General features: G+C 35.5%; 8 protein-coding genes and 1 long non-coding RNA gene across 13 annotated transcripts in view; 4 read left to right on the top strand and 5 right to left on the bottom strand.

Moving 5' to 3' along the window:
* Positions 1-427: 427 nt before the first annotated feature.
* LOC110698909 lies at positions 428-4500 on the bottom strand. Its single transcript, XM_021876413.1, has 3 exons — positions 3517-4500; positions 2667-3260; positions 428-2512 (listed from the first exon to the last, which is right to left on the bottom strand). Exons 1-3 carry the CDS (start codon positions 4498-4500, stop codon positions 428-430), a joined length of 3663 nt encoding a protein of 1220 aa, XP_021732105.1.
* Positions 4501-16052: 11552 nt separating this feature from the next.
* On the top strand, positions 16053-17099 carry LOC110698462 (glycine-rich RNA-binding, abscisic acid-inducible protein-like). The gene is made up of 2 exons (XM_021875898.1): positions 16053-16245; positions 16495-17099. Exons 1-2 carry the CDS (start codon positions 16135-16137, stop codon positions 16876-16878), a joined length of 495 nt encoding a protein of 164 aa, XP_021731590.1. The 5' UTR covers positions 16053-16134; the 3' UTR covers positions 16879-17099.
* Positions 17100-20768: 3669 nt separating this feature from the next.
* LOC110698461 (glycine-rich RNA-binding protein-like) lies at positions 20769-21887 on the top strand. The gene is made up of 2 exons (XM_021875897.1): positions 20769-20970; positions 21245-21887. The coding sequence occupies exons 1-2, from the start codon at positions 20860-20862 to the stop codon at positions 21626-21628; spliced, it is 495 nt and encodes a 164-aa protein (XP_021731589.1). The 5' UTR covers positions 20769-20859; the 3' UTR covers positions 21629-21887.
* Positions 21888-27020: 5133 nt separating this feature from the next.
* On the bottom strand, positions 27021-30978 carry LOC110698460. The gene is made up of 4 exons (XR_002506748.1): positions 30715-30978; positions 30481-30635; positions 29008-29570; positions 27021-27338 (listed from the first exon to the last, which is right to left on the bottom strand). It is a non-coding gene; the product is annotated as an uncharacterized LOC110698460 (long non-coding RNA).
* Positions 30979-42632: 11654 nt separating this feature from the next.
* LOC110698459 (glycine-rich RNA-binding, abscisic acid-inducible protein-like) lies at positions 42633-43723 on the top strand. Its single transcript, XM_021875896.1, has 2 exons — positions 42633-42825; positions 43080-43723. Exons 1-2 carry the CDS (start codon positions 42715-42717, stop codon positions 43476-43478), a joined length of 510 nt encoding a protein of 169 aa, XP_021731588.1. The 5' UTR covers positions 42633-42714; the 3' UTR covers positions 43479-43723.
* Positions 43724-45901: 2178 nt separating this feature from the next.
* On the bottom strand, positions 45902-47685 carry LOC110698458 (protein RADIALIS-like 2). The gene is made up of 2 exons (XM_021875895.1): positions 46911-47685; positions 45902-46167 (listed from the first exon to the last, which is right to left on the bottom strand). Exon 1 carries the CDS (start codon positions 47187-47189, stop codon positions 46941-46943), a length of 249 nt encoding a protein of 82 aa, XP_021731587.1. The 5' UTR covers positions 47190-47685; the 3' UTR covers positions 45902-46167; positions 46911-46940.
* Positions 47686-52941: 5256 nt separating this feature from the next.
* LOC110698457 (protein arv1 homolog) lies at positions 52942-55742 on the bottom strand. 5 transcript variants are annotated; one of them, XM_021875891.1, is made up of 3 exons: positions 55605-55742; positions 53422-53634; positions 52942-53309 (listed from the first exon to the last, which is right to left on the bottom strand). In XM_021875891.1, the coding sequence occupies exons 2-3, from the start codon at positions 53608-53610 to the stop codon at positions 53217-53219; spliced, it is 282 nt and encodes a 93-aa protein (XP_021731583.1). In that variant the 5' UTR covers positions 53611-53634; positions 55605-55742; the 3' UTR covers positions 52942-53216. The 5 variants fall into 5 exon arrangements, with proteins under 5 accessions (XP_021731583.1, XP_021731586.1, XP_021731584.1 ...); XM_021875894.1 differs by having other exon boundaries at positions 53422-53622; positions 55605-55724; XM_021875892.1 differs by having other exon boundaries at positions 53422-53678; positions 55605-55709.
* An 8714-nt stretch (positions 55743-64456) lies between these two features.
* LOC110698456 (3-ketoacyl-CoA synthase 4-like) lies at positions 64457-67043 on the top strand. The gene has a single exon (XM_021875888.1). The coding sequence runs from the start codon at positions 65299-65301 to the stop codon at positions 66823-66825; it is 1527 nt and encodes a 508-aa protein (XP_021731580.1). The 5' UTR covers positions 64457-65298; the 3' UTR covers positions 66826-67043.
* A 2698-nt stretch (positions 67044-69741) lies between these two features.
* LOC110698908 (clathrin coat assembly protein AP180-like) overlaps positions 69742-71636 on the bottom strand; it is a 3470-nt gene continuing 1575 nt past the window's right edge. The window contains exon 2 of the mRNA XM_021876411.1: positions 69742-71636. This exon is cut by the window's right edge and continues 204 nt beyond it. Within this exon, the coding sequence (XP_021732103.1) occupies positions 69938-71636 (1699 nt within the window). The 3' untranslated portion in view covers positions 69742-69937.

The following is a 71636-nucleotide window of genomic DNA, read 5'->3' as shown; positions in this document are numbered from 1 at the left end:
TGCATATTTCGATTGATTTTCAGATAATCCTAGACAGAGAAACCGGCAGATCCAGAGGATTTGGCTTCGTTACATTCGGAAGCAAAGAAGAGCTTAATGCTGCAATCGAAGGAATGAACGGTCAAACACTCAACGACCGTCAGATCACTGTTAACGAGGCCCAAGCTCGCGGCAGTGGCGCGGAATCGGAAGTCGCCGATACGGAGGTGGTGGCGGATACAGAGGTAGTTATGGTGGTGGTAGTTTCTTCGAAGGTCGTGCTAATGATGGTTGCAATGACGGTAGCTGGAGGAATTAAAATTATGACTTGATATCGTTGAGTTAGTTAGATGTTGTGAAAGGATGGTTAATTAAGACTTGAGAGTGAAAATGGGTATTACTGTTTGTAATTTTTTTTTTTTTTTTGAAAGGCAGCAGAGCAATATTATTAAAAAGCAAGAGCATCCATTGTTACATAAGGGGAAATAGTAGGGGGAACACAGTTAACCCAAGTTTGCTCAAGGTCTAAAGGGATAAAATTTGCAAGATTATGGGCCACTACATTTTCCTCCCTTCTTACATGGCTCCATTGAAGGCTGCTGTATCGAGCTCCCTGCATCATCGCATCACCTAGTACCATGTCCAGATCAGTGTTGTGCACCATCTCTTTCGACAGTCTCGTTACAATCACTTGGCAATCTGATTCGATAATGGCATTAGTGATCCCAAACTTTACACCCAGGCTAAGAGCCCATACTATTGCTTTTGCTTCCGCAATTTCTACTGACCACCACGCCCTGATCCTTCTTGAGGCCGCAAACAAGACTGACCCTTCGTCATTCCTAGCCACTACACCCAAGCCTACCCATCCCTCATTGGTGATCGAGGCATCTGTGTTGATTTTAACAAAGTCATGGGGCGGAGGGAGCCAACTACGAGAACTCAAACAAGGGATTGGCATCCCCACTTTGTTCAGCTTTTCTTCAAGACTCTTGCTTTCCTCAGCCCATCTCAACACACGAGCTTCAAGTAAATCAGTAGAGCCATCTTTCCCCTGGAAAATTTTCATGTTTCTCTCTTGCCAAATACCCCACATCAGATAAATACCACGTACCTTGATATCCTTCGGCAAATTTCCCCAACTTTCAATGAGATCACAAGGAGTAAGATTGGCAGCTTCCTTCTTCATTTCTTCACAGCCTAGCCTGTTCCACAAGCCCTGGATTCGTTTACAGTCAAAGAAAGTGTGCTGCCAGGTTTTTGATTCATTCTCACACCAAGGGCACCAGTCATTCTCAGCAAGGTGGCGATGTTTAAGAAGCATGCGGATAGGGATGGTACCTGTGCAAAAGCGCCATAGAAAATTCCTGGCTTTCGGGATAATTTGTGCCTTCCAAATATCAACCCATGCTTGATGAAAATCATCTAGGTTGCAACCCTTTCCCAGCATATATGAGGTCTTCACCGTGTACTCTCCATCCTTTGAAAACGCCCAAATCAGTTTGTCAGGAGGGCACCTTAAGCTCAAAGGAATTGACAGTATGCACTTCTTATCTCGATCATTGAAATTTGCCTGGATCTTGTCATAGTCCCAAGCCATGGCCTCCGTATTTATTAGCTCACTCACCTTCGTAAGATCCTCTGATGGAGTACTCGTTGCAAAGCGGCCTACCTCATCACATATCCAAGGGTCTTCCCATATCTGTATGCACTCTCCATTACCCACTCGCCAAAGCATCCCTTCTTTTATTAGGGATTTCGAGCCCCATATGCTCCGCCACGAGAAGCTGCCCCCGTATCCAAGAAACGATCCAAGGAAATCCGAGTGCCTGTAGTATTTCGCTCTCATCACTCTGCTTAGCAAAGAGTTGCTTTGTGATATTATACGCCAGGCTTGTCTTCCTAGGAGAGAGTCATTAAAAATTGCCAAGTCCCGAAATCCCATCCCTCCAAGACATTTAAGAGTGCACATAGAATCCCTACTTTTCCAATGTATTCTTTTTCTATCCACACTTTTCCCCCACCAGAAATTCGCCATTGCCACATGAATCTTCCTAATCACCTCTGCTGGGAATTTATATACCCCCATGAGATAAGTTGGGATAGCTTGGATCACTGACTTTAAAAGAATCTCTTTTCCTGCCTGGGACAATAACTTCTCCTTCCATCCTTGTAATTTTTTCCACACCCTATTCAACAAAGCTTCAAAGACTCCCCTTTTTGATCTCCCTGCAATATTTGGGATGCCAAGATATTGTCCATGCCTCTCAACTTGCTTCATTTTCAAAATTCCAATCATCTCTTCTTTTTTCTCAGTCTCCACTCCCTTACTAAACGGCACGTTCGATTTCTCATAGTTAATTTTTTGTCCCGATGCTGCTTCGTACTGGTTGAGGATATCAACAATGTTTGAGCATTCCCGACGGTTAGCCCTAGTAAAGAGTAGACTGTCATCTGCAAAAAGAAGATGAGAAATTTCCGGACCTCTCCGACATGGCTTAATCCCATGAATGTCCCCCGTAGCTGCTCTACTCTGTATCATATGGGAAAAAAGCGTCAGCTACTATAATGAACAAATAGGGGGAAAGGAGATCACCTTGGCGTAAACCTCTCGAAGGAGTGACATTTCCGCATACTTCCCCATTTATTACAAATGAGAATTTAACTGAGGAGACCAAATTCATTACCAAATTTACCCATCTTCCATCGAACCCCACCTTCAAGAGCAATTGGCGCAGAAAACCCCATTCGACCCTGTCGTAAGCCTTGCTCATATCTAGCTTCATTGCCATGTGTCCCTTTCGCCCCTTTCTCCTCTTCTTCATGGTGTGAAAACATTCTAACGCAATCAAAGCATTGTCAGTAATAAGCCGACCCGGGACAAAAGCACTTTGGTTTTCAGAAATGATGTTTCGAAGGACTTCTTTCAGTCTGAGAACAATGCATTTCGTTATGAGCTTGTATATCACATTGCACAGGCTTATTGGTCGAAAATCAACAGCATGTTGCGGCTCTTTCACTTTCGAGACCAGGGCTATGTTTGTCTTATTGATCCTTTCCAGAATAGCATTGCCATTTAGGATGCCAATCACAAAATCTGCCACATCGTTCCCAACTATATGCCAAAATCTTTGGTAGAATATGGCATGCATGCCGTCAGGGCCCGGGGCTTTACTCGGGTGCATATGCTTCAGGGCTGTGTGAACTTCCTCTCTCGAGTATGGTCTCAGGAGCATGGTGTTTGTGGCTTGGGAAACAGTTGTCGGAACTCGCCCAATAACCTGTTCAATATTAGCAGAAGAGGGGTTAGAAGAGGTGAAAATGTTTCTGAAGTAATTTTCAATTATGGAGGATATATCCTCCTCGTTCGTCTTCCACGTCCCTCCTTCATCCCACAAGCCTTTGATGGTATTTTTTTTATGCCTCTGCGACGTTTTGTGGTGGAAATAATTGGTGTTCCTATCACCCTCCTTCACCTCTGCCACCCTTGACCTCAAATGTCAATAAGCTTCAAGCTTTCCTTGCAAATCTTCTAACTTTTTTTTCAATTTCAGCACACTCTAAACAGCTCTCCACGCAAATTGGTTTCTCCTGGGCCATTTGTAATGCTTCTTCAGTCGCATTTATTTGCTTTCCCAAATTCTCAGAGCTCTCCTCTCTCCACCTCAACAACCTCCTTCCTACCATCATTACTTTCCCCACCACATCCAGGCCAGCTGCCCCTTCCCACGCCCCTTCTATAGTCTCCTCACATCCTTCTTCAGTCAGCCAATATGTTTCGAACTTGAAGTCTTTCATCTTCCTTCTCTTCTTTTTTTTGGAGTTGTTATTATAGTGAAGCAATATTGGTGCATGGTCTGAGTTAACTCTTAGTAGATGATCCACTGTTACTTCTTTGAACATTGAGCACCACAAGGATGAGCCTAGAAATCTGTCTAGCCTTTCCCGTACCCTTGTACTAGGAGAATTTCCCCATTCCCAAGTATACCACGTGCCCCGGTATCCCAAATCACGCAACATACAATCACTAAGGGCTACTCTAAAATTCTCTAATTCCCTCCTTTCACCCTGTGCACCACCCTCCCTCTCATCATATGAAAGTAATTCATTAAAATCCCCTCCAAATAAAATTGGCACATCATCTTCACGTAGCTGCCTCATAAGTTTCCATGTGTTCGGCTTTTCCTCTATCCTTGCCCACCCGTATATGCCTACAAATCTCCAAAGCACTTTCCCCTCGCTCCAAATGTCCCCACAAATGTCGTGTTGCGAGTAAGAGATAAGTTTGAAGTCCACCTTTTCTCTCCAGAATACACATAACCCTCCTGACCGCCCATTGCTAGAAACACCAAACGCTCCATGGAAGCCTAACCTTCCCCTTAAATCTTCTACTATCCTACTTTCTATTTTGGTTTCGGAAATGAATAGAATGTTTGGGCTATACTTTTGACTCCATTTGCAGAGTCTCTGAACTGTTCGAGGATTGCCCATTCCCCGACAGTTCCATGCAAGCACACTCATTGGGTTTGGCGGGGTTGGTCCTCGCCAACCTCCGCCATTGGCCCCACGCCATTCAAAAAAGTAGTATAAATGATCTTCTTTCCAATATGCCCCCCTTCTTCCATTTTTTCCCCTTCTTCCTCCCCGCCTCTCTTCCCCCTTTCCACTTGATTGCACCCCTTCCCACTCACCTCCCCCCATCTCTGATTTTTCTCTTCCAGCCCTTTACCCTTCCTCTCCCCCCCCCCCCCACTAACTATAACATCTTGAGATTGGTCATTACAGATGCTATGTTTGTTCCCAAACTCAACTTGCTCTCCCCCTATAGCCCCTTTTTGCTCCTTTTCCCCAGTAATCCCCTGCGTCAAAGCCATCTGTTCACCAGACTCTCCCTTGTTAGAACTCACTTCAGGGTTTGACATCTCCCTCCCATCCAACTCAGAAATAACCCTCCCCTGCTCTTTTTCATGTGTCTTCCCTGTGTTATGTGTTTCACTGCCCTCACTACGCTTCGCAGCTCTCTTTGTGATAAATAATTTCCTCACAGCACTGCTGAGATCACCTTCCTCATCATGAGTCTTATTCTTTATGGCTTTCCAAGGAGTGGTGACACGTAATTTTTCTGTGAAGTTTCTACGCACCACTTTCTCCTCACAATCTTTCTCCCCATGCTCTAATAAGCCACAAGTGTAGCAAAAGACAGGGAGTTTTTCATACTTCAGAGGCACTTCTATTAATCCCTTTCCAGTTTTAAGCTCCACCGATTTCTTGAGGGGTTTATTCACATCCAGGTAGACTCGAATCCTTAGGGACTTGTTTATCCCAATCACATCAGATTTGTCCATGTCTATGTAACGTCCAATAGCATCACCAATTCTCCTAGCATTCTCCTCATTATTTCTTCCCTTGAATGGTAATTCATAGATTCGAACCCAGAAAGGCACATATTTTAGGGGAATTTCATAGGGTTTGGTCATACCTTTGACATTAGCGAGGATCATAACATGGTGATCGAAATTCCACGGTTGCGAGTCCATAACAAACTGCTTATCCCTCCAATGGTGGAATTGGAAGTAAAAGATTTTATTTCCGATTACATTGACTTCACTGCCATACTTAGGGTTCCATATTTTTTTCATGGTGTTTATGAGAGCATTATTATTAATGTTTTGAGACGTATGGATTCTTCCCACAACAGCCAATTCAATCTGTGCTTCCTCCTCCTTTCCCCCATCATCCTCCCAATCAACAAGATTAGCCGGTTTATTGAGATCCAGACTATTATTATGATCATTCTCTCGTCCTCCCATGATTATTTTCATCTAGGGAGAACAATGACAATAATCAGGAGAAAAAAAGAAATCCCTCCTTCGAAATTAAAGACAAAACACTAGCAAATTGCTAGAAGAAAGACCCTCCCAAGAGACCCTCAAGAGAAAACCCTAGAGAAACCCTAGAGGGAACGTATGTAAACTTTTACTTGAATGGTCTACTGTTTGTAATTAAAACAATAGTTTCAGCCTTTGGATTAATGAAAAGAGATTGAATGCCAAATTTTTATTGTGTTCGTTTGTTGATTGATATTGGAGTATATTGGGGAGTTTTATGACATTGAAATGAAGAACATGATTAATCAAAAATCCGTTGCCAAAAAAAATAAAAAAAATAAAAAATAAATAAAATAATTTAAAATTGGATAATAAAAATTATTTAGGTATTTATCTGATGGTAGGTAATTACCAAAATTTATTCAGAATCATTCATAATTATATAACTCGAATTAAAAAAAAAATTAAAAAAATTACTTCCCGAATAAATTGGTTGATTTTGAATTTCTGGACAGTAAAAAATAATTGGATTTTTGATATGGTATAGTTGAATTTTTGGACAGCTAAAAATAAGGATGTTCTAGTCTTATAATCCATCTATTACTCTATTTTTTTTTTAGGAAATTTTCCTTTCTAAACTTTTTTTTTTACTCTTTTTGGAGAAGCAGTAATTTTCCTACGAAATTTCAATATATATATTTATTTATTAATAAATTTGACTATTGAGTTATACGAAGTATTCTCCTAGAAATTTCAATATCTCATTTATCAATGATTGATAAAACCAAGCCATGCTTGGGTATTATCTAGTTTAATTTAATAAAATGTAAAAAGATGTCAATTCAAAATCATGAAACTTTTTATAATTAGTAATACCAAGTATTTTTAATTGTTTTGTTTGTTTATTGTAAGGTCTTAATTTTTCCTTTTCAATAAAAGAAAAAAAATTACTAAATAATTTTTAAAAAATATAATCCAAAATCAAAAGCTTTTTTGAATTCGTAATTATTTGATGTATCCTGTATATGTTCTTGATTTATCCTTTCCCAAGTTTTTAAGTACATCCCATTAGCATAGGGTTAATTTAATGGAAAATTTCACCGAGAATACTCGTATAATCAAATGAGTAGTAGTTATTTACTAACTAAAGGCTTAAGGGGGCGTTTGGTTGAGGTATCTATCAAAAGGTAAAAGAATCAACTATCCTTATTTTCTTTGTTGTTGTTTATTAGTCTTTTTGTCTATTCCCTTTACCCTCTCCATTCCCTTAAATGTATCAAGTTGATTGCCCACCTCCCCATTAGGTATTTCAATTCTCATTCCTTAGTCACAACTACACCACTATACCCCCACCAGTCCACCACCCTTCAACCATACCCCCACCGCTGTAAAACGGTAAAACCCATCCACCCCTCACCCCACCCATGGCCATGACACCCCTCTCCCCAGCTCTGCCTCCCATCCCTTTCCCCCGTACCACTAGAAACACCACTTTTCGCACCCAAAAACCCTCCTCCTACCCCCAAAAAACTCTCCCCCTCCCCGGAATTCTCTAGCAACCCCTCCCTCCACCACCGAAACCCTAGCCGCCTATCTCCTTCTCCCAGAACCACCTCTCCCTTTCCCCCTCCCTCCCCTCAAAATTCCCTAAAAATCATCCCCTTCCCCATAAATCGCTCGCAACAAATGGTTTTCGGGGAAGGGGAGGGGTGAATCTGGTGGTTCGGGGGGAAGGGGATGGGTGGCAGGGGTGGAGGAAGGGCGGCCAAACATTTTAGTGGGAGAGGAGAGAGGTGGTTATACTACAAAAGTTGCAATTAACACCGGTTATAAATAGCAATAGATAGCGGTTATTAACCGCTGTTGATGAAAGCGCTATTATAAATGGGGCACCATTTAACAACGCTTTTTTCCAACCGCTATTAAATGTACATTTTCTATATTAGATATTTTATTTACAATTAATTTAGCACTCAAAAATACATATATAGTTTCATAACTTATGTAGGATTCGAACCTACGTCAATGTGCAATCGCATAGAGCTCTACCAATTGAGTTAATAGGCTTTACAATTAGAAATAAAGCTATATATATTCCAAATATAAAAGAACATGAATATATTTCATTTCAATTTAAATAATATGGAAAATAAATCATGCAAACTATAAACGTTAATTTTCTAGAATTAAAACATGGGGAAAATTATAATGTAATAAAGTAGCATGTAAGACGCTACATTGTTTACAAAAAAAAGATAACATGACTTCGTTTATAACAAAAGCTAAGGCTCACAAATACTTCATATATACTACAAAAACTAAGCTAAACAACAATCATTTCAATTTTTTTTTTGGCACTTCTTATAAATGAAAATTTTCACAGTAAATAATTAAAATCATTTTTTTTTTTTTAGTATAAGTTGAATAAAATCTGTAACTCTTCTTACCTTTTAAACTGTTTAAAGAGGTGTTCCGGCATTCGGCCATTGAGTTGCTCCAATGCCTATAACATAAAATTAAGATAAATCAAATAAAGATAATATTTAAGGTTCATACAAACATTGAAATAATTTACAACATTAAAAAAAAGGGGGGGGGGGATATAAATCATTCAGAGATGTTACTTTAGTTGTTGACTTGTTGATGAGGAAAATATCACTGAGGGTTTGGGTAATTTTTTTTTTTTTTGAGTAATTGGGTAATTAAGAGTTGGTGGTTATTTTCTTTTCATCTTTATCCTTTTTTCATTGAAAGAAGTTGGACTTGTAATTTATTGGAGATGTGGGTTGTGCAGCGGTCAAATGTACCCTTTATAACAATGGTTTATTGACCAGCGTTGTTGAATTTTTTTATAATTTCTAAAAAATTCTATTCACAACGGTTCCTTCTTAGACCGTTGTAACTTGAATCGTTGGATTTGTAACAACGATTCCTTTACTTGTTTACTAGTAAAACAAACAATCAAGGATTCGTTTGGTATCATTGGTTTTAGTTTTTTGGTTTTTTGATTTTCAAAATCATATTAAATTGTCATATAATGAATCAAAAATCGGTCAAAATTATTAAATTCATGATAATTTTGAAAATAGACAACAAAAAAGTGAAAATACCTTTTTATATTTCCTATTTTTGGTTTTATATTTTCAAAAAAAAAAAAATCAAAAAACAAAAAATTGTACGGCTAGACATTTTAAAAAATACCTAACAACCTTTGATACTACTAGAAGTCCTAATAGTAATACTGGTAGTTTTATAAGTACTACTGAGAGTGTCTATAATAGTACTAGTGAAAATGTCCAGTAGTACTATTTTACCGCTCACTAGTATGTACTCTCAAATTTGCCATTATTTACAAAATTGCCACTGTTAGACATTTGCCAATGTCTAATTGTTAGACTTTAGGACTTCCTCAGGCCAAACAAGCCCTAAGTAAATGTAAGGGTTTTTGTTTCCATTCACCTTGTTTCCCCCCCTGTTTTCCTTTGTTGAACCAAATGACCTCTAAATTATTGTCTTTTGCTAAATGTCCTGAACTTAATTCTGAACTAATTAAAATTATTTTAGTTGTGAATTGAACTTGAATAACCCTAATTAGTAGGGGTGTCCATTCGGTTTTCGGTTTGGATTTATGCCAAATCCAATCTGATCCGAAATAAAATTCGATTTTTAATTTTTAAATCCGATCCGATTCGAATTCCTCACCAAATCCAATCCGATCCAATCCAAATTAAAATTCGGTTATTTGGATCCGATCAGAAAATTTGAAATAAAATACATTGTAAATTTTTTAGGCCTAGTGCGATTATAAAATAAATATACAATCATAAAAATTTAATTTTTGAAATTTTAGAAACCATAGTTGTACCTAATTAATACAAGTATTGAAAACATAGTTTTACATGATTAATATTTATGTAATTATAAACATAGTTCAACATGATTAATACTAACAATCCTTGTTTGTAAAAGCACGATTTCATATTTCGGATATTTCGATTTTTTGGATCCAAACAAGGTCAATCCGATCCAATTCGAATCATAAAAAAAATTCAATCCGATCCAATCCAATTTAAACTTCGGATCCGATCCTGTAATACTCTGTATTTTTATGTATTTTATAGATTATTTAATTAATTGTAAAATATATTTTTAAGGGTTCAATTATTTTAATTAAATATTTTAAAGGGCTAAAGTATTTTAATTATAAAGATTTATAAAAGTAAAATATATTTTGGGCTAAATGTTTATTAATTATTTGGACTCATTTAAATAATCGTATGTAAACAATCTTTACTTACTCCTATTGGACTTACCCATTTTATTTAAATAAGTCTAATTCCTTTATTTTAACCCTTGTGGGTCAAATATTTCATAATTCAAGCCCACTTCTTTATTAAGCCCAAACCTACCCTCTATTTTCTACTCTATAAATATACCCCTAAACCCCAAAATTTACCACACAAGGAGGTTAAAAATCAGATTGGGGAGTAAGTACTTTTTTCTCTTTTTCTTTTTCCTTCTTTTCTTTTATTTCTCCTTGATCCCTTTTTATTTTCCTTTCATAATTCAAGCCCATTGTTTGGGTCCAATTTACTCCAATTGGGTCGATCCACAAGTGATTCAATTACAAAGCCCAAAGCAAGGTTCAACTCTTCAAATACATGCCAAGTCAGTCATGAGCCTAGTCAACATGGCAAGCCCATTTGACCTCAAGGCCCATTTATCTATTGAGCAAGGTATAAAAGCCTTCACTCTCCTCTCTCTACATTCATTCACTTCAAGCCTCAAGCAATTAATACTCTTGCATAGCTTTCTTTCTCTAAAAACACTATACTGACTTCGGCATCAGAGGGGCCTTCCTCGGCACAACCCCTAAGGTCAGTATACGTGTGTTTTTTGTGCAGGAAACCCTTGTCCCAGTCATCACTTGGGTCGAGTCCAGTCTTCAGCCCACAGGAAAGATCCTATCCGTAGGACCCATTGTTTTATACCCGAAACTGTTTGGCGCCGTCTGTGGGGAATACATTCAAAAAACAAGCCAAAAATCAACCATCTTAGTAGCATGACTAAGAGCGGTAAAAGCGCGAAGAAAGCTAACCCTTCTTCCTCGTAGAAGGCTCCTTCTTCGTCATCTTCTTCAGAGGTTGCCTCGTTTGAGAGAGCCGCATCGGAGAAGTCACCATCTCATCAAACTGCGCATCCGTCAGGCTTTCGTCTGTCGAGCCAGTCAAATGCTAAGGGTCCCACTCGTAGCTTACACTCACGATCTCACCCTAAAGAACACACACCTCAGACGGGTTCCACCTCAGAGGAGGTGGCGAAAGCCTTCGCGGTCTTCATAGACCTCATGAAGACCCAAGCAGGAAATTTCCCACCACCTCCCAACCACTCAGTCCACGCCGACACCCCTCAGCAGCCGAGAAACCTAAGAAGGAGGACCGGCCAGGAGGATGGCGGGCGAGCACCATCTTTCAGGGAGCTCGGAGAAAAATGGGAAGAGGATACTTGGAGAATTGAACGGGAAAGAAAGTGAAACCCCCAGTTCTTCGAGGAATCCGAAACCCGAAGCTTCAAAAGCGGTAACACTACCTCTGCGTGGTATGAACCTGCTCCCCGAAAGGTTCACGAACGTATCGGCTCAAGAGAGGTGAGCGTGCACAGTCGCCTCACCTACCCCGAAGGGACTGCACTGTACCTCGCACCATCCCAGCCAAGGACAAAAACCATTTTCTACCTCTCTTAGAGGGCGAAGCGATGTCTCGTCGGCTGGGTACAAGGGGAAAGTCGTGATAGTACCCACCAGTTTACCCTTCCATAGCTGGATTCTGGAAGAGCATGTGACGACGGTGAAAATACAGGCCCACATAACATATGATGAAACTTCGGACTTGAAGGACCACATCACCTCTTATGAGGGGCACATGTATCTGAACCCCAGGTCTGAAGCAACCTGGTGCAAGTATTTCCCGACCACTATTAAGGGTGTTGCACAAGCGTGGATCACCAAGGGGGTAAAGGAAGGCTCAATAACTGTAATTTGTATACAATATTCCTAAAATAAGTAAAGACGATATAATATAATACGGAGTAAACAACATTATAATTTATATTTGTATCATTCAACTGAATAGTACTAAGTCTAGCTACTAAATTTTCATAATACCGATAATTTTAAACAACTATAACTATAACTAAAATAATAACCGCTGACATCATCACTGTCAAGTGTCAACTTCTCATAAAAAAATTTCTCTTTAAAACTTTTATCTCCTCCTAATCTATACATTTATAGTGATTGTATTTTTTCGGGTTTCCAATTTTTCATTCTTTATTAGTTCTTCAAAAAAAAATTAATAAAAGATAAATCAGTAAGTTAATGCTAACAACTTAGAATTGAAATAAGTTTTAAATTTTATTTAAATTATGAAGTACAAAGTATATAGTATAATATATGATAGAATTTATGCTCCAAAGCCTAAGAAAAAGCAAAAACTCTTCAGATTTGAGGAGATGTGGCTGCGGGATGAGTCTTGCTCCGATATTATTAGTTAAGCGTGGGGAAAAGGGGAAAGCGTCTCTTCGAACATTGCTAGAACTGCCAGCAAGTTAAGATCGTGGAGTAATGATACTTTTGGGAACTTTACCAAGGAGATGAGGGAATGTAAACAAAGTATGGTTGACTCATGGAAGAAAATCAAAGTGCTGAGGTTATTGCTCGAATGAAGGCTGTCGATGAGAGGATGGATGAGTTAGAAGAGAGGGAAGAAAGATACTGGAGACAACAAAGTAGGCATGATTGGCTTAAGTGTGGGGAAAAATATTCAAAAAAAAATTCACACTTAGGCTAAGCAAAGAGTTCGAAGAAATCAAATTGATAAAATTCAAGATGATGATGGAAACATATATGAAGATGAGAAATGAGAACGAAATTTCTGAGGTCCTGGTTAGTTATTTTGACACTCTTTTTGGGTATTCCTGCTCGGTGGAAACAACCCCAATAATTGACAAAGTTTGCCCCCTTCTCTCGGAGGATATGATCAATATGCTTGAAGCTCCTTATAGAGGTGATGAAGTTTTTGATGCTCTCAAACAAATGCACCCCACAAAATCTCCCGACCTCGATGGTATGTGTGCTCTATTCTATCAAAAATACTGGAATATTGTTGGGCCTGATGTGATTAGTCATGTGTTGAATATTTTGAATAATGGAGCTGATATCGAGTCTTTTAATCGGACTCACATTGTTCTCATCCCTAAAAATAAAACATGTGAGTCTCCTGTCGATTTTAGACCAATTAGTCTTTGCAATGTTCTTTATAAAATTGTGGCCAAGGTGATAGCAAACAGGTTGAAAAAGGCCATCCCGAACACTATCTATGAATCCCAAAGTGGTTTTGTCCCGGGTAGACTTATCATGGATATTAATCTTGTGGCGTATGAATGCTTCCACTTTTTACGCAAGAACAAAGCCGGGAAGAGTGGTCACTTGGGTCTCAAATTGGACATGAGCAAAGCCTATGATCGGGTTGAATGGTCTTTCCTTGAGCAAATGGTGAGCAAGCTTGGTTTCCCGAAAAAGTCTGTGAAGGTCACCATGGAGTGTGTTAAATCGACCTCTTTCTCCATCCTTGTTAATGGACAACCTTCGAGGGGTTTCCGCCCTACCAGGGGACTCCAACAAGGTGATCTATTATCTCCTTTCCTTTTTATTATTTGTGCCGAAGGCTTGTAGACTCTCCTTAGAGATGCTAAAAAAAGGTAATTGATTCATGATGTTAAAATCGGGAAGAAAGTGGATCCTATCTCTCATCTTTTCTTTGTCGATGACAGTCTCTTGTTTGTGAGAGCAAATGAAGAAGAAGTTGAAAATGTTCTTGAGATTCTTGCTACTTATGAAGCCGCTTCCGGACATAAATTGAATATGGATAAATCCGAAGTTTCTTTTAGCCGAAACATTGAGCCAGAGAAGAAAAATATACTTCAGATGAAGTTGACCTTTAAGTCTGTCGAAAGACATGATAAATATTTAGGGCTCCTTACATACCTTGAGAACTCTTAAAAGAGGGTTTTTTCTATCATTCAAGATAGAGTTTGGAAGAAGCTTAAAGGGTGGAAAGAGGGTTTTTTTTTTTATCTTAAGTTGGAAGAGAAATCTTAATTAAAGCTATTGCACAAGCTATCCCCACATATGCTATGCAATGCTTTAATATTCTGGTGAGCATTTTGAACGAAGTTGATAGGTTGTGTAGGAATTTTTTTGGGGGGCAACGAAAAGATGAAAGAAAAACTGCTTGGGTGGTTTGGGAGCGTACTTATTGCTCGAAAAAAGAGGGTGGATTGGGTTTCCGTGATTTGCGAGCTTTCAACAAGGCTATGCTGGCCAAACAGGTGTGGCGCATTCTTAACAACACCCAATCACTTATGGGCATAGTTCTCCAACAAAAGTATTTCCCGAATACTGATTTCATGAGCACGAAAGTTAGCTCGAACTCGAGCTACACTTGGAGATCGATCCTCTCAGCAAGGGATTTGATTGTTCAGGGCGCTGTTAAAATTGCTGGGAAGGGCCATTCTATTAACATTCTGAATGATCCCTGGGTCCCCACCTTGCCTAAGTTCCGACCTCTACCAAGAATGAATGTGGACGACAATTTTCCAACCAAGGTATCTGACTTGTTAGTTGTTGATTATTGATGAAAAATCATTTCTGTGAGTGGGAAATTTCTGTAATAACTAAAATACATCTGGCTCGCTACTGCAATGCTGACTCTTGGGGTTGGCATCACACAAAGGATGGGATGTTCGCTGTCAGTGCCTACCATGTTGAACTTAAGGCTCGAAATTCTGATTGTGCGTCTGCTTCCTCACTTAGTAACAACAGCATTTGGAGTAAACTCTGGAATGCCAAAATCCATAATGCTACCCCGTGAGATCAAATCTCAAAAAAGAAGTATTTGTTCTGATGATATTTGTTTGGTGTGTGGTGATAAGCTCGAATCTCAAATGCATGCTTTCTTTCTCTGCTGGGCTTGCTCTCCTTTGCATATGGATGTCAAAATATGCGAGAATATTTCTATTTGGGGATGGGTGTGCTACCTTGAGAAAAGGTATCATGATAAAGGCTGGTGGGACATCTTTTGGAGTTTGCTTTGGGGTGTGTGGTTGAAGAGAAATGTTGCTTACTTTTGAACGCAAAGAATTACTTATTGCTGAGGTTATTAATAGAGCAGTTGGGATCGTTGGTGAATATGAGAAAGCTAACACGATTCTGCCCTCTGAGATCAATAGTAGCTTGCCAATCATCCATACTTAGGCTACGCCTTCTATCGGAGTGATCAAATTAAACTTTGACGCTACTTGCTTTAGTGACAATACCACTGGGCTTGGGGTATTATGAGGGATCATACAGGTGATATAATGGCTGCAACGTGCGTCCAGTTTCAGGGGTGTTTCAATTCGAGATCGATATTGCTGAGGCTATGGCTGCTAGACACACTCTCCTCATTGCTATGGAAGCTGGGTTCAATCGAGTTATTTTGGAAATGGACAACCTCAATTTGTTCAATCATCTTTCCAAAGGCATTTGTGATTCTTCCTGCTTCGGACTGATTGTAAAAGACATTGCTCACCTTGCTTCTCTTCGTCTTTCTTGTAACTTTTCTCTTTTGGGAAGGAGGGGAAATAGGGTGGCTTATATTATGGCCAATTGTAGTAGAGACTATGATGTTATGAGGATATGGATTGAGGATATCCCTCCTTGCACCTCTGCTGTTGTTTCTCATGTGTGTGTGTATATATATATATATAGTATTTAACATCATATGGACTAACCTAATATTTTTTATTTTTTTTTTCAATAAACATCTAGACTAATCTAATAAATAACTAAGTTAACATCCCGCACAAATAGTAGTACTCGTAATAAACTTATGAAAAAAATCTGCCAACAATCCCAACATGATGGCAAAAATAGTCAAACATCACAAACCTCTAGAGCCCACGATCACGAGCAAAAAGCCAAATAATATCACGAGATATTTCTATTTCCATTTCCATCTAAAAAGAAGAAAATAATGATCATCAGATATTTTATTCAATCCCCCTTAAAATATCTTATCTAACCATAGTTACTTCCAACTTGCACTTTTTCTTAACCCTAGTAAACTCCCAACCCAGCGCAAACGGCTAACTCACACTCCCCCAAACCCTACCTCAACTCTATATAAACACCACTTCATCGGCTCTCTTTTCATCGTGCTCTTTATATTCCTCTTTCTTCATCATTTCTTTCAATCAAATTTAGATTTTCTTCATTTTCTCAGTAAAAATGGCAGCAGAAGTTGAGTACAGATGTTTTGTCGGCGGCCTTGCATGGGCCACCGATGACCAAGGGTTGGAGACTGCTTTTTCTCCTTACGGACAAGTCATTGATACGAAGGTTTCGTGTTACTAAATTTCCTGAAAAAAAAAAAATCGATAATTCTGTTACTTTGATTCGAAATTTTCTGCTACTACTTTGATCTGTTACTATTGCTACTATTGTTACTTGATCTGTTGTTTTTATGATGATATCCGGAAACGGTATGTTCTCGAAAGATGAACGATCAATTTCTATTCAATTTTTCGTAATTTCGAGTTAATTTTCGTAGATCTGGAATTAACGTTGATTTTTTCGATCGATTTTCAGGTAATCCTAGACAGAGAAACCGGCAGATCCAGAGGATTTGGCTTCGTTACCTTCGGAAGCAAAGAAGAGCTTGACGCTGCGATCGAAGGAATGAACGGTCAAACACTCAACGACCGTCAGATCACTGTTAACGAGGCTCAAGCTCGCGGCAGTGGTGGAGGTGGTGGTGGCGGATTCCGCAGCGGCGGAGGCGGCGGTTACGGTGGCCGTGGAGGCGGTGGTTACGGCGGAGGAGGTGGTTACGGTGGTCGCCGTGAAGGCGGTGGTGGGGGTTACGGAGGCGGTGGTTACGGTGGTCGCCGTGAAGGCGGAGGTGGTGGTTACGGCGGAGGTGGTTACTTCCGTGGTGGTGGTGGTTCCGATGGCGGAAGCTGGAGGAATTAGATTTATGACGTGATATCGTTATAATTTTATGTTATGGTCATCGTTTAGTTAGATGTTGCGATCGAGTTAATGTTACTGTTACTGTGTTATGGTTAATTAAGGTGTTCTGGAAAAATGTGGTATGGTTGAGAGTGAGGTTGGGTGTTACTGTTTGTAATTAAAACAATAGTTTCAGCCTTTGGATAATTAATGAAAAGAGATTGAATGCCAAATTTTAATTGCGTTCGTTTGTTGGTTGGTACTATTATCAAGTCTCGTGACATATTATGAAGAACATATAATCAAAAATCAGAAAATTAAAATTATTAATCTGATGTGGTAATAAATTAATTGTTACCAAGTATTTTTAAGAAAATCATTCATCAAATCTCGATGATAAAATGAATCGAGTGATGATAATTGGATTTTTATTCATGGTATAATATGAATTATTACTCGCGTTAACGGATGGCTAATTTTTTTTATTTCTTTTTATTTTTACATTAGGAATTTCCAGAAGGGCTTTTTATATTTATTTCTTCTTACCTTTTAAATATATCTAATGACAGAGATAATCGAATATACTGTATCACTGACTTCACTGACAAAAATAAGTACTCTTGCTCCAGTAATCTGTTTATTGTGCACATGTGCATTTCATTAAAAAAAAGAATATTACTCCATCAGATGTACTACGTGTTGTATAATTCATTTACTACCTCCGTTACATATTAATTACAACTAATATATAACCGTGGTTTTAAGAAAATTAAATAGATGCCAATCCAAAGTCAATTGGTTTGTTTTTATTTACTAGGTCTTGATTTGTCCTTTTCAATAAAAGAAAAAAGAATTACTACTATATTAGGCTTGTTTGCGGATCGGATATTCGAATACTCGGATATAAAAATTTCATATCCAAATCCGATTTGAAAATTTCGGATATCCGATATTCGGATATCTAAAAGTTTCGGATCAAAGGGATATCCATTATCCAATATTAAGTAAAATTGATTATGATTACAATCTAAATTTCACTAATTTTACCGCTTTTTTATCGCTAAGTTGTGCAACATATTTAACAAAATAGTAGTCCTTTTGTAATAAATATTATCATCAAATATATTAAGAATATCATAATAAGTTAATAATATAGGTCAATTTTATATGAACAATTTTAAAAAATTATATATTTTACTATTTTAGGCTTTATATTTCGCTTATCGGATATTCGAAATTTTTAAAATCAATATCTAAATCCGCATCCGATATCCACTTTTCCGGATCGGATATTCAAAAATTCGGATTGATTGCGGATCGGATTATCGAATTGTCGGATTTTCGGATAGTTTTGTACAAGCCTAATACTTAGATATATAATTCTTTTAACCAAGAAATATTAAAGAAAAGAAATATACCCCAAAATCAAAAACTTTTTTGAAATCATAATTTATATTAATTGGTTTGTTTGGTATTTGTTCTTGATTTGTCCTTGCCCCAAGTTTTTAAGTACCTCTATTAGTATTGGGTTAATTCAATGGATCATCCTATTGTATTCACGGAGAATACTCGTGCAATCGAATGAGTGAAAGTCATATACTAAAGGCTTAAATTATTGTCTTTTGCTAAAGGCCTAATTTAATGGATCACCATAGAAAGAACTAGCATTGACATGGGCCATCTTCCCTAAAGGCTTAAATTGTTGTCCTTCCCTTTTCTCCATTGACCTTTGAGATGGAAAGGAAGAGCATGAAGCTTAATTTAGAATTACGTAAGAATGTCATTTTTAGAGCTGACTTTGCAAACCTTACCGAACTTGAAATATTGTTTAACGTACAAATAAGGTTTCATTTTTCATCTGCGTCGAACTTTCAAGCTATTCCTCAAAAATTAAAGCACATGATGTATTGTTACATGCACTAGTTTTATGGAAGGATTATGCAAAATTTAAAAAGTTGAAGGCTTGAAGAGAAGTTATATTGAAATCGAGTCCAAACTTCTAAAGCCCAATCCAAGGTGATAGATTTGGATTGAACTTTGTGGTTTTGTTAGTCCATGTACACTCTTGCGCTGAACTTTATTGCTTTTCCAATTCGCAATTAGTGGGCTGAGTGGCCTAAGACACGAGTTGTGTGTTGTTTCTCATGTTGTGCCCACTTGACCACCTTTAGAGTTTAGACACAACACACAAGCATTGGGTTAGATGGTTTTTTGGTGTGCCTAGTAAATTCATTTATCTATAACTAAAGTGTATCTGTGCTAATATACAGAATATACATGATTATATGTAGTATGTATATTTAAAAAGAAAAAATAGTAAGAGTGGAAGTTATAGAAGATTAGAAGAGTTTTTGTTTTATGGTTTTTCTTTTTTATTTGGAGAATTAAAAGTTATTTAAAGGTTATTGCCAAAAAAAAAAAAAAAAAAAAAAAAAAAAAAAAAAAAAAAAAAGTGCTTAGATTTTGAGAATTGGGGGTTAAGAGTGTTGTGGTTGAATGTTGAAAAAAAAAAAACTTTAAAATTATACAAAAGATGTATGGTCTAGGGTTATCAAATTATCGATGTCATATGAATACATCTTCTTAACATTTCACTACCCTTTCTCACCAACTCAGCCATATAAAATTCACCTTAAGTTTAATTAAAAATACTTGTAATGGCATATATATAGTGTTTATTGCCATCCTTTTACTATTTTTAAAGATGCAATAAGTGTTCATATTATTAATACAATATTTTTTTTATTTTTTTATGGGTAAGTTTTTAGTTTAAGCCTTTTAGGTATGTGTGGATGATTATGTGAAAAAAAATAGATGATTGTGCTAACTGCCAAGTTATGTGAAAAAAATAAAATAAAATTATGTGAGTATGATAAACGATAAGATAGAATAATATACTATATCACCGATGAATTTAAGAAGATTGTGCTAAGTTAGACGCCTTTACCTAGTTTAGAGGATAAACCTTAAATTGATAGTGTATGGTAAATCAAGGACATTACTCTGCACCGGCTACCCATGGCCTAGATTCAACCAATAACCATATTGAATTATATGCAGCGGTCTGCTAGATCGATGTAGACTAAGATCGACGACATGTCGATATGTATATGAAAATGGTAATCAATATCATACTATGGACTCAATTTTTTAACTTAGGTAGCTAAAACTTAGTTGGCTTCACCTTGTTCTTGTCAATATCAGAAACATTCATATTAGACTTTACTAGTTATTTTAATTTCAATTTACTTATTGTTATGTATCTTTGATTTTTTATTTGTACAAATTAAAAAAAAATAAAAAAATAAAAAAATAATCTTACAAGATTTCACTTGAACATTTTTATTTTTATTACTCCATACAACTATACAAGTCTCCTCAAAATTCAAATAAATCAAATAATTATATCAAAACAAATCCGCCTAAATAATTCTTACAAGTATAATGCTTTAAATCTTCAAAGCAAAAGCCATTAATTTAGGGTAATTAGCCGTTTGGAATCTCACTACCTTTGAATTTCAGGGTACTTTTTTCAATTTTAAAAGAGTTTCCTAGATCCCCTATTGAAAAAAATAATCACCAAAGTTCACTAAAATACGGAGAAAGCACTTTCCTCCAAAATATCTCCTCTTATCTTATTAATCAAATCATACAAACAAATCAATCACTGAAGCCCACGATTAAAAAAAGCCCAAATTCTGAATTTCACGAATCACGATACACAATTCACGAGCACCCTCACTAGCAAACAAGATAAGATCACAAGATATTTTCCACATCCCAGAATATCCTCTTTAACTGTAGTTAACTTAACCTCACCTACCCTTAACCATAGTTAACTCACTCCAACTTCACTAAACCCACACTTCCCAAAACCCTACTTTTTCTCCTATATAAACCGTCACATCACCTCTTTCATTTCACATTCGCTCTCTATTTCCTCCTTTTTTCTAACAGATCAAATTTAGGGTTTCGTAATCTTCTCTCTCCTTTTCCTCAAAAATGTCTGCTGATGCCGAATACAGATGCTTCGTCGGAGGCCTTGCATGGGCCACCGATGACCAAGCTTTGGAGAGAGCTTTCTCTCAGTACGGCTCGATCGTTGATTCGAAGGTTTCTCGTTAATCTCGTAAAAAATGATGAAAAAAATTGAATATAATGATAATCGTAATTTTGACTGATTAAATTGTTACTTTGATTGATTCGTCTGAAATGATTACTATTCCTGTTACTTTGATCTGCTACTATTGTTACTTGATCTGTTCTTTTATGATGATTTCCGGAAACGGTATGTTCTTCGAAAGACGAACAATCATTTTTGATTTTGAAATTTTCCGTTGATTTTCGTAGATCTGGTGTTGATTTTTGTGGTGATTTCTTTTTTCAGGTGATTAACGACAGAGAAACCGGCAGATCAAGAGGATTTGGATTTGTGACCTTCGAGAGCAAGGAAGCTCTTGACGCTGCAATTGAAGGGATGAACGGTCAGACACTCGACGACCGTACAATCACCGTCAACGAGGCTCAGTCTCGCAGCGGTGGAGGCGGCGGCGGCGGCGGCTTCCGATCCGGAGGTGGAGGAGGATATGGAGGAGGAGGCCGTCGTGAAGGCGGTTACGGCGGAGGAGGCGGTGGCGGTTACGGAGGTGGCCGTCGCGAAGGCGGTGGTGGTGGTTACGGCGGCGGAGGTGGCCGTCGTGAAGGTGGTTACGGCGGAGGAGGTGGTGGAGGTTACTCCCGTGGTGGTGACGGTGGAAGCTGGAGGAGTTAGAATTACCGATGGTTATAATCGCCGTCGTTCATCGTATTTTGTTAACCGGCTTTTAAAATTAGTCTGGGTTTAAAGTTATGGTTATCGTTGAGTTTAGATGTTATGGTTTAATTAAGGGTGTTCTAGAGAATGAATGATAGGTTGGTTACTTTGTGGTGAGGATGTTACTGTTAGTTTGTAATTAAATCAATAGTTTCAGCCTTGGAAGTAATGAAGAAAAAAAAGAAAATGAAATTTGAATGCCGAATATTCTGTGTTGAAATTATGCGCTTTTTGTTTTTGGTTTGGTAAGATTGATTTTGGATAGAGTTGGATTTAAAAAGTGCCTGGACTTTCTACCTACCTACCTAAATATGAGTAATTTTTCGTGCAAGAAAATATGATGACGTTAGCTATTGATTAAAAGTAAGGTTACACCAGTTTTTGATAATTTGGCTAATCGGAATTTTTTAATAACACGATTTTTCAAGACAATTTGGCTGTTGTAGTGATGTTTGTATAAACCTCTATTATTCTTCCATAGTTGCATACTTGCATGTAACCGTTAATGCATGTACGATGAAAATTCCTAAATTAACACCTTTTCCTTATTAAAGGATCTAAATAACCCCAAATTAGATGAATTCCTAGTTTTCGCTTTGTATGATACTTGACTGCTTGAATATTGGAACAGGATGCGATGGATAGTCTAAAACATTACATCACCTATAATTCAAAATAAAGCAATCCATAGTACCCGTAAATTTGAATTTCCTCTTCGTAGCATCTTATATGCAACGTAATTGTAACTTCATTGTATTTAACATTCACTATCCACTTAACACTATTCCGTTTTATAATTACACTATTTAGTATTTTCAATTTTCAACTTAGTATGAGACTTTGTTGGACTTATTAATAATAATAAAAAAGATCTTGCTAACAAAGCATTTAATACATTTTTTTTAAGTGATTTTAATTTGAAAATGCATGTAAAAATCACGCCTGAATAATAATTAAAGATATTAATGGAGATCACGATAGACATCAATAATGGGACGATTGTTGGTTAAATTTTGCATTTGGGACTTTGGACACTAAAAGAGATGTTAGGCGTGTTTTGGGTACAATAAAAAATTGTTGCGTCAATAGTCCTTGAACTTGATAGAGTTTTATTGTGTGGGAATTTTTGTCATAGAACTCATCAACTTAGTATAAGCATTTGCTATTATATTTTGATTGGGTTTTTACATGATTTTTGTGAGTATATCTGCACTTGGGTTAGATATACTACTATCGGTTCAACGTCACCTAATACATATTTTAACGTAAGAGGTCATTTATTAGTATACTATTTAAAATTATTTCAATTTCCTAGGATGAAGTGATAGATTTTAGTTGTAATGTAGAAGCTTTCAATATTTAAATTTTAAAATTGTTAAATATGATATCTCTAAAAAAAACAAAAATAAAAATAAAAATGACATGATCCTTGTATTTAGGCGGAATTGTTTTTATTAAAAGAGCGACATGTTATGAGTATATCAACCGCAACTCCAGCGATAGTGTCAGAAGTTCAACTGATCAAAAGGCTCAGAGCAATCAGCGCGGGTCATGGCGCCATCATCCCTACGAAACCTCAGGTAGATCATGTTGTTAATAGTGTGTAGGAAGGACAAGTTGTCGATGCACTAGAATACCCTGAAATATCAGAGTATGGATTCGACGTCGACATGGTAGCAGTGCTGAACGCACTAGAGCCATTAGGAAGCAAGGTTCGTTGGCCAATGAAGAACAACAAGCCAGATTCAGAGAAAGATATGAGCAAATGGTGCGAGTTCCACAGTGACCATGGGCACAAGACAGAAGACTGCTATGCTTTAGTACGAACGGAAGTGGCCTTCCAGCTGAAGAGAGGCAATCTCAAGCACCTGATGGGCAAGAAGAAAGGCAGCGACGCCAAAGCCGATTCAACGAGCAAGCTGCCCAAACCGCCTGCACCGTACCTACGGTAGTAGTTAATGTTATCTTTGGTGGTTCAGATATTTGTGGACTAACCTATTTTGCAACTAAAAGAATTGCAAAGACGTTGTCAAGTGATCCTGCCATCCCGGAAGAAGCAAGAGATCCTTTGGAAAAGAAGCTCGAAGCAATGCCCATCACTTTTGACGATGATGATATCAACAACATCAACAAAGAGCATGAAGACTCCCAGGTCATTTCATTGATGGTTGGGAATTGTCTGCTTAAAAGGGTGCTAATCGATGGAGGAAGCTCCGCAAATGTTCTATTCCAGAAGACCATGGAAGAAATGGGGTTGAAAGATAGCGACATCACTATAAGGTCAACAGTGTTGGTCGGTTTCAGTGGCGAGACAATATCAACTATCGGAGACATAACCCTACCCACCTATGCTAGCGGTCTAAAGCCTCAAACCAAATTTAACGTCGTAGACTGCCCCTCAGCCTATAATGCCATCATGGGCAGACCCTGGATTCACAAACTAAAATCCATTCCCTCCACCTACCATCAAACTCTCAAATTTCCAACCCCCTGAGGAATCCAATAAATAAAAAAGAGAACCCCGTGAAGCCAAAAATTGCTACAAAACAACCTTGAAACCATGCATGAGATCCACCTAGCAATCAGCAAGGCCCGACACCAGACAATCCCTACGACCTAAATATTGACGAAATACCCCTAGACCCTGAAAAACCAGATCAAACCGTCCGTTTCGGAGCCAACCTAACACCCGAACTCAAAAAAACCATCTTAGCCTTTCTCTGAAAGAATAAAGATTGTTTTGCCTGGTTGCATGAAGACATGACGGGCATAGATCCAAGCGTCATCTCGCACAAGTTAAATGTTGATCCAAATGCCCGTGAAGCAGAAGCGTCGAAAGTTCGCCCCAGAAAGAAATAAAATTATCAACGATGAAGTGCTGCAGTTGATCGACATAAGGGAAATGCCACGAGTCAAGGAGTTAGCTCCGGAAATCAAGGGAAGCATCTTATCATTCTACAACGGCTACATTAAATCCTAGGCATCATCTATATAAGGAGGAGAAACCATCGACATTAGATACACTGCAACCTAGTTACTAAATTCCACTTATCATACATTGTAATCATTTTCGTTCGATCTTTTACATAGTGAAAGTTTGGTAGATCCTCATTCTACCTGCGATTTTTACCTTTGGGTTTTTCGCATCACCAATTCCTCGTGTCATTTACTTATTTTGTTATTGTTTTCATTTAAGGTTTTGTTTAGTTGATTCGTAACCTAGATTTTGCTATTCAATTCCACTTGACGAAATTTAGCATAAACAGTGACGTCAACATACTCTGTTTTAGTAATAGGTAATAGAATAGATGTCATAGCATTCAAATTATTATATATATTTTTTTTTTGAAACAACATACAAATGATTTTATTTTATTATTTTCCCCTCAAATAAAACCTTGTATTTTTTATTTTTTTTCACTTCTTTTTTCCCCCTCAAATAAAATCCTTCAAATATTACGTTCATAGAGTTGATTAAGATGCACCACAAAGTTAAATAATTCATTTATCCAATTGATAGTATAAGGGCTAAACTTATCCTCAAGACAGACTAAATGTTGTCTTAATCTAGTTCAAGTAGTTTTGTTATTAGTTCTTATCACTAATGACTGAGTCAATGAGTAATTTATAACAAATACAGTGGATACAATTCCTGCAATCATGCCATGTGAGAAAATGAGAAACAAAGCAAGTGGCCCATGTGGTTTAATCGAATATGCAAATTGCTCTGCATTTAGCATTCCCCCACATACAGCTCGTCTTCCAGCCATGTGTTAAACAAAGCAAGTGGCCCAATTGGGCTGACTGAGTCCATCTATTGTAGCCCACTTTCTACTATAGACTAATCAGCAAGGGGGATTTCTATCCAACATAGCCCATTTTCGTCTAACAACAACCACCCAACCATCAATTTATTTATTTTTTTGGGCTCGTACATCATATTCAACTTTGGCCCCAAAACCTATAAGAGCCGAGGAAACCTCATTTATCACCTTGATATCACTAGGGAGGCTAACGCGCGCGATGCACATTATTGCTAGTCATATTTAGAGGGAGTCTTTCAATTGTTGGCAATATTAATGAGGAAAAATATGTAAACAAATATATTTAGGGGTATAAATGTCCGCACATTATTCTTAAGATTTTTTAAAAAAGCAATTAACATTAATGAGGGCAAATAAGTAAATAAAAAATTTAGAGGGTATAATTGTCCAAACGCTATTTGTTATGGGGTAATTTTGTACATTGGTTGACCGACGATGATAGTCAATGACCGACGACGTGAGACCAAGTCAAGATCGTTATGAGTGCTCCCTAAAATAATGGAGAAAATTTATGTCACAAAGAATAAGTCATGGAAGTTGTTAAACATATATACACCCTAAACAAGTCCACATTCATCAGAAGACCAGGTAAAGACGTCAACAATTATTTCCTATTTTCATGGAGGACACCCTCACCACTCTCCAACAACCTACCTAAATACCTTATAAATAGAATCACTTCCCTTTCATAAAGACCAAACCATTTCCCACGTATAACATGCATTTTCCCTTTATAATCATTTTTCTTTAGATTCCACTCCACTCATCCATGATTAACCCCATATACATTATCTGCTTTATTTATTCTAAACCTTCCTCATAATCCCAAGAACAACCGTAGCATTGTGATACATAGAACAAGCCATTTGATCTTCCACCACATAGATATTCCACTACAAATACCCCCACCATGCTACTATATTTTAATCTTTTGTATACTATTGCAAAGATATATTTCTACACACAATACTACCAGGGGAGAGCGTGGGACGGGTACCCGTTCCAATAACGTTATTGGTTCGGTAACCCGATAACCGTTAAGGCTAAAACCGATACCCGAAACCGTTCCGATAAGGTTCGGGTACCGACAAATTCTGATACCCGAAACCGTTCCGATAAGGTTCGGGTACCGACAAATTCTGATACCCGAAAATGCGGGTACCCAAACCAAATATCCGAACCGATCCAATAAGCTACTTTTTATTTTTGGGTCTTTTAATCTATTTAACAGCTGCTTAACAATTGGATTTTAGATGTTTTTTACTAGTTTTTTTTTACTTCCTATTGTTTGAACTATAACAACTGAACCTGAATACACAAATAACAAAAATAATTACAACTATCGTTGCCTTCCGCTTTGGCGGCCTACCAATCCCTCTCCTTGAGGCTGCTGCCTCCTTCTCACCCTCCTTGTACCCACCACATCAACCTATTTAATAATATTTTTCTTCAAATTCCCACCTGTTTTTCTAGCATTATTATTGTTAGTGCTCTGATATTTTTGTAACAAATAACAACCTGATAGGTTGATATTGAACCTGAATACACAAATAACCCACCACATCAACCTAATTACAAATGAACTAATACCTGATACAAACACAGTTTCTTAAAAAAAAAACGTCCATAGTTTTAAAAATAATAAACTGATACATAACAAAAAAAAAGTCCATAGTTTTAAAAAAAAAAATGTCCACAGTATCATAATTCAGAAAATAATTCCAAGCCTTCAATGACTTCAGCCTTCAATAGTTCAATCACCACCAACCTTCATACTTATAACAGTTGCTGCCTCTAATCATCATCAACAAAGAGGGATTGTTCCTTACCAAGAGGTAACATTTCTTCAAAAAAAAAAAAAAAAAGTTAAGGAATAATTAATAGGAAGATGATGAGATTAAAAAAAAAGAGAAAATATTTAAATATTGCAAGATTCAATTTTTTCCATATCTTCAAGTCTTTCCTCAAGTATAAGAGGACCTTGAGATGTACGTAACGAATCCTGTGCACAAATCAAGGCTTCAACCATCTTAGTTAAGAGTGAGCTGCGAAATGAATCAAGCACTCGACCACCGGTGCTAAAAGGTGATTCGAAAGCGACTGTTGACACGGGAATGGCAAGTACATCTCTAGCCATGAGAGCTATTGTTGGGTACCTTTCACCATATTTTTTCCACCACCCTAAACAATTAAAGCTTTTTCCGGCAGGATTAACTTCTCTATCATCTTCTAAATACTTGGCCAACTCATTTTCCCCTTGTACTCCAACACATGAACCCACCTCCTTTTCAAACTCTAATTCCGCATCATCTACATCACAATCCATATCTTCTACTTCCTCCAGAAAATCAGAAGTTTTAGGGGGAATAGACTCATTTGGAGGGTTTTCAAAATCATAAAGTTCATACATGTCATTCAAAGTTTGCATCACTTTATCACACAAGTACTTAGCTATTTCAGAATCATATTGTTGATTAATTGCCCATTTAGTATATCCCATTTTCCGCCTAGGATCAAGAATGACAGCAATATACAACAAGAGATTCACATTATCATCAACATTTTCCCAATACTTGTCATGTTTTTTCTTCATTCCATTGGCCATTAAACTCACCCCCACATCATTACTCAACACTTTTTTCTTGATTAACACACTAATCCCAATAAGTTCTTGTAAATACACATTAGAGGTGATATACAACGAGCCGGAAACTCGTAGAGTAGCATCATAGAATATTTTAAGTAAAGGAAGAAAAGAGGCAACACGATCCCAATTACTAGGTTCAGGCACCCCATCTGACTTATGTAACTCATACCTAAATTTACCACCATCTGAACATTCAAGCAAATCAAAAGCCCTACGATATGCCAAAGCACCTTCCAACATCAAATAAGTGGAATTCCACCTAGTAGCCACATCTAAACAAAGAAAATGTTTTGACTCCAACTTTTCTTGTATAACACAACTCATAAACTTTTGCAATCTAGCACCCGATGATCTTACATACCTAACACCACAACGAATTCTTTTTATTGACACATCACTTTATTTCAATCCTTCTTTAACGGTTAAACTTAATATGTGAGCACAATCTCATGTGTAAAAACCGACCACCCAAAACTAATGTCTTCCAACTTTAACCTCCTTTTCAAATATTGAATGCCAACATCATTTGAACTTTTCATTATCTACAGTGACAATCATTACTCTAGAAATACCCCATTCAAGTAGACACTTTTGGACAGATTTACCAATTGTTTCACCAGAATGACGAGCAATTATACAAAAGTTAATTATTTTTTTGTGCAATTTCCAATTTTGGTCAATAAAGTGAGGGTTAAACACATGTAATTCATATTTTGGAAAGAAGTCCAAGTATCAGTGGTGAGACTTATACGTGAAGTGCACTTGCTAAAAAAACTTTTTAAACTTTTTTTCTCATCCAAATAAATCCTAAAACAATCTCTAGTCACTGTCCATCAAGAAGGAATAATGAAAAAGGGTTGTGTTACCTTCATAAAGTTGCGAAAACCTTCATGCTCCACCATTGGAAAAGACATTTCATCCATAATCACCATCTTTGCCAAAGCTTTCCTACTATCTTCTTGATTGAATTTCCACAACTCAAGTCTACCTTTTTTTATCCACAAGATTCCCATCAAGAGTTTGTTGACTAAGGGACAATAGTTGCTGATTTTGATCAATGTTTGGGGGGTATTCCTTACACCGCTTTATGTGGTTCTTCATGCCGGAGGTACCTTGAAGTGATGCACAGCCAATTAATGTATGACAATAAATACATTGAGCCTTGTTTTCTCCATCCTTCTTTATAAAATGCTCCCAATGAGAAGAGCGCCTTTTTCTAGTTTTTTTTTGAAGTTTCACTTAAGGGGGTAGCAGCATCAGCAACTTCAGAAGGTTGGTTTGATTGATTTTGCTGCTCAAAGGGGTCATTATTTTCCGTCATTGAACAAGGGTCATACTCCTAAGGCTTGGGAGGAGGACTTGGAATTGGAGGAGCTTGACTTGTAGCCGATGAGTCTTCCATATCCCCACTACCAGATTCCATACACTCCTACAAATGAAAAAAACAAATAAGTTCAATCATGTATACACAAATAACAAGAATGAGTCATAGTTATGCGAGGGTTGAAAAGGTGAACATCCAAGACATATGTTTATTAGAAACATACATGACAAACACTTTTCCATGTCACACAATCATAAAATCTCAGACAAGTGAAATAAACGAAGTATTGGTACAACTACATCATAAAATCAGTCTGTGAGCCTTGCAGTACCATAGGCAAGTATTAGCACTTAGGCACTCTCTTTGATACACAAATTAGAAACTGAAAGTTGTCATAGTCAATGTTACAGCACATGAATTGAAAGGCTAGAATGTGGTCTCATATTTAACTAAACTCCAAATTCCCAAATTCTTGTTCGGCTAACCTTTCCTATTGCTATTCAGGTATGAAACATCAAGATGAGAATGCATATTAAAGAGCAGGAGTGTATGTCATAATACTCAGGCATATTAGTAACTTTACAAATATTTGCAAGAAAGGCAACATGGACAGGCAATGGACAGCAAAGAGGAGTATAACATGCAATGGTACCACTGATTATCTCAGTCTGATGCACATTACGGCTACTCATATTAAAACTAAATTAAGATTGTGAGATAGAACAAGATACGACAAATAGACAAATTCATGATTGTTCTTACTATCAGCAACATCAATCCCGGTTTTTTCTCAACAACCTTTTTCCACATCAAAACCAAAAATCCCACCTTACTCATCCAAATCTAACAGACACAACTTGACAAAAAAGAAAATAATTGCCCTCAATTCTGAAAACCAAAATTAGTATCATTCCTAAAAAAAAAACAAAATAATAGTATCACAATAAAAAAATCAGGAAAAAAAACCAATTATGAATCCGAAATCAAACCACAGATAATATAAAATGTAAATTACCTTCAGAGTTGCTTCGATGGAGGAGTGAAACCTCATAAACCGCTTCAAAGGAGAAGTCGAAGTACGCTTCAATGGAGGAGATGAAGGGGTTAAGCGACGCAGCGTAAACGTGAAAAGGCCCCAAAGTTCGAAGAACCCTAAACTGAATCAACGATCTGGGAAAACAAGAGTTTAGGGTTAATTGAATTCAATCAATTCATTGCAAATAATTAGATCTGGGAAAGGGATAATTACCTAAGGTAACCGGCTAACCATTGGCAAAGAACAGACTTGGAGAATGGAGATCAGAAAACCAGAGATTAGAGAAGAGGAAGAGAGAGAGGGGGATGGAGGCTGAGTCAATGACTAAGAAATGAGAAAAGAACGAAGATTAGGGTTTTTCACTTTTTTGTTTCATTAATTTTCTGTTTTTTTTTTATTTTTTTTATTTTTAAAAACTCACATTTGAGATTTTCGGGTAATGGCTAAAAAAAAATAAAAAAAAAAAAGATTTTCGGGAAATTCGGGTACCCGAAACAGCGTTAACGGGTACCCGCTACTCGTCCCGTTAAATTCTTAACGGTTCGGTTACCTGTCTCGTTAAATTCTTAACGGCTCGGTTACCCGTCCCGTATTCTTTAAATGGTTCGGGTACCCAATTTTTCGGTTCGGTAACGGTCGGTTTTTCGGGTTTTCGGTTTTTCGGATAATTTTGCTCAGCCCAAAATACTACACCTAATCAATCTCCCTACCGTAATACACTAGTCCTACGCGTAATATACATACACTAATTTATACTCTCTTATGTCATCAAGCGTTAAATACACATTGTAATTGTAAGTATTGGCTTTATGCTCATATTATAGTGGATTGATGGACTCATTGCCTCTCGCGGTCTTAATCGGGGTTTTCCGCGTCACCATAGCGTGTCTCCCTTCTTTCCCTTTATTTTTCTGTCATTTACTTTCCGCATTTTATGTTCCCTTTTTTAATTTAGTTGTTCCGTAGCCCGTATACCCACATCAAATCCTAAGTGCGAAATTTAGTATAAACAATTTGGCGTCGACTGTGGAGATGCAGCTAGATTAAAATCTCAATCCTACAAAAGTTCCTTTCTAAACACAACCAAACACATTCCCATCATCAAGATATATCCAATCCCATAAAGTGATTTTAACCACATCAGAATTGATTGTAGTCCCAGGGTCGAGATGATGACGTTGGCTACGTTTGCGATGGGATGGTGAAGTCGACGATGGAACGGTATCGTTGTAACGGAATGGTAGCGTCGACAACGATGGGACGGTGTCGTCGTGACGGAACGGTAGCGTCGGTGACGACGGGACAATGATGTCGTGATGGGACGTTGATGATGTGACGGGATGATGACGCCATGTGACGACTGTCAGCGTCAAGATGGTGATCTTCAACAGCGAGATAGCAATCGACGTCAAAGTGGCGACAGACACCAACCCAACTCAAAATGCTGCAACGAGGGCGATTATCCTTGACGGCGTTAAGAATTTTGGTAATGTTCTTCTTTTTGGTTTAATTTAACTAACAATTTTTATGTCTTCTTTAAGCTATGACAGACTATATCGTCATCAACAAAGTAAACATCACACTGAAAGGAAAGGACGTCATGGAAAACGCCGCTTTAAGTCACGGGTCTTGCGATGTCACGAAAATTTAGGGTTTGCCGTCATACACAATATTATTTTCATTTAACTAACGTTATTTTTAGGCTATGTTGTCGCTGAAACAAGTATTAAAGTAGTTAAGTGACGCCAACCATCAATGTTGACGCCAATAAGGTCATTGCGGTCATCAATCAGCAATTTGACGTCGTCAACAACAACTCGACGTCATCTGTCACCAGTTAGTGCCGGCGACGACAGCTAATTTCGACAACAATAGTCAGTTTCGACGACGACAACCAGTGTCGACGTTATCAATCAGTGTCGACGACACCAGTTAGTAACTACATCAGCAACCTAGTGTCATCAGTTAATGACGACATGAAGACAAATGTAGCTTTAATGATGATGCAAGTAAGCTTTTACCTAATGCAAAATTCTAATTTTTTACATGAGACACTCTATTCTACAAATATTTTCATTAACTTTTATCTATAATACCAATTATATATCATGACATTAGCTTAGGTAATGCTTAGATATATCTTGTGATGACTAACCTATGTACCAAGCGTATTTTTAGATATAGTAAGATTACATGTGGAGATTCATAACGTTAATTGATTGTGATATCGGAATATTGTCATCAACAACAACAAGTTGACGGTAACATTATATTTTGTGGCTAACTTCATTTCATATTATTTGCTTTTTCATGAAGTTATCACAAGGGGGAAGATAGTATACATCGAATATAAATTTAATGCTTTAATTATTTTTATTATTCTTTGATTATTGAAAATTCTCAATGCTCTAATATTTAATGCTTTGCTTATTATGATTATGTCAATACTTTTTGATTTTAAAATGTTTTAGTTCTTAATGCTTTGATCATTTTACTTTGATCAATTGTTATAATACTTTGTTTTTATTCAATCTTTATGCGATTACGAATATTTAATGCTATTTCAAATATATATGATGAAGTATGACATTTGTAATGATTCCATGATCAATTAACAACAAGTTGGCATATGAGAATGCTCTTGTAGGTAATTTACCAATCTAGAATATGACACCGGGGGCTAGACTTGACTTACATCTTCTCGAGTGATCCAACATTGGGGGCTCAAATTAAATGACTTCTTATCAAGGTAAATATTTATTATTTAAAATGTATGTTGTCTTCCATCAATCATGTCACCAACCGTGGCAATCATCGACACCACCGAGGTACGCCACATTATCACTTTTAGTTTCTAAATTTACATTGTCATGATCATGCTCTTTAATCGGTTGCCTAGCTTAAAGTATTTATTTTTTCTATTGATCATCTTCACTTAACGTATTATTACTTTGATTTTCTAATTAGCATTGTCATTGACATGATTCTACCGCCTTAAAGTTTTACTTGTTATCTATATCATCTTTGTTGACGTAACAATACACATAGTTTGATAGTTAATTTATGTTTTCGTTACTTAGCCTATTTATTATTTTTAATTGGTTATCAGTAATCCTTGTGATGAAACATTTAGTTACACTTTGATTTATGAATCAATGTCATTTGCAATATTCAAATCTTTTTATGCGTCGTTTACACTTAGCATTTTCAATTTATTAACGACTTGATGCAAAATTCCGACATTAGTCTTTAGAGTGATGACGAACAGGTTACTCGACGCCGAAGTTAAGCATAATGATTTCAATATTATGTATGACAACACCATATACCTCGACGCCATGAATATGATTGCGTAATCAAGGATCATGACGACATGTGTGGAAACGAACTCAATGTCATGGTGATGACGACCAAGGGTCACGACAGCAAATTGTAGCGACATTGACAAAGGATTGGAATATCAGATGATTGTGATCAAGGGCCATGATGACACGAAAGTAAACTCTAACCCATTTAAATATATTTGGTTTGGTCATCATGTATGGTCTTTATCATTCTTGCTTTATGTTACCTACATATCAATGATATATGCTATTCTTAGAAATAGTGATTATTTTAACAACATATATCAAATGCTTACGATAAGTCACTAACTAAGGCGTCGAAAGAATAGTCATTGCTTTATCCTATATTTTGAAAAATGCAATGAACAACGATGTCAAAGGGAAAAATATTATGACCAAAGCTCCAAACAACAATTACTCACAAAAGTGTCGGTTACACTGACATCCCCAAAAGGGATGAGAAAAACTGCCGCTCAAAAGAACATTGTGTCAAACGAAGCTCGGGCAAAATAAACCCTAGCGTCAGACGCCAAACACCCGATACCTAAACTACCAGTTTAATCATGCGTGTTCAGCGTCAGATGCCAGGACGCAAAGGGTAGTGGCGTACAACGATGGCCATTTAACAATAGTATAACTTTTTTCAAAGTTATTCTTCAAAAGTACGCACATCGAAATGATTGATCGTCACGATTGATCGTAATCTCACAAAGCACACGAGTCCTAAAGTATATAATGTGTCCTTAGTGTCAATGAAAATCGTTTTAAAATTATATTCTTATATGCATTTGCATGTCCAACAATATTTTATCTGTGAAACATTTTATTTTTCATTATTTATGCTAAATTTGGTTTTCTCGATGACATATGCATCCGTAACATAGACACATAATGCTTAATGTCGGTGAATCTTTAATTTCATTAGAGTTTATCCTCCGATACTAAGTCATACAATGATTATATTCGTTCACAAGTCTTTATTCTCAACGATGTCATAAAAGTTATCACGTATGATAAACATTTTGTGCTTTAAGCGCAAGACAAAGCTATCGGATGCTATCTCCTTTCAATGACAATGTTTCAAAATGTTATTGGCTTTAACTCCAAAAAATTAGTTAACACATTAAGAAAATCTTTATAGATTGTATGTGGTCTCGCTGTCAGACACCACGTTGAAAAGAGTTTTTGTCGCCCAAATGGGTTTGACACCATATGTCCTGAAAAAGAGCTACTGTGTCATCGTTTATTTTTATATTCGTGGTTGTTAACATGATATTATGTCGAGACGGTTCAATTGCTCTACCTTCGAATTAAGCGACCTTAAAGCAACATTACAATCATCAACAGGTTCGGTTTAACCTAATGTCTTTCATATTAATGAATTATTATATTATCTTCTAACAATATGTTGATGCAGGATCAAAAGTAAGTACATTTGTTGTCTTATATTTCTTTTTATAATCATTATCCATATTTAAAGTTTTTCTCTACCATCTAATTATCCAAGTACTCAACCTATGTAACAACGTTTGAGATTTGGCATAATCGCCAGTGTACAAACCACACGGACATTAACGCTTTCTAGAATGGTCTTAGCACCCAAATTACCTGTTTTGGCCTTGTCGCCAGTTTATTATTTGTTGACAATCTCCGGCCAACGTCGTGACCATTTTCAAGACCAGACATCGACAAACTCCTTCCGACGTCGACGACTAGCTTCTGTCCGTCGTCCACGACAATTTCGTCCATCATCAACGACACCAGCTTCCATTTGTCGCCAACGAAAAGCTTTTGCCGTCATCGACGACACCAGCTTCCATACGTCGTCGATGACACCAACTGTCGACGTCGTCGACTAGCGTCTTACGTCGACGAATACCTTCTGATGTCGACGACTAGGTTCTATCGTCGATGACCTGTGTCTGCCGTTGACGAATACCTTTCGACGTCAGCGACCGGCTTCCAATGTTGACGACCAACTTTTGATGTCGACGAACAACGTCAAACATGACAGTACAACTACTTAAGATTGCATATGAACAAAGTGCAACATTAGAAAATGATAACAACGAAGGCATCAAGAGTTATGACACAAAGGCAATAACACTAACATTGAAATGGACGCAAAGTCAAACCTGAGTATAATTTTCCTAGCTGTTGCCGTGCTCCAACTACGAAAATGGAGGCTATTGTTATGGGGTAATTTTGTACATTGGTTGACCAATGATGATAGTCAATGACCGACGATACGAGACCGAATCAAGATGGTTATGAATCACTACAAGAAATTGGCCGGATTCCGACAAAAACGTTCCGACAGACTTAAATTCCGTCGAAAATTTTGAAATTTTCGACAGAATTTGGGTCTGTCGTAAAATTCCGTCCAAAAAGGTAAGTTACGACGGAAAATCCATCGGAAATATTCCGACGGATTATTTTTTCCTCAGAATTTACAGCTTCCGACGGAATATTCCCTCGGAAATTTTTTTCCGACGGAATAAGCTGTAAATTCCGAGGGAAAAAAAATCCGTCGGAACAAATAAAAAAAAAACCAAACCCTAACTCTAACCTTTTTCTCTTCCGCCCTTTTCTTTTTTTCCCTCTCTTCTCTTTCTCTCTCCTACGCCTCTTCTTTCCACTCTTTCTCTTTCTCTCTCCTCCTGGTCGCCTCTTTTCTTCTCCTTCTTCCTTTGTTTTCTTCTCCTTCTTTCTTCTCTTCTCTGTCCGCCTCTTTCTTCTCTCCTCTTCTTTCCCCTCTTTATTCTATCCATGACCAACACCATCGCCATCAACAAAACCATCACCAACAACCAACAACGACAACAACGGAGACCACAACCACCGTGCAGCAATAACGACGACCACAACAACACCGACAACGCGCAACAACATCAATTGCACAGCCACCGTCGCGATAATCGTCAACCGCACAAGTATTGTAGATCTAGTTTTATTTTTTTTTATAAATCTCTGATTATGGTTCATTTTTGAAGTAATTATAATATTAGGTTATTAATTGTATGAGATAATTGTATATTTATCTAATTCCTTAAATTTTTTGTGGTTGATTTTAATTTTATTTTTATTGAAATTCGGAATGTTAGATCTTATTTCACTTTTTTTTTTGGGTTATTTGTCGTTGTTTTCGTGGTTAATTTTAGATCTACATGTTTTTCATTATTGGATCTACTTGTTTTGGTGGTTAATTTTAGTTTCGATTTTTTCTTTTTGGTGGTGAACGGTGAACGGTGGTTGTGGTGTGGGGTTTGGGCTGGTGGTGGTCGTTATTTGAGGTTGGGGCTGGTGGGGAGTGGTGGGGGCTGGTGGAGGTTAAGGGAAAGGTGAGGTCGTGGGGTGGTGATGGTGTGGGGTGGGTGGGGCTGTTTTTTTTTTTTTATTATTAACTTTCCGTCGGAAGGAAGTAGTTTCCGACAGAAAATTCCGTCGGAAGAGGTATATTCCGACGGAATTTTTTCCGTCGGAAAATTGCGACGGGCTCTCGATTAAAGTCAAAACTAGCGCCGACAGAAATAAATCCGTCGGAAATTCCATCGGAAATTGGTCTTCCGACGGAATTTCCCTCGGAATAGGTCGAATTCCCTACAAAGGGTTTTGCGACAAAATTTTCCGACGGAAGTCCGATTTCCGACAGAATTTCAACTGTTTTCGCCGGATTTTTTCTGTCGAAATCAAGTTGTTTTCTAGTAGTGAGTGTTCCCTAAAATAATATAGAGAATATATGTCACAAAGAATAAGTCATAAAAGTCGTTAAACGTATCTACACCCTAAACAAGTCCACATTTATCGGAAGACCAAGTAAAAACGTCAACAACTATTTCCTATTTTCATGGAGGACACCCCACTATACTCCAACAACCTATCTAAATACCTTATAAATAGAATCACTTTCCTCTCATAAAGACTAAGCCATTTCCCAGGTATAACATGCATTTCCCCTCTATTATCCTTTTTCTCTAGATTCCACTCACTCATTCATGATTAACCCCATATATATTATCTACTTTATTTATCCTAAACCTTCCTCATAATCCCAAGAACAACCATAGCATTGTTATATATTAAACAAGCCATTTGATCTTCCGCCACATAGATATTCCACTACAAATACTCCCCCCATGCTAGTATATTTTAATTTTTTGTATACTATTGCAAAGATATATTTTTACACACAATACTACACCTAATCAATCTCCCTGCCGTACTAGACTAGTCCTACGCCTAATATACATACATTTAATTATACTCTTTTATGTCATCAAGCGTTAAATATATATTGTAATTGTAATTATTAGCTTTATGCCCATATTATAGTGGATTGGTGGACTCATTGTCACTCGCGGTGTTTACCCATCTTATTGGGGTTTTCCGCGTCACCATATCATGTCTTTCCCTCTTTTCCTGTATTTTTCCGTCATTTACTTTCCGCATTTTATGTTCCCTATTTTAATTTAGTTGTTTCGTAGCCCGTATACCCACATCAAATCCTAAGTGCGAAATTTAGCATAAACACTATTCATGAGATTTTAATCACTAAATCACAAATCACAATTAGCATCACATCAATAGGGGTATATAGGTGAACAAATATTCTAGAAATATAATTGTCCTTGCATTATTCACAAGTGTTTTTTCATACCTTTTAAAAGGTAGGGAAGTGGCTAAATAATAAATAAATAAATAAGTCTACTCAATATAGCATTTTTGCCAATTTTTTTTTTAGTTTGACTTTTACACTATTCATGTGTTCCACTTTTGACTAGTTTTTATGATTTGTAGCTATGCAAAAATATAGTCATATGAGATCTTGTTAGATTCGTCTCGATTTATACTATTTTAATATCAAATGTTTATAATTTTTACATATTAGTAATTAAAGATATTAATGATTGAAATCATGTATCGACAAGTGTGAAAAGAGAAGTGTTGCAACTATAAAGAAACAAAGGAAGTATGTGTTTATGAAATGCTAAATCTTATCACTGCAATGACAAAATTTTGAAGATTATAAATGTGGTTAATCACGCTAAGATAAATTAACTTACTTCGTATTTTAATTTTCCTAACTCTATACGCATATTTGTAGGTTTATTATGATTCCAAATCAACTCATATGATCTCGAGGAACATATCACGCATTCAATTCAAATTTGGAAAAAAAAACAACAAAATTTGCAAAAAAAAAAAAAAACAGGATTATAACCTTCATTTTTACCTACTAGAAATAGGCCAAATTCCGACGGACAATTTTCGACGGACATGTTTTTCCGTCGGAAAATGCAAAATTTCCGACGGATATATGCTCTGTCGGAAATTTCCGACGAATTCAACAATTCTGTCGAAAATCCGTTGGAAATATCCTATGGAATATAAATCTGTCAGAATATATGTATTTTTCGACAGATTTTTCCATGAGAACACTAAATTTTCGACGGAATTTCTGTCAAAATCTAATTTTTTTAAACCTAAAAACAACCAAACCCCCCCTCACTTCTCTTCCACCCCTTCTTTCCCCTTTCTCCTTCTCTTTCTCTCTCCTTTCCTCTCCTCTTCTCTTCTTCTTCTTCTTCTTCTTCTTCTTCTTCTTCTTCTTCTTCTTCTTCTTCTTCTTCTTCTTCTTCTTCTTCTTCTTCTTCTTCTTCTTCTTCTTCTCTGTCTTCTTCTTCTTCTTCTCTGTCTTTCCTCTTCTTTGTGTTTCCTCTTCTCTCTCCTCTCCTTTCCTCTCGTTCTCCTTCTCTCTCGTTCTTCTTCTCTTTATCTCTTTTCTGTCATCTTCTCTTTCTCTCCTCTTCTTTCCCCTCCTTCTCACACCAACAACAAAACCCACCGTCGTATCTCACACTAACAACGTCAACAACGTAACATCAACACCGCCGCAATAACAACGACGTAACCAACACCACCACCACTGCGCAACGTCAACAATTTTGTTTTGATTATTTTTAAGGTTTTTTAGGCCAAATGCGACCATTAAAAGCCTAGATCTAGACTTTTCATGGCCGAATTTGGCCTTGTTAAATCGTTTTCGTGGTGAAATTCGAAACCCATTTCAATTTAAAGTATGTTTTATGTTTTAATTTTTCGCTTTTGTTTCTGAATTTTTTTCTTTCTTTTTTTAAAATTTTTTGGGTTAAGAGATTCGGTGGTGGTGGGTGTGGATGATGTGTGTGCGTGTGGTGGGTGGTGATGGGATTGTGGTGATTGTGCGTGTGGTTTTCGGTTAGGTGGATCTGGGGTGGTGGTTGGTGGATCTGGGTAAGGGTACGGTGGTGGTGGTTGGTGGATCTGGGTAAGGGTGCGGTTAGGGTTAGGTTGGTGGGGTTAGATGATAGATTTGGGTTAGTTGGGTAGGTTAGGGTTAGGTTGGTTAAGGTGGTGGGTCTAGTGGGTGGGTTCGGGTTAGGTGGGTTAAGGTGGTGGGTGGGTTTGGGTTAAGTGGGTTAAGGTGGTGGGTTCATGTTAGGTGGGTCTGGTGGGTGGGTGCAGGTTAGGCGGGCTAGTTTGGGTTGGTAGCTGGTGGTGTGGGCTAGTGGTTAGGGTGGGGGGAGGCTTTTTTTTTTGTTTTTTTATTGACTTTTCCGGCGGAACAGTATCTGTCGGAAATGTCCGACGGACTTTTCCGGTGCCGGAGTTTCTCTTTCGACGGAATTTTCGTCGGAAAAGTGAAAATGTCGTTTTTCCTACAAAAGGTTTTCCGACAACCGGTTCCGACGAAAATTCCGTCGAAAACGGGTTTTCTGACGAAATTTAGGGTGTTTCCGACGGGATTTTTCCGTCGGAAATGGCCTGTTTTCTATTAGTGATTTTGACAATTTTCCAATGCATGTTTTGGGATTAGAAAAGGAAACATGTTGGGGTGCCTTCCTTGTATGAACCCCAAGATACTCAAGAGTTCATTTGGATTATTGGAACCATACACTTTGCCTTTAAACTTTTAATTTACTCGTGTACAACTTACGTTTCCCTTCAATAACTCAAAGCTACTACAAAATTTTTTATGACCAACTAGTGGTCATATATAGTCCCAAACAATATATATTATACAACCTTGAGATGCATTCAAGATTTTTCAACACCGTGTCCCATTATAACTTTCAAATTGGTTCAACTGTGTAATATAAGATTTATAACATTCAATTACTGAATATTTTTATTATTCTTTGGACAAGGAAAGGAAAGATTGAAAGATGTTGGTGTATGTATTTCTCGTGAACCCTACATACAACACTCCGGATAACCGCTTGGGTGGTTGGAATCATTCACCTTGTCTTTAAATTGTCAATCTAATTGTTTATGTACATGACACCCTTAATTAGCTCAAGGTTGAATTGAATTGCCACAAGTCTTTATGTGACCAATTCGACTAGCTAGCTAGCTAGCGGTCATATGATTCAGGATGCATCCCTTATCCTTATCATCCTAAAGTTTTCGACACCAGGTCCGCGATCCCAAAACCTACAAAAATTGGTATCATTTGGTGTTTTATAACTTCATTTTTTGACATTGTTGTGCTAAGCCTTATTTTCATTTTCCAAAATAAAAAGATTAAGCATTATATACAAGGGAGTACCTATCAAACACAATAGTGAATCATGCCATATTTACATTTTTTAGTGTTAGGCCATGTAAGTCCTTACCTATCTCAAAACTTTGATCAAAGAGTTCTTAACAAATCAACGTTTCTAAAAACGTCTCTACGCCACGTAGATCCCCTAACTATGCCAAAATATATGGATGAAAAGGTTCGAACACTTGACCTCTTTGAAGCAACATTATTGTTTAACCATCTAAGTTAATAGTCAATTATGCTTTAATGTTGCACACTAAATAATATTATACTATAAAAGTATTGAAAATACATACTACATACACACTATTTAAATATTTAAATGCTCTTTAAAATTAGCAGTTGCACAAATATAAAAGTAGTTTCCTGGGCAATGCTCGAGCTATATATATATATATATATATATATATATATATATATATATATATATATATATATATATATATATAAAGTCTTGTGTATAACGGGTGTACATTAATTTTATTGTAAAACGATCAATTTGAACGTAACTTTAACTATTTTTATGTTAACTTTAACCACTTAAAGGGTAACTTTTAATTTATCGTTGGTTTTGAATTTTATTTTAATGTGTAATTTCTTATAGGTACGTGGTCACATACTATAAAGACTAATATGATTAATCTAATACATTATAAGTTTTTTTTGTAAGATAAAATTTATTAATAGAAAAATAATAACTTTTGCAGTATAAAGGGTAACTTTAAATACTTTTAACATAACTTTAACCCGTTTTACAATAAATTAACGTATATCCGCCTTTTGGAGAATTTGTATATATATATATATATATTTTGACAAAACTACTCACTAGTTTTATATTAATGGGAATTTACAATTAACCAATGCGGATTTTATATATTAATGAAAATTTACAATTAAATAGCGGTACAAGATAATTAAAATAAAAAAAAAAACTAAAAAAAAAAGATAATTTCCAGTGAAAGTGAGTATCTCTTGTAAGTGGTGAAAGGGTCAATTCCAAATTTCCAATATCCCATCACTAAAGATGATGATAACGATTCATGGGTGACGAGCGTAAAGCCAAAGCTATGATAAGATAACCTAGATATTTTTATTCCCCATAATAATATCTTCCTTAAACCATAGTTAACACAACTTGCGTCACATCTTAACCCTAGCCCTGTAACCCTACTCTCCTCCTATTTAAACACCTCTTCATTCTCATCCCTTCTTCGTGCTTTCTTTTCCCCTCTTTCTTCTTCCTCAATCAATTTCTAGGGTTCTTCATTTTCTCTCTCTAAAATGTCTGCTGATGCCGAGTACAGATGCTTCGTCGGTGGCCTTGCTTGGGCCACCACTGATCAAGGATTGAGCCAAGCTTTCTCTCAATACGGAGATATCGTTGATTCGAAGGTTTCGTGTTACTATATCTCATCAAAAAAAAAATGAAAAAAAAAATCGATGATTCTGTTACTTTGATTCGAATAATTCTGTTACTTTGATCTGTTACGTTACGTTACTATTGTTACTTGATCTGTTCTTTTATCATGATATCCGGCAACGGTATGTCCATTGGAAGATGAACGATCAATTTTGATTTCCCGATTGAAATCCTGATGATTCAGTTGTTGATGATTTCTGACATTTAATTTGATTTAACTTTCCAGGTGATCAGTGACAGAGAAACTGGCAGATCTAGAGGATTTGGATTTGTCACATTCGACACCAAAGAAGCTCTTGACGCTGCGATTCAAGGAATGAACGGATCTGAGCTCGACGGCCGTCAAATCACCGTCAACGAGGCTCAATCTCGCAGCGGCGGCGGCGGTGGTGGCGGCGGAGGATATCGCGGCGGAGGTGGCGGCGGAGGATACGGAGGTCGCCGTGAAGGTGGATACGGTGGAGGAGGCGGCAACCGTGGATACGGAGGCGGCGGCGGTGGATACGGCGGAGGAGGTTACGGTGGCGATGGCGGTTATGGTGGCCGTCGTGAAGGCGGTGGTGGTTACGGCGGAGGCGGTGACCGATACTCCCGTGGTAACTCTGATGGAAACTGGAGGAATTAGGATAGATTTTATGATGAATGTTTGTTTTAGTCACATTTTTTTTACCTTTTGGGGTAAAAAAAGGTTGATCTGTTTTACTGTTACTGTTTGGTTGTTCTGAGTTACTGTTCTTGGGTTACTCTGTTACTGTTTCTGGGTACTTGATTTTGATTGGTTACTGAGTGAGGGTGTTACTGTTAGTTTGTAATTAAATCGATAGTTTCAACCTTGGAAGTAATGAAAAGGATTGAATACCAAATTCTGTTGTTCTTTTGTTTAAATTTTTTGCTCCTTTATTTTCATTATTTTGCTAAATTGCAAATCAATTTTAAAATCGGTGTTACTGTTAGTTTGTAATTAAATCGATAGTTTCAACCTTGGAAGTAATGAAAAGGATTGAATACCAAATTCCGTTGTTCTTTTGTTGAAGTTTTTTGCTCCCTTATTTTCATTATTTTGCTAAATTGCAAATCAATTTTAAAATCTTACTGTTGTGGTTATACAATTATTTCATATGCAATTAAATTTTTGCTACTTTGTAACTCAAATTTCTATTTTATATACCACTAATTTTTCCAAAATTTTAACAACTTTTAGCAATTTACTTTATAATAATCTTAGAATTGATTTTATTATATGTTAATACTTTTTAATTTTTAGATGCTATGATAATTTTAGGAATTGACAAACAACTGAAAAAACGTGAGTAGTATCCGTAATGACCGGGTTTTGTGTCGGGGTTGTAGATAATTATAGTGATTAGTATGGACTAAATAATTAATTATTTTAATAAAGGCTAAAGTAGTGTATTGACTGATTCAAAATCAAAAATTGATAGCCAAGTTTTGTAAGTATTGGTGTTATATTATTAGCAAGGGCCATGCACTAAACGATACGATTGGCTATTTGCCTATTTGGCTTAGGTAGCATGTTGGTTTCCGCAAACATTGGCAATAATTAGGGGAAAAAGAGATGAACGACTGGTTTGCGTTTAAATTTCTAATCTAGCCTTTTAATTGTCCTATTCCTCATCCAAACTTTCCGATATCTTTCCTACTTTCTCTATATTGTTGCAATTGACATCACGTTATTTGCACTTGTATAGTTGTATTGTTTTTATCTTTTGCATTATTTAAGGGGTAACAATTTGTGTTGTCGGTGGCAAAAGGGGTTAGTTACTTAGTTGCACACTTGAATTAGTGTATGCCTGTATGGTATGCTTATGAAGGTTGGTATTTGGAGGGCATGCATGATAAAGTGAAAATAGAAAAATGGTTACTTGTTACTTATGGATAAGGAATCCAATAGGATTTGTCGTTCAATATTAGAGCCTTGTTTTTTTTTTTGAGTGAACAGGGTCTAAGTTGGGAGTATTTGCTATATTAAACCAAATTCATGAGTTATTATGTCATCTCAAAACTTGAATAACGTGTATACTAAATTTAGAAAATACAAAGAAAGCACATAGCTAAATGAGACTTAAATCAATACATAATGTTGTACAATTGTACTAATTGGATAAAATAAGTACCAAACTAATTGCGGCACGAGTAGTGAAAGAACAAGAATTTGAACCATCTTTGGTTATTTATCTCTTCAACTTGTATTTCGTATGAGATATAAAGCTATAAACAAAATTGAACCATACTAAATTACTAGTTATATAAACTATTTGAAATCAACTCAATTTATTAATTTACTCAAAATAGGCTAGTGGCAAGAGTCGTCGACTGATAGGTTGATTTGAGTTTACCAATAGCCAAGCTCATCTTTGATCTTTGCTATAAACAAAATTGAACTATACTAAATTACTAGTTACATAAACTATTTGAAATCAACTCAATTTATTAATTTACTCAAAATAGGCTAGTGGCAAGAGTCGTCGACCGATAGGTTGATTTGAGTTTACCAATAGCCAAGCTCATCTTTGATCTTTGATCATTGTCTTTTTTTTTTTTTTTGGACATCTCTTTGATCATTGTCTTACTCTCAATTGTCAATTATCAGCGCCCTCATTACAAAAGAAGATTATAGGAAGGTATCAACTTCCAATTTCAAACTTCCCGCGGTTTCTCTCTCTTTTCACTACATCAAATCTTTAATCAACTTCGGTCATCATTTGATTCGAAGAATCACAATCTATTGCTATTAATCAGTCCACAGTTATTCCGTAATATTTCTTCAAACCCTAATTTTTAAAATCATTGTTAATTTTTGCAAATTGTTATGCTTGATTGTATATATTATGATAATTATGCTCCAAAATTTTGTAAGTTGTTTTCTTAATTGTATAAAAGACTTATTCTGTAATCTTTCTTCAAACTCTAATTTTTAAAGTCATTGTTAAATTTTGCAAATTGTTATGCTTAATTGTATATATTATGATAATTATGCACTAAAAGTTTGTAAATTATTAAGCTTATTTGTATTAACTATGATAATTATGCACCAAATAGTAGGGAAATTCACATTCAATCTGATAATCTCTTATACAATAGGAATAAAGAAGATTGCAGACTAACTGTTTGATACAATGCTACATAGAAAATAGAAAATATAACACATAAATTAGAAAAACCAGTACTAATAGTAGCTGTAATTTACTTGGGGCTAGCTACTAGATCAAGTCATTAATAATTAATCGACTAATTAATTGTTTTATTCAATGAGATAGAGATCAACAAAAGAGCGCGCCACTAGATTCTTAATCCTGCATAAAACAACAAAGATTAATGTTAGAAACATAGTTGTTAGTTACTATTTAGGGAAAACAAGTGGGATTAGTTGCTGTAACTTAATCAATTATTGTGGGTATCTAAATAGTAATCTGTTGTCATTATACGTTGCTTGCGGATTAATATAATGTTTTTTCGATGCCTGATAATAATAGTTGCATAATTGAATCTGTAAGATGCCTTTCTATTACAGGGCCAAAATTTCGATTCCTTTCATAATTATACTTTATTTGCTGCTTATGGATATGTTTTGATTTAAACAGTAATTATGTTAAAATTCATGGTAGTTTTTGACATTATGCATTGATTTAGTGTTATTATTAAGTATGTTGCTATGTAAGTACAATTTTTTTTTCAAAGAGAGTCTTAGAGTGGGCAAGTAGGTTAAAGGGTCTAAGTTTTGGGCTCTTATAAGGTTGAATTTTACGATTAGTTGTTAAGTTAGGCAACCTAAATTGGAGTAGTTTTAAATCCCATATGATGTTAATAAGTCTTCTTGGTAGGTCTCTTTTGATTTGACAATGATCTAAGACTAACTTTTAAGTGACTTTTTGTGAGTGTTATTTTAAACAGTTTCATATCTTTTGTTGCTAACTATGGATACAAAGACTTATTCATAGACATACAAGTCAGGTATGAATTAAGAAACCAAAACAAACAGAGAACTCTGATTTGTCTAAGATACAATGGGTGAGACTAGATTAAGATTATATTATACCTTTGCTACTCAGACTCGAGTCTCCATTGGTTAATTTCCCATATTTTTGTAGTTAGGAAAGGGCACTTGGCCGGACTCAATGTTTTTGATGTCCTCCAGGAGATCTTCATAATGCCTCTTAACCTCTTCAGCAGTTTTCCCACCAACTGCTCTGGCTATATTGTGCCAGCGGTCAGGAGTTTCCTTGTCATAGACAGCCAAGGCCCTTTCGAAGGCATTGTTTTGCTTTGCGGTCCAAGATGATCCCATTCCACGCGAGGACATTGAGCCTGTTGCCATTTGTTTAGGTTAAAGAAGCTAGGACAGGGTTGTTTGGGATTATTCTGAATGCTATGAACCTGATTTTTTGAGATATTTTGGAGAATGAAGAATAGCACTTGGGAGTGAGAAGCAGTAAAAATAAGCAGATGATGTGGTATGAGCTAGAGTTGGCAATGCCTGCTCTTTATAGAGGTGTGGAGCTGAATGTGGGGTAATGACAATTGGGCCAAGTTATTTTCTAAAAGGGCTTTCAAAAAAAAAAAAAAAAAAAGAGTGAAATTTCAGTGATTTGCTTCCCTAGGAACCACAGGAATATGCTGGAGGAAGGAGGGAAAAAGGATTACCCAGGTAGAAGAATCAGTATCTCTTATTACTACTAATCATCTTGCTTTCTTTTTCACTCTGCTTATCGCGTTAAGATCCTAGCGAGCAGTTCATTTGCCCATAAAACTCCTAGCCAAGTTTCTACGATTTTCTATGTGTCTTTGTTTATGTATTCCAAAGTCCATGATCTTTGACTAGTAGACAGGAGTAATAGCTAATCACACAGGAGAAGTTAGGTCTGTATAAAAAGAAAACCAAACACTTACGTTATCTTAACATATCATGCTGTCCAATGGGAAGCAGCAGAAGAGAGTGCGTTTGGTTTATGGAATTCATCAATGTCTTTAATTAGTCGTTAAGTTTATACTTTCGGGAGGGCTTAATTTGGATAAACATGTACCATAAGATGGAGCTAACTAAGTATCAAGTATGTATTTCCTATCTTTCAGGATTTTTAGGCAGAGTACTTTCCTGTTTTATTGTGTGGGCCTAGAAAGATTCACCATCATTCCACCTTCACGAGTAAGAGTGAGCCACACTAGCTACAAGCCAGTTAATCATATGCACTAGTATTTTCTTTTGTCAAAGAAGCCATCGTGTAGAAAATCTTTTTCAGTGCACATTATTGCAGGTGATCTTTTTTTTTTGTACTTTGTCCTTAACAACATTCCAAACTCTTTAGCTGGCCAACTTAGTCCGTACAATGATTTCCCTAGGAATCCTTTACTTCATACTCTTAATAGATAATGTCATCAAGAGTAACTTGCTAACTTGCTCTTCAGTAGTTTGGTTGGCACAGTAGATTTTTTTATTTTTCTATGTATATTCTAGTATAGTTGATAATGAGGCCGTTTATGTATTTAAGATGAGCAACACTTTTGATTGTCGATGCAATAGCATGCTTCATGTGATTAATGTATATTTGACTAGTATAAAATTTGTATCAAGAACTTCCACAGAGGATATGTTAATTGATCTTATAAAAATTATTGGGTGGTTGTGGTAGCAAAATATATTATCAAATTTTGTTGGATGGTTGGGATGATAATGTGTTAACATATAGTATTTTTCACCCTTTTTTCTGACTGCAGTTGCAAACATGTTAAGCCTTTTGTTGTTATCCCACTAAATTTTTAAATTTGATGTCTTAAAGCATAGATTAATGCATTTCCAAAGCGGATACAAAAGTCATGCACTCATATCATGAAATTTCTTGATGCTTTCCTTTCCCTTCATATCATTCAGATCAATTCCTCATTATGATTTCTACTTTCTAGGAATATGATTTTTGTGTGATTTTGATCACCGATCTGGTTTTCGATTTAGTAAATTATCTACAAGCTCAATATTACTAACTCTGTTGGTGGCCTTGGTGCACAAACCATTATTTGGTGATCTTATATTGTTATCCAATATTTTGTTGTAAAAATAACCTGAAATCACAATCACTAAATTACCTTTTTCATTGTATAATTTTGCAATAAGTCAAGCTGCTGCTGAATCAATTTTCTTTGTCGTTAGCTGTCGCTATGGGGTGGATTATTGGAGCCAGTTGTGCTTTCCCAAACTCGCATTCAAGTTATATGTTGGTAAGTTCAAATTTATATCTTCTTTTAACCATTTATAGTCATACCTCTTCTATAATGAAAAACAATTCAGAATATAACCTCTTTTAGCTCAGCATAAATTTTAATGTGGGTTTGCCCATCCCCCTGTCTTTTACCTCTAACTAGGTTGTGCTGATCTAATTCCATAATCATATCCCAACAGCTACCGCGATAGTCATGGGCTACCAAATCGTACGGACACCTAATGGAATCTCTCATAGGACCATATACAAGTATGTGGAAGCTCTTTTAGCCTACTTGCACTCTTTTGGTGAATTTAGTCTTAATTTCTCTATTAAAAGTGGACATTCTATTAAATGATTCCAGATTAAGCTAGAAAATGATAGTGATAATATCCACCTTATCTCAAAGATTTTGCTAACTCTTCACTCGGTAATTAGGTTATAGCTGCACCACTTTAAATATTCAGTGTTCCATTAAGTGGGTTCTAACCAGACAATAGTTTTGCATCATCTTAAATGTAATGTGTGGCCGGACCATATTATCGATTTATGGCTAGGATTTTGGAGATCACAGCTATAGTGGTGACAAAAGTACTTCCAAATCATTAGCAATTCTATTCTTGTTCACCGTAAACTTAAGCGACTAGATTGTATAAGAACAGAAACATACTAGGCTTCAATTTAAACAAATTTAGCAAACAAAGCTGATGAGTAATTGAGTCATAATGAGTAGGTTAATTTTGTATGAGAATTGTCATGTTCTTAGAGTCAATTGTTTTGATAGCCGAATATTTTAGCCCATAAGGGACCATCCATATTAGGAAGAACCGAATTATCAATATGAGAGGTGGTAGTGAAAAGATTACTAGATGAGGGAAGTCTGGTGATGGGAGAGTTTGGAGTTATCTTGCAAGTTGCTCGGATGAGCACAAGTCTAGGTGGTCTGTCGGAATAAAACGTCCACTAGACTTCACCAAAATCTTATTCATTACATTTAGAATCAGGATATGTACTCGGGGAATTGCAAGTTGTAGGCTTAGAATGGATGATGATTCATAGGGTTAGGATGTTTGTATGTCTACATCCTCTTGAATACAGTTCCTCTAGGGTATGGTTAACGATAAATGTTATGCTTTATGTAAAGTTGAAACTCTGTGGGTAAGGGATACATCTACTCTGCTGAGATCAACAAAAATGGCAAATGATGATGTTGTAGTTTGCACTCCTCTATCCACAATGACATGGTAAGGTCGTATTCTGTTCAACCAAATATATGTTCATGGATATAATGCTATTTGGATTTTAAATACTCATGCATAAGAAGTGGAACCTTTCCAGTTCATTTAAGTTACGATCAGTTTAAATATACTAAATATAGTCCCAAACTTTGCCCCTCATTAGATCAGAGTTGCCGCCAGTAAAGGATACCTGACATACATTGTTAAGGTCTAGCAATTATCGACTGTTTAAAAGTTGTTTCTTGCAATATTCTAGGTATCTCATATTGCAGCACAATTATGCATATTTTCAAGGTGGGAGGGAATCCTTATCATCCTGTCTATTTCATCTAGATGCTAATGTATAAGGAATTATGGATTCCTTCCACATCTCCGCTTGCCTTATGAAATTTGTGTTTCTGGCTGGTATCAGCCCACATCCCTAGTTGATTAGATGGCTTACCTTGATATTTATATTTATACAAGCATGTGGCTGAGTGTGGAGACTATTAGGATGTATGCATGAGTTATATGAAGGAACAATTTAGACTAGTGCATATTCTACCATGTCTGGGGTAAGGGACCCAGAAACCTGAACTTTACAGAGAACTTCCACTCATTGTGGTTCTTCAATGGCACAAGGATGAAATGCTGATACCTTTGAGGCGAATCTTTGACAGGAATTTCGGATGCTATATCTTGATTTTAGTGGATTGAGTTGAATAAAAGTGGTGAATATTAATACTGTGAAACCTGCTTTATTAACACTCTTACATCTGAGAAGTATAGAGGAGTCTTTACATCAGATATTTGCTGATCCAAGTGTTTTTACTGTCAATAAAGTTGCATCAATATTTGTAGCGTGAAAGTATAAGATTTTTCTCATATTTTCACATTGATTCCATAATAGTAATAAGATTTGGGTATCTGGAGGTTTAAGGTGATAATATTCTTCGAATTTCAGAAGGGTGACAATCTGATTGGTTCCTAAGCTATCAGTGGCCCATTTACATGAAAAGCAAGGTAATCGGCTTAAATCATGTGATTAATTATGCTTCTTCCATAATGACTGCAAAGTGCTATCTGATGCTTAAATTATCCTTGTATTTCAGCCTATCAGATCTCATTTCTCAAGCTTGAGATGAGGTCAGGGCATTAAGAACTTAATTGTTCCATCATTATATGTGATTATACTCGCAGAAGATTTTGGTAGACAATTAATTTTTGATGCTAAATTTGGATAGACAAATATGAGTTGATGTGGGGCATGGATTCTTCTTGCACCTCTAAATAGTGAAGTCACTCTCATAATAAAAGTGCTGAAATAGGCATACTATTGTGTCCTTTAAACTTTAAATTCCTGTTCATTCTTCTTGGAAAAAAGCTTGAGAGTAGACCTTCAACCTTTTAACCCTCCCCTGCTTTTTTATCTTTTGTTTTTCCTCTCCCTTTGCCAAGTTGTAAGAATTATTCTCCTCGGGAACGTAATTTGTGATGGCTACGTAGTCCATGTCTTTCTTATATGGCTTAAACAATCAAGTTGTTGCAATGCATGTTCAGGATTCATTGCTGCTGCTTTGTGCCTGGATTCTGATTCGTCTGAATTTACACTTCTTTTGTTGCAGGAGGGATAACATGGATTTGGGACTTGAGTTTTACCTGCTAGAAACCTTGAGCTGATCATAGGCCAAAATGCATTCAAGTAGAGACGGCCACAGGCTGTATTCTAAAACATACTTCGTACTATTGCTGCTGGAAAATTTGTGACAGACCTAATCCAAATTGGGCTGAAGATGATCAGCTGTTACTTGCAGGAAATGAGGTCTTAACTCAAATAACAACAGTTCATGAATGTAATAGGTTACAGTACAACTTCACCATCATCTTTTGCCCACGTGTTTGGTAATTTGTACATTATAATTGCTGTCAAACAATGAATGATTGAAATGTTTGGGTCATTTGATGCTCTGCTGCAAGTCTGCAAGCGCGGTAAATTTACAGGCTGATGACCTAGGTGCAGTTTTCAGTAATCCTTCGGAACTAATGGTTGTTATTCCTACGTTGATATCAATTCATCCTTGTTATACCACATGCTTTGTTCTGACATTGGCAGTTCGCCTTAAAAGAATAGACATTCTTGTTTTTCATGTTCTTTCTACGAAGGTTGTCGCCTTCCTCCGGGAAAAATGATTCAGATGTATGAGCTTTTCCATGTATCGCGTAAGACCACAAAATTGCTGATAGAATTTCATGAATTTCAACTTGATTCTCAATTTTACGCTAACTTATTGTGGAATACTAAATTAAATGTTATTCCCCTTTGTTTAAAATCGCAAGAAGTCACTCGTATCTGAAGTAATGAAGAACAACACTATTTCATAAATAGGACGGAGTTAAAGACTTTGTCAAACTCATAATTTTCCAAAATTCAAATCCCATCTACATTGCTTGCCCTTGTGGCACTCTATACACCAAAAAAAAAAAAAAAAAAAATCCAAAATTTCCATTCCAAAAATAACTTTTTCCCCTTCCGAAACAGCCTAGAATTACAATGCAACACAAATTTCAAGTACTATAGATAGATTGAAAACTGGTATCTCCATTTCAGAGCATAAACGCATTTCAAGTACTATAGATAGATTGAAAACTGGATCTACAATTCAGAGCATAAATGCAAAGCAACCAACAGCTTAGAATATCCAGAATTAGACAATTTTTCAGATACAGGTTACAGAAGAAGCGTATTTGCAAAGAAGAGAATATTTCTTGTACGCGAATAAGAGTATTTGATTCTACAGTACATACAGCAGAACAGTATAAAGTCATAAGTATTTGTTATTAGCTTAATAAGATGCTCATAAACTACTAAAATTACAAAAGCATAGCTTCTTCGCTTCTACTCAACAGGGGTCAAAAAAGTTATTTTCAGATTGTCTACTTTGAGACTGTTGTCTGAAGTGGTAGAACACTCTCTACTTCCTGCTGCTCAGAATTCCGTTGTGCCACTACCTTTGACATTCCAAACATCTGCCCTTCACACAAGGGTTACAAAATTAAGTACATACGAAGTATATTTAAAACACAATATCAGTCATATCACTTAATGTAGGTGATAGCAATCAGGGGTAAAAAAAAGGACCTTTTGAATGGTTTTTGTAAAGCATGACTTGTGTTCATCCATGGAAGCATCGATGAACTCATTAATATGGTCCTTTAGATCCTCGAGGAAAGTCGCATCATCTTTCTTCTTCCTCCTACATGAAGTAATTGCTGGAGTTGGTGCAGTTATAGATGATTTGGTTTCAGTTTGATTCTTCTGCGAATTCATGTTACCAACCTCCTGCTGAAAAAACTGTGCTCAAAGAGCAACATAATAAAAAAGATATTCTTCTAGACCTGAGTATGTCTTTCAATTAGCATTAAAATGAGTGATCTCTCCGGCAAATTTCAATAACCACACAAATAGTTAATCTTTAAGCACCCAGTTCACAATATCTTCAACAATTGAGTAATAGATGGGAAGTATAAGGAATGACCCAAAATCACAACAGGAACATAATAACTATTTCAGCATCCAGTGCACAAAGAACTTCAGGGCATGAGCACTGAGGCATAACACGACACATCTAGTAAAAGATGATTTAGAGATCACCCGCAAAGCTACCAGATTTGATGACATAACAAACAAATCAACGATATAAACCACTGAAGCAGGAAATTCCCAGACCAACATGGACAACATATAAATCTTCAAGTAGCTTGAAACAACCATGGTGAGTAACACATCTTTGTACCCAGAAAAGCCCTCTACAAAAGTCAAATATCTCCTCGAAAATACAGCATGAACACAAAAGAAGGCCAAATTCTCTAACAGAGAACAACCTAAAGTCTTCCATCCCAAGCTCAAAACTGACAGTTCTTCTGAGGTTCCATTCAAAATCCACAACTTGTAAGCATCAAGTAAGAAGAAAAAGAATGATGATTTGAACAATAAGGTGTCAAAATCTAAAAGTTTGCAGCGAAGCACGTTGAAGAGCAAGTGCCTATAAGCTTGAGGCTTGTGAAGGATCAAGTCAATGATGAGAATCAAGAGCTCACACTCTATGTACTCATCGGCAACTGACTTGCAGTTGCCACATTTTAAGAGCCGGATATTTCCCGGTGAATATTGGATGTAGAGCTTTTCAATCCCACGACCACACTTCACACACCGAGGATCCATTTGGACACTATTTTATTTGACTCCTTAATTGAACTCTATCAATATGTACCTGGACCAAAGAAACTGCAATCAAAGCTCAGAGAAGGATACATGAATCATGTTTCAGATGGCATAAAATGGAAGCTACATGTCTCTGAATTTAGGGGTAGACCAAACAAGAACCAGGTGAATTCCAAGTGAAGAAGAGTATATCAATACTTCTATTAAGGTATTGAAAAGAAAAGGACCTAGTCACTCATATAGTGTTTTCAATTCAGGGAAGCAGAGGGAGCGCAAGGGATCCCCTCCTCTCTATGGTTTCACTAATTCTATGCTTTCCTATCCCCATAAACAATTGTTTTCTTAGTGTTTTCCGCGGCTGCCTTGGAGCCCCCACCCAACAAAGCAGCCTTTCTACATCCACGTACGGTAAACAAAGAAGTAGAGGATATTCCTAACTTCACTATGCTCCTATCACCTTAAATTCAAATCTTTTTTCTCCTATTCCACCCCCTAAAAACATTTAAATTTCGCCGGCCTCAAAGCTCAATCAAACGCATCAAGCATTTAACCTTTGAAAAGTTACACTCTCTAAATAACACCAACAACATATAGATGAACATAGAGAGTTCATACCGAGTTCGAGCACTCGAATTTACATTCGGCTAAACGGATAGATTAAGCTCACATCTAATCTTGTTAGGTTATCCATATTAATGATTTGCAATGATCAATTAAAGTCAAATTACACACTACTCAGTTCTAACAAACTGAGATGCTCAACCTCAGATTTCATAGCATAATTAAAAGAAGAAAAACAAACCCTTTATGCCTTCAAAAGCTCAGAACAATCAAAATTGGCTCAAAAACACCAAATTACATGAATCAGAAACAAGAAATTTTCAATTAATTATATCATCATAAATCATCATTCCCACAGCAAATTACATGAAACCCAACAACAACAACAACAAAAGCAGTCTTTGCAATTTATTAATCTGTTTTTAATAGCAAATATATCAACAATTAGGTTCAATATAATTCAAAAACAGTAACCCACAAAATTAACAAGAAATTTAGAGTCAAATGAAACGAATAATAGAAAGGAAAACGAGAATTACCTTCGGTAGTGTATGAACTCAAACCTTCAGATTTCCAATTCTCAAATGGAGAACATTTTCTCTCTCTTTTTTCCAATTTTTTTTCTTCTTCTTCTTGTTTTTCTAAAAAAAACACTCAGTTGTGTCAGTTTTCACTTTTGGGCTATTCTTTGGGCTAAATTTGCCTAGTTTTAGTACCCAAAAATATGGGCCGGGCAGCTTGGACCTATCTAGAATCAAAGCATCAAGTATAAAATGCTATTAAAAATTTAGTGTTGGTAGTTTGTGAGAAATGGATCCACAAATTCTTTTTACTACATCGAGTATGATTTATTTTAGGTGTGGAGAAGTAAAACACAAAAGATGTAATCTAGGTCGAACTTGAATACTACCCAAAGACTATACTTTGATTAGTTAATCTAATTGACATCCACTAGAAATCTATTCATAATGTCATCAACTCGACCTACGAGCATATCAGGAGAAAATTGAAGGCAAATTGTTATAGTAGTAATTGACTAATTGTTACAAAGCCATTTTAATGTTAGAATAGTGTATTTTGTATTAAGTACATGTTCCCTCTATTTTTTAATTATTAACACAGTCGACTTTGAAACATATGCCAATTTATGTTATTGACATCTTTATATAATTAAACATAAATAAAAAATATTAAAAAGTTAATATTATTAAAATTCACATTAATGTCTATTTCTAAACATGTTACATATACTAATTGTTTTTCATAAAGTACAATACTCAAAAGATATAGTTAAATTTAATTACTTCGCATTATGGAACAGATAGAGTATAATGAAATTCATTAAGTATATAAATAGTGAAAATAATTAATAAATTCAAAGTGTCTTAATTTGTATGAAATAGATAGAGGATTATTCTTAGATGTACATAGTTTCCCTGATAAAAGATAACCATGATAACCAATCAAAAATTTACAAGAAGCAGCTTGGAAAATCTAAGTGACATCAATGGTGGTCCAGGCGTAACTAGTGATTGTGCTTTGTTCATTGAATTATTCTTTCAAAATTATTACAACCTCCGATCGCTATTATTTGCAACTTTTATTATTTTTGGCCGCCCAGCATTATTTGCAATTTTTCAATTTTTTTCCCTTTTTAACAAACTTTTTTGGTTAAAAAGACATTTATATAGTGGTCCCCCTTTTTATTTTTTCTCTCTCCTCCTAACCACATGTACAAAATCAGATTTTAATATAGTGGTCCCCTATTTTATTTTTTCTCTTTCCTCCTAATCACATGTACAAAGTACCCTTTCCTTTTATTATCAAATTATGCTTCGTGAATCGTGAAACCCTCCAAAATTGCAAATAATAGCAACCGGAGGTAGTAAAACGATTGAAATTGTTTCACCATTTTAAGGGTGTCCATAATTTCCTTATCGATCTAAAATAGGTAATTTCTTATCCCGTAAAATGTTTTCGTCGTTTCTTTTCATGACCACCAACAAAAGTTCAACTATACTAATCGTTTTTTATTTTCAGTTATCTGATTTTTTTGAAAACAAAAAACCAAAAACGAGAGAGGTGTTTCTATTTTACGGTTGTCAGAATTTTAAAATTATCATGAATTTAATAAGTTTGACCAATTTTTAATTTATTATATGACATATATTAAATGATTTTGAAATTTTTTTTAAAAAAAAAAACAGAAAATCACAGCAATACGAACCCTTTAAATTTCAAACATTAATATTCTACAAATCTACCTTGACCCCCAATCAAAATAAACAATAATATTACACTAAAATTATCTACTTTGACTATAATTGGGAAAAAAAATTAGTGATAATAAGATGGATTTTTTATTATTAATATTTTTTTTTTCTGGAAACAAAGATGGATTATTTATTTAAGAACTATGTAAAACTAAAAAGAAGTCATCCAACCAACTATTCTTTTCCTTGAGAAAATTTTATGTTTATGATAAATAAAAATGTCATTTGATAAATAAAAATGTCACTAGATAAACGTTTTTTTTATTTACCTTAGAGCTTTCTAGCTACCTTTCTTTAAGATTCCCTTGACTAACACCAATTGTCAAGCCCACCACATAAAAAAAATAACTTCCTTTTGTAGTTTGTACTTCCACTAATTTACTAGTATTATTATAATTGATAAGATACGATTAACCTATCATTCATTCATTTCGTGTACATATATAATTGAGTGCTCTGTATTTTCTAAAATATAATAAACGAGTTACTTGCTAATGTAGCAAAGCTTATGTAATCGAAAATAGTAGCGTGTTTGATGTACAATATATAATGCAAGAGTAAAGCCACTTACGCAAGTTGGATTGTTGTAGAATCTGGCAACAGTTTCGTTTTAGTTTACAGATCTTAATTCTTACTAGCCTTCCTCTACCTTAAACTAATTTTGTCCATAACTTAGGTTACACTTTAAACTAATTAATTGCTTTTAAGTATTAATTATCATATTTTTATAATGTATCTTAGCTTTCTATATAGTGTTATAATAATGCTAATATTAAGCTGAGAATTTTAGACAAACTAATGGTGTCATTATATAATTTGTTTGGTAAACTTTTGTATTTTAAACTAATTAATTGCTTTTAAGTATTAATAATCATACTTTTACAATATATCTTAGCTTTCTATAGTATTATGATAATGCTAATATAAAGCTGAGAATTTCAGACAAACTAATGGTATTATTATATAATTTGTTTGGTAAACTTTTGTACTTTTTCAACTTCTTATTATATTTATACCCCTTAAAGTTAACTACATGATTTCTTATGTTCATCTAAATGTACTGAGAAATAAGTATGGAATGCCTTTATTCAAAATTTACGCTCTAGAAGTCTATATACTTATATAGTGAATTTGAGTTGAGCAAACAATTTTTATTAGGCGGTGTTCAATTGGGTCTTTCGGAATGGATTAGAATGAATAGAAGCTTTACTAATGTTTGATTGGGCATTTTTGGCAATGCAACCTCATACTAGTGGTGTTTATCTATAATCCCACATTGCCTCTTAAGATTCTTAATTCATACCATCATAAATAATAAACACATATAGCAAGAACACGTGGATTTACTGACCATATATACGATGCTCAATCCATTCCTTTTCATTCCAGTTTGTTTAACCAAATGATCCCTTAAGAAATTGAATTTGGTGTTAAGATTTGGCTACCAGAAAGCTTGGAGATATAACTTCCTACAGTTTGTTGTTATGCATGCTTTGATTGCTAGATTGAAGCTTCATTCTTTAAACAATTATGTAGTCAACTAACCCTTGTCTTTAAACTCTTTGGTGCCATGCATTTGTGAGTACATAGCAAAAGTCTTTTTCAACGCCCTTTGTTTGTTAAAGTATTTTATTTTGACTTTTGTGCAATTAACATATACACCACTTTAACCAATAACTAGGTTAAAATCTCGTGCAATGCACGGTTGTTAAATATTTTTGACAATAATATTACAAAATATAAAGTATATAACAGATATTTAGAAATATTTTATTTGGGTATATATGGAATATGATTGTCAAACTGGAAAGAAAATATCATAAGGTATAAATAGTTTACTTAAAGATTTTGCAAAAAAAAAAAAAAAAAAAAAAAAAAAAAGCAAAAAAAGCGGGAAAATTTTTCACAAGATAATGACAAGTGTCATGAAAGGATTTGCTTTTAGTATAAGTTAATAGATAGTGCATTATATATAAGATTAAACATAGTCATGTAATACTTATTATAATCGTCTCAATATTCAATTTTCAAATATCACCTTTTAACAATTTATAATTAATTTAATAATTAAAGATATTATAGGTCAATAATCCTCATTGTTATTAATGAAATATATACTGGTCAAGATAGAACACTTAATTGAAAAAAAAAAAAAAAACCAAAGGTATTATCAATGAGGAGTTTTTTTTTTTTAAAAAAAAAAAAATTATTATAGTGTACAGTCTCACCAATCTACAAATGCATTTATACTAGCTTAGGAAAAAATAGTCAAAAAAAAAAAAAAAAAAAAAAGGGAATGCTAATTAGGTCAAATTTATACCTTATTTGTTATTACTTTTATCTTTTTATTATTTTTTTTTCCCATGCCTTACCTTTTTGAATTCTTATGTTCTTATAAAAAAAAAGAATTTTTATGTAGCATCGACTAATTTTTCTTGCAACTTTTATCTTGTTATGGGCTGATATCACAAGTCCTTGAATTTTAGTTAAACTTATTTTAGTTGTAATCAGACTTGGTTAGCCCCCTTATTTTCTTTAATAATTTTACTTATTGAGAGAAGGGGAATGGAATAAAGCCTTAAGATACCTTTCTAAGCTCATCAAAAAAAATTCTCAAACCCTTTTGTGAACTTTAACCTTTTTTTTTTTCCTTTCTTTTTTTGAGAAATCTACCTTTTGTATTTTCACAAAGTTGCATTGGAATCTTGTTCTTTCATATACTGTAATGGATCTGGTCCCCCTCATTTGTTTGATAATACCAAAACAATCTACGAGCTTAAAACTATATACGAAGATTTTTGGCTTTTTCAATGTTAATTTTCGAGGTTAGTTACTAAATAAATTATTAGTATAAAGTGTAATTATCAAGGTAATGGTGACATTACTAGCAAAATTGATTCGAGGAAAACCTTTGCTATATTATTGTGTGATATGGCTCCGCCTTTCCCAATAAGCGGGGTTAGCAATAGCTTACATGGTCACCTAAGACCTAACTATGCTCATCTCTGCGTTTCATGTATGAAAAACTCCCTATTTTTATTTTTTATTTTTATTTTAGTGACTTCCATAAAAAAAATTTAAGAGAATTATATAGATTGTTTAAAATATTACGATAGTGAGGTTTATTGGAGAGTTAAAAATACTGTAAAACAGTGATAGTGATAGTTTATTAAAAAATAAATAATGTGGAAAGAGATACAAATAGTTTTAAAAAAAAAACAAAAAAAAACGAAGTATGCAAGAGTGATTGAGTGAGGAACATGGAGCTAGGGAATAAAAAAAATAAAAAATAAAAAAATAATATAAAAAATTAGAACATAGTAGGAGGATCAAAGAAGGAAAAGATATAATGAAAAATATAGTAGAAATTTCCCACACTTCAAAAAAAAAAAAAAAAAAAAGTCGTTTTAGAACATTGTATGTGTCATTTTAAAAAATAGATGGAAGATTTCTTATTTGTTTAACAATTGTCCGGGTCATTTTAATTTGGGTTAGTTTGAGTCATTTAATTCGGGTTGAAACTAATTCATATCACTTTGGGTTGATGTGGTTTTGGTTTCAGTTATTTCGGGTTTCATCTCTTGTTTTTGTTCCAAATCAAATCTTAGCAAGGTCGAGAGATTTGAATTTGTGACCAATCATATACAAGCTCTCAGTGTTAATTACTAGGTTAAGATTTCATTGGTCAAATTACATGATGGCCTAGGTAATGGATTTATTTTGTCACATCTAATTATACGTTAACTTAATATGGCAAGACCATACAACATTATTCTCATGGGGTTAAATCATGTAATCAACCAAATTACATACTCATGAGTCATGTTCTTCGAGATAGAGTCAACATCTTGCTTATTTGTGCATGGTCTTTAAGTAAAGGTACGTGTTTACACTCTATAGATCAAGTTGACAGAGCCAAGTGGCAATTAGTAAGGTAGAGGAATATTTTAGGTGTTTGAATTGATGGATTATTAATAATTAGGATTGTTTTAATTCAAGTACTCAAGAATTATGATCTAAATTGGAGTTTGATTTTACTAGTAGTTTGAATTAGCTCCTTAGCAACTGGTTTTGGACTTTTGGTTGTATCATTGTGTAGGGTTACCTTTTGGGATGTTCAAAGTTTTTATGCAAGGTACTTGAATTAGAACCTTTTCCTATTTAAATTGGAGAAGTACGTTGTAGTTTTTTTTTTTTTTTTAAATGTGAAAAATGCATATAATGAACCCTATAGATTATTTAACTTAACCACGTACACAAGCCAACACTTTAGAGGAGAAGAAAAGATAAGAGAATTTTTTTATCATAAACACAATTATATTGGCGATATTCGTATTAGAATATATCTTCAATTTGTTTGCTCCTTACAAATAATCCAACATGAGGGGGATCGGATCTCGTCCAATTTAGGGCTATTCCATATCGATTTTAGGAGTATTGTTAAGAACCTTAGATTATTAATCTGTATTAATTTTTATTTGCATTACCCTCAAAATCAATGTATAAAAACTTCATCTTACCGCTTGCAGAGTGTAAACATATAGTTAAACGCATAGTCATTTAACCAAGTAAATTTTATTTTGTTATTCGCATGGATTTTTTTTCACATCTATTACAACAACAAAGTCGAATTTGTGGGTTGTGTGACATGAGGGAGCCCCAATTTATCTTTGTGATAAACAAAAACCGTTTATTTAGTGACATTTCTGCAAATAAATTAACATAAAATTCCAGTCAACATGACATTTTCGTAAATAAATTAATATTAGTAGGCCCACATTTAATAAAAAATTGTTGATTTATTTACAAAAATGTCACTAGATAAACATTTTTTTGTTTATCATGAAAATACATTTGTATTTTCTCCACATTAAACTCGCAAGGTGAATTTTCTACCATCACCACTTAAATCGCTTGGTAGGGATCTAGGGACTCTAGGGAGTAGTAGCTCAGCAGCCGAGTTATGGTGTAGTTGATGGAATAAGCATATTACTGCAAAAGAGTAAATGGTGCACAAGGGCTGCATTGACATCAGAGACACAAAGGTGTGCCTGTGTTTGTGGGGTGTAAACTTTAAAGCGCGCAAGACGTAAAGGTCTACTCCGTACATGTTTAAATTTTCTGTGGACTGGAGTACCCAAACTTAAAAGCCCAGAATAATCAAAATTGTACAGTAAATATGCTCGCTATTTCGAGTAGCTTTTACTTTTGAGGCGTTGAATATTTCTACTTTATCCATTTCTTTTCAGCAATTTTACTAGACCAAGCGTTTCCATTTATACTTTATTTTATTAGATTTTGTTAACGAATGCCTCTGATGCGTTAGATAACCCTTTAAGATATAGGAGTAGTTTCTAAAATGACATTAATTTGAGAATGCATGTCAAAATCATGCGTCGATTGGTGTAATTAATGTTTATTTTAAGTTAATATTTTTACTTTTAGTTATCTTATCCAACACCCCTGAGACGTTCGTTAGCTTTTGCATATTTTATTCATGTTTGTCAATACAATTTAGGCAATATTACATTACAAAATACGTAAGACGCTAATAAAAATATATTTTAAATATTGTAATAAAAATTGTTTGACGAACACCTTGAATAAAAATGTGATACAAATGAAAATTGAGATATTAATTTGAGTATTATGTCAAAATAAGGTGCTACGAGTAAATTTTTTTAATTACAAAAATAAGGTGCTAATTTGAGATGATTCTTTTTAACTTGAATTATCAACCAAACATATAATGTAGGTTATAGAAATATGACTTAATAATGATGTCATATGACTCTTCTATCAATTAATTAAATAAAATTTTTAAAATTAAAATTAATAATCAAATACCATAGTCAAACGTTGGTACAATTTTAAAAAATTGTTTTAACTTTTAAGCATGACATTTTATTTTATTAATTTTTTTTTTATTTTTTTGTGGAATTTAAGCATGACATAAACACCAAATAATTCTTCTTTGTAATAACGTCAAGCTTGAAATTTGTAGTATGTGGTCAAGCGAGCTATTTTAACATATCCAAAAATCAAAATATTCTTTTTTTTTGTCAATACCTATTAGTAAGGAAATGGCCTTTTCAATTTCTTAATCAACCTTAATAATTTGAAGTTCACATTTCCAACTCGATCTCAAAACCACACACTTCGCTGTAGATGCTTAGCCACATTGAGATTGTGGTAGACAACAAATCACATTTGTGATTCTTCCTATAATATGTCAATTATCGGAGTATTAAATTAGATAACCTTTCCTGGCTCGTGTATTAAAAACCGGAAGATGCATGTTAAAATGTTTGATGTTACTCTAGTAAAAAAAAAAATGTTTAATTATCAACTACGAAATATACGTTCACTTTTTAGTTGTCAATTATCGGAAGATGCATGTTAAAATGCTTTGACAACTTGACATGTTCAGGAAGTGCTATAGACAAGTCTCTTGATGGTAAAAAAAAAAATCTATATAAAAAATTATTTAATGTAAATATTTATCGAACTTAAATTATTTTTGTTGGACTTAGTTTTTTTTACAGTCAATCTTGTGATCTCTAGGTTACAAAGTGAATTCTAACTTGGTACTATATATGTATGTTATGGAGTAGTTCTATTCCGTATTGTATTACTTTATAACCATTATGATACTCCATATGATTTACTTCATCTAATACTTGTAATAATATGCTTGATGAAAAGGAAAGAGAGGGATGGATTTCCCTCACTTTTGATGTTACTGAAAATTTAGGCCTTGTTCTCATACCTAATTTTTACTAAACTGAAATTATTTTTAATGAATTGTAATAATAATTTTTGTTGAACTTAAATTAATTTTAGTGAGCTGAAATTGATATTATTGAATTGAAATAATTTTATTGATTAAATCTTATTTTAACAAATTCTCTATTATATTTGTTCGTTAAGGTTGCTGATTTTTCCTATACTAAACTAATACGGAGTATTAAATTAAAATTATTTTCACTGAATTTTATTTTCTTAAAGGTGAAATTCAAAACCTAACCGATATCTAATCTGATTAAAAAGAAGGTAAAAAACTTTGAAAATTTGAAACCATTTATGTCACCCTCAGCAAAGGGACTAAGAGTACACAAATCAAGAAAAATTAAATTAAGCTTAGCTATAAAGCTGTACAAATATAGAAAACAATTTTAAAAATCAAATATAGCGTACAATACTTTTCAAACTCCAAATAATCAATTCACTCAAACTCTTGCATTGAATGCATTCTTATTAAAATAACCCCAAATCAAATCAAAACAATTAATTAGTCATTAAACACCCTGATTATTACAGTATTATTAAACCCAATCATTCATTCAATCATTCTTCCCCTTTTCTCTGTCCACCCCACATAACTCAGAAAACCAGCAGAAATTAACAGAGAAATTGTACAGGAAGTAGGAGTTTTCACCAGCATAGAAACATCAATTTTTCAGCCAATTAAAAAGGTATACTTTAAATTTCTGCAACACTTACTTCTTTATTTTATATTTTTCACAAATCAGTACGAGGAAATATTAAACCCACGATACCAATTTGTAATATCCCGGAATAGAATTTATGTACTCGTTATTTACTTCCGAATGTGTAATTATTTACTACGGATATACATTTGGTTGTAACTACCATTTCCAAACCTTACCCACTTCGCTTCGTCAGCCATTTTCAGTACCTTCAGATCTTCTCCCTCACCCTAAATCTCTCTCCTCTGTTTTTATATATCCCCGCAAAATCAGTGAGAATGTCACAATATTAACACTAACCCATTTCAATTAACCACCTTAATCACATTTCCCACCGCCTCTTTTCCTCCATTTCCATTGCCTTTAGATCTTCTCTTTTTACTACACACATTTTCTCTCTCCTCCTCTGTTTTTTATAAGCACAAAAACTCCCAAAAAACTCAAAAAACCAAAATCAACCCACAAAAATCATGCCGGAAAACACCCAATCTCCGTCGTCTAACGGCGTTCAGATCCGCCAGTTACGGCGTTTGCCGGACTTTCTTAATAGAGTGAATCTCAAGTATGTTAAACTTGGGTATCATTATTTAGTGACTCACTTAATTACTCTTTGTTTAATTCCATTAATGGCGGTAATATTAATTGAAGTTTCCCAGATGAAACACGACGACGTTTACCAGCTTTGGCTTCACCTTAAGTATAATCTTCTTAGTGTTATTACTTGTTGTACTGTTATTGTATTTGGGTCCACGGTTTATTTTATGACCCGACCCAGATCCGTTTACTTGGTGGATTTCTCACTGTATCATCCACCAAGTCAGTTGAGGGTTACTTATAAGGATTTCGTCGAACATTCCCGGTTAACCGGGGATTTCAACGATTCGTCTCTTGAATTTCAAAGGAAAATTCTAGAACGTTCAGGGTTAGGAGAAGACACAGTGGTTCCTATAGCAATGCACTCGATCCCCCCGCGCCCCTCTATGCAGGCGGCGCGGGAGGAAGCCGAGCAGGTTATGTTTGGTGCATTGGACAATCTCTTTGCTCAAACGGGCGTTAAGGTTAAGGACATTGGTGTACTTGTTGTGAATTGTAGCCTGTTTAATCCGACACCGTCTTTGTCCGCTATGATAGTGAACAAGTATAAGTTACGTGGTAATATTAAGAGTATTAATCTTGGAGGAATGGGGTGTTCTGCAGGAGTTATCGCAATTGATCTTGCGAAAGATTTGTTGCAAGTGCATAGGAATACTTATGCTGTTGTAGTTAGTACGGAAAATATTACACAAAACTGGTATTTTGGGAATAAGAAAGCAATGCTTATTCCTAATTGCTTGTTTCGTGTAGGGGGTGCGGCAGTATTGTTGTCTAATAAGCCTAGGGATAAAAGCCGAGCCAAGTACCGCCTTGTTCATACAGTCCGGACTCATCGTGGGGCGGATGATAAGGCGTTTAAGTGTGTGTATCAAGAACAAGATGAGATTGGTAAGACCGGGGTTTCGCTTTCTAAGGACTTGATGGCTATAGCCGGGGATGCACTTAAGACTAATATTACTACGCTTGGTCCGCTTGTGCTACCTATAAGTGAACAATTGTTGTTCTTTTTTACCCTTGTTGCTAGGAAGTTTTTTAATGTAAAGATCAAACCGTATATTCCCGACTTCAAGCTTGCGTTCGAGCATTTTTGTATCCATGCCGGAGGAAGGGCTGTGATCGATGAGCTTGAGAAGAACCTGCAGCTGAGCCCGGTCCACGTTGAAGCGTCTAGGATGACGCTTCATAGGTTTGGGAACACGTCTTCGAGTTCGATTTGGTACGAGCTTGGGTACATTGAGGCTAAGGGGAGGATGAGGAAAGGGCATAGAGTATGGCAAATAGCATTTGGGTCTGGATTTAAGTGTAATAGTGCGGTTTGGCAAGCGATGAGGAATGTTAAGCCGTCACCTAAAAGTCCTTGGTTGGATTGTATTGACAGGTATCCTGTTGAGATTCATAGTTAATTATAATAATTCAAGTGCACCAATATAAAGTTGAAAAAAAGTGGGACAAATGTTCTTGTTAGACAACTTTTAGTCTTCTATTTATTTTTATTAGTATTGTATTCCTAGTGATTTCTATGTTGTAGAAACTAGAAAGGGTGGATGTGGGTGTTTATTTTGTGAAATGTCAACTTGCCAGCTTATGATCGTGCGCTTAATGTTGATGTTCTATTCCCTTACCTCATCTTATTTACTTGTCTTATTTGATCCACACATACATGATACTACGTATAAAAAGAGTTAAATGACACCAGTCAAATGCGATAGATGTAGTATCAAATTTAATGTCATTTTTTTTAGTCTTAAAAGTCTAAATTTCTCGTTTTTAGAATAATTTATTCCATTGAGCTAGAAATATATGGCTAATTCTTAACTTGCAATTGTTTGTTTAAGTAAGTGATTGTTGATGCAGCTGCACATATTATAAACTCGTTCATCTGTGCAGGGAGTTGTGTAATTTGTGTTGGTCCCATCTCCCATGTAGTTTAAGCTTGTGGAACAAGAAAATTTTCTAAAAGTTTCAATAATCTGGGCTGGGATTGTTAAATTAGGTGAAAGGGGATCATGGCTCTGAATTGTTCAACGCTTAGGAAACTTCCTTCTTCACCTAATCACCTGCCAAAAAATACGAAAGGAGAATTTTTTGTAAGGTTAGTTTTAATCTTAGTCTGGTACTCTCTATTTAAGAATCACTTCGCTGGTGACTTGTATACCCGTGTGAATCAGAATTGAATCAAACTTTTTTTTTTACAAGAAGAAAAAGGATTTCCTAATGAAATATAGTCAAACGACACTTACAAAGAATTCCTAGGAGATCTAAAATTCCAACACAAGTACAAATCACCTTAGAACTAGTTACATCGCAGATTCAATCAACGATCGCCTTAATAAAAATCTTCATCCGAAGCAATACAATCTGTGAGTTAGCACTAATTCGGCTTGAGATCCACGTATGAGTAGTTGTGTGGGTGAAATAACTCATATGACCTTCTAGATATTTTCGGAGACTGTGAAACTCTAAATCTTCAATCTTTAGCAGACGAACAAACAAAGAAGTTAAACCTAATAAAATAAACACCATCATAAAAATGGGTTCCATTTATTGAAAGCAAATAAAAAGTTTTTTGGGACTTACCATAGGTAAAAACATCGGTGGAAGCTCCTACAAAAATATACAATTGAGATCAGAAGAAAAGAGATGAAAAAGAAAGAGAGAAAAAGAGAAGAGTGAAGGAAAACCTTCAAAAAATGTAGAAAAAAATCTAGCAATGGAGGCTAGAAAAATCCTCCCAAGGAAAAACCTAGTGGGAACCAAAAAACCCTACCAAGGAGAAAACCTAGAGAGAAATGCAATGAATTGGAATCAAACTTAATAATAAGTATTGTATAAGACGGACTTACGTTAATTTTATTATAAAACGGTTAATTTAAAGGTAACTTAACAATTTTATAGTAACTTTAATCCTTTTATAGATAACTTTTAATTTACCATGTATAATGAGTTTGATTGTATTTTAGTGTGTAATTTCTAATAGATATGTGCTATGAATGTTAATATGATAAGTATAATACATTATAATATTTATAAGTGTCTTTTAAGGGTAAAATTTATGTTAGGAAAATGGTAACTTTTGCAGTGTATAAGAGTAATTGTAAACACTTTTAGGGTAACTTTAACCCGTCTTACAATACTTTAATAATAGTCTACTATATTCAAAAATTTGTGCAAATCTAATTATCAAAGCACACAATCATGAGGTTGTGAAATCATATTTCACTAGGAGTTCATTAGGGTGGAGATTCTTTCACTCATCCTTCTCACTTTTAAGGGATTTTGTTCGCTACTCCAGATTGGTTTGCTTTGTGTGATGCGCTGGCTCAGTATAGCTTTCTTACCATTAAAAAAAAGGAAAATGATAAACATAGCACTTAGGCCTATGTATAAGAAGATTAAAAAGGAAATATTGAGGATAGATTAACATTAATCACACTGATTTGCGCGTGATTTTATCATAAGTTTCCATTTTAATTCCATTTTAGAAAGTATATATAATGTTTATATATAGCCCAAGGGCTACATATATCATTATCCTTAAAAAAAAAAAGGAAAAATAAAAAACATAAATGAGCAAAGAAATTCTCCGGGCCATCGTAAGGAACATAATTAATGTTGGGTCCTTCCGCATTAAAATCTTAAGAATTTATTGGGCTTGGACGCTTGGTATATGACTTTTCAAACCATCTTTCTTGAAGTTCAGGCTTTAGGTTATTTTCCCTCTCTTATGGGCCTGACAAGCATTATTCCAAGCTTTTACCTTCTTATACTTCGTACATGATTAGAGCTGTTCACTAATCTTAAAATTTAGTCAAATTAGACAAATTTTGGAAAAAATTGTAGACCGGAGATCGATTCGGCCACAGCCTTGAACATTGATCGAAACATTTTCATTAAATAATTAAGGAGACATGTATGTATTAAGGAAAACACCCTGTACAAATATAGTGTATATCATTCTTGTCTGAAGATACAAGTATACCACAACAAAGCTTTACTTAAAAAATCATTTGAAATGTCTAAACATTCCAACAACAGGGAATAAAAAAACTTAGACCCATCATACTATCTCCGTTTCTTATTATGTACAACAAAAAAACATATATTATGTCTCACAAACAATACTCCTTTGTTGCACATAATAAGAAACAAATGTAGTATAAACTTAATCAATTCGAAAGAATTCGTACAATTTCAAAACACATGCAGTAACGAATTTAAAAACTCATCAATACATTTAGATGAGTTTGACGAAGAGCTTTTTGCCAATTGATTGTGTACAATAAGAAAACAGACTCTTCACAGAGCTGAGGCATCAAAGTTAGAAGTTTAAGAACATTAACAGGTACAAGGTGAGTATTACATACCAAGAAATAGTACAAACAATCTATATCCTCTCGTGATGAGGACTTTCTAACGAAGTAACGATTCTTTCTCTTAGAACGAGCAAACTATATAGTACATACAATTAGCTAAGAGATGTACAACAAAATACAAGTTCATTATCATCGATCATGATCATGTTAAATGTTTAGCCATAATCTTATTCTGATTTTGCAACCACAATTGTTGTTGTTGCATTATGTTTTGTTGATCAAAAGATCCGCTCATTTTTTGTGGATCAATAGCACTTGTAGTAGTCGGAAATGACCCGAATGGATCATTCTCATTCCATAGATTACTTTGTTGATGTTGATCCATATCCAAACTCGTTGCGAGAAATGTGGGGGTTGCTTGGAGCTTAGGATCTGAGGAAGAGAAGAAATCATCACTTCCAACTTGACCAAAAGGAACAATTGCATTCATAGCATTTGCACTTCCATCCCCTGAGTCTGCAGGAAAAGTTGGTGGTACTGTTGTACTGCTATATCCGCTAAAACAATCGAAGTTTTCCGAAAAGGCTGATGAATTCGTACTTAGATTACTCCCGTACCTAGCATGATGTATTGTTGGTTTACCTATACTAGCATTCACATTGTGAAATGAAACCGAAAAGGGTGATGAACTGAAATCAGTACTCGCGAACCTAGCATGATGAGTAGTGGGTACAAAACTGGCTTTGTTATAAGTAGGAGGCATCCCAGCAGTATTAGCTTGGCCGAAGTTATCTATAACAGATGTCGAAAGACTTCGATTGTGCTCACCGTGTCCACCGTGAGTTACAAGCGATATGTTGGTGCTGGAACTGAAATTACTGCTTCTACCAGGGTCATCGAACAAGTCTAGTTGATGATTATTATCGGTGTTGACATTGCCAAGTTCGGGATGAAAAGTTAATGGTAAACCGGCCTCGAATGTGCTTTGCGGAGTAGCGCTTCCAACACTGACACCTAAATCAGTAGGAAAACCACTATCTGAGAAGCTTCCATTTGTACAGCCGGGTCCAAAACTAGTATAACCAAAACTTCCTAACTCGTTGATGGGTTCGCTATTTTGAGCTCCGAAGGGACTATTTAAATCAACTGAATCCTGTAAAAATGGGTTATAGGTGTGGTCGTCGGGTAGGGGAGTATACAATGAGGTACTAGGAGCATTGAAATCGCTGGAAAAATCAACCTCGAACCCATTGTTATTACTTGCAACACTACTATCAACGTTGTGATCGTTATTAGTAGTTTCGGTTGAAGGTTGATTTGTTGCTGTTTCAAATAAAACCAACTCCCAACCTTGTCCTGACTCTTCTGAGGGCGAAGTTAGTCCTTCATTGTTAGACTCCTCGACGATTTGCTGTTGAAGATCGGTGGGAGGAGATGGATCGTCTAATGATAAAAGATCCAACACCGAGTTGATCCCTCGATGATCAATTGGTTCAGATCTTACTGAAGCAGTGTCATTTGCACTATATGATTCTTCAAGTTGTGGTGGCTTCTCCCTACCAGGGTCCGAATACCTCTTGGGGCTAAACCCGTGATCCCCACCTATAAGGTCCTCGAGGGAGGTGCATTGGGACTCACCATACTCGGACCTCCTCACGGAGTCTGACTCCGAGTTTGGGCTAAGTGAGGGGAGGTAGTGTCCACTTCCTCCAGGTGTTCTACGACCGATAGTCCCAGGAAAAGAAGACTGGTCCTTAAGGAACTCTTGTAAGGTCTCTACCAATTCTTCGGATATTTTTTGGACACTAGGATACTCTGAGGTTCTACCAACTCCTATGCTCTTGCACAAGTCGTAGAAGGTGGCAAGTTCGCTGAATTGCTTAGAGGCTTTAACACAAGTT

The sequence above is a fragment of the Chenopodium quinoa genome, unplaced genomic scaffold (assembly GCF_001683475.1).
Source record: "Chenopodium quinoa cultivar QQ74 unplaced genomic scaffold, ASM168347v1, whole genome shotgun sequence".
Lineage (NCBI taxonomy): Eukaryota > Viridiplantae > Streptophyta > Magnoliopsida > Caryophyllales > Amaranthaceae > Chenopodium > Chenopodium quinoa.
The sequence above is the reverse complement of the archived record's forward strand: the minus strand, read 5'-3'. Positions and strand labels throughout refer to the sequence as shown.

Bases quoted from the DNA above. Each gene is read 5' to 3' on its own strand.
- LOC110698909 (XM_021876413.1), bottom strand. From the start codon at position 4,500: ATGAGTGTGCTTGCATGGAACTGTCGGGGAATGGGCAATCCTCGAACA. The intron at 3,261-3,516 runs GTTAGAAGATTT...AATATTGAACAG, and splicing joins GTGCTGAAATTGAAAAAAAA to GTTATTGGGCGAGTTCCGAC. The intron at 2,513-2,666 runs GTAATGAATTTG...CATATGATACAG, and splicing joins ATGGAAGATGGGTAAATTTG to AGTAGAGCAGCTACGGGGGA.
- LOC110698462 (XM_021875898.1), top strand. From the start codon at position 16,135: ATGGCAGCAGAAGTTGAGTACAGATGTTTTGTCGGCGGCCTTGCATGG. The intron at 16,246-16,494 runs GTTTCGTGTTAC...ATCGATTTTCAG, and splicing joins GACAAGTCATTGATACGAAG to GTAATCCTAGACAGAGAAAC.
- LOC110698461 (XM_021875897.1), top strand. From the start codon at position 20,860: ATGTCTGCTGATGCCGAATACAGATGCTTCGTCGGAGGCCTTGCATGG. The intron at 20,971-21,244 runs GTTTCTCGTTAA...TTCTTTTTTCAG, and splicing joins GCTCGATCGTTGATTCGAAG to GTGATTAACGACAGAGAAAC.
- LOC110698459 (XM_021875896.1), top strand. From the start codon at position 42,715: ATGTCTGCTGATGCCGAGTACAGATGCTTCGTCGGTGGCCTTGCTTGG. The intron at 42,826-43,079 runs GTTTCGTGTTAC...TTAACTTTCCAG, and splicing joins GAGATATCGTTGATTCGAAG to GTGATCAGTGACAGAGAAAC.
- LOC110698458 (XM_021875895.1), bottom strand. From the start codon at position 47,189: ATGGCAACAGGCTCAATGTCCTCGCGTGGAATGGGATCATCTTGGACC.
- LOC110698457 (XM_021875890.1), bottom strand. From the start codon at position 54,504: ATGGATCCTCGGTGTGTGAAGTGTGGTCGTGGGATTGAAAAGCTCTAC.
- LOC110698456 (XM_021875888.1), top strand. From the start codon at position 65,299: ATGCCGGAAAACACCCAATCTCCGTCGTCTAACGGCGTTCAGATCCGC.